The sequence below is a fragment of the Ruditapes philippinarum genome, unplaced genomic scaffold (genome assembly GCF_026571515.1).
Source record: "Ruditapes philippinarum isolate M1 unplaced genomic scaffold, ASM2657151v2 ctg1353_1_1_1_1, whole genome shotgun sequence".
Taxonomy (NCBI): Eukaryota; Metazoa; Mollusca; class Bivalvia; order Venerida; family Veneridae; genus Ruditapes; species Ruditapes philippinarum.
The window spans coordinates 32,272-95,381 of record NW_026861730.1 but is presented as its reverse complement, the minus strand read 5'-3'; the positions used below and the strand labels follow the sequence as shown (position 1 = coordinate 95,381).

General features: G+C 32.4%; 1 protein-coding gene across 2 annotated transcripts; it reads left to right on the top strand.

Annotated features, from left to right (window-relative positions):
• Positions 1-3,739: 3,739 nt before the first annotated feature.
• LOC132716619 (tyrosine-protein phosphatase non-receptor type 11-like) lies at positions 3,740-48,371 on the top strand. 2 transcript variants are annotated; one of them, XM_060699927.1, is made up of 15 exons: positions 3,740-3,883; positions 23,511-23,633; positions 25,138-25,332; positions 29,037-29,199; positions 30,526-30,642; positions 30,955-31,083; positions 31,570-31,666; positions 34,334-34,413; positions 36,154-36,300; positions 37,031-37,189; positions 37,909-38,063; positions 40,405-40,472; positions 42,408-42,559; positions 43,809-43,966; positions 45,073-48,368. In XM_060699927.1, exons 1-15 carry the CDS (start codon positions 3,870-3,872, stop codon positions 45,194-45,196), a joined length of 1,881 nt encoding a protein of 626 aa, XP_060555910.1. In that variant the 5' UTR covers positions 3,740-3,869; the 3' UTR covers positions 45,197-48,368. The 2 variants fall into 2 exon arrangements, with proteins under 2 accessions (XP_060555910.1, XP_060555909.1); XM_060699926.1 differs by lacking the exon at positions 3,740-3,883 and adding an exon at positions 12,640-13,238 and having other exon boundaries at positions 45,073-48,371.
• The last annotated feature ends 14,739 nt before the right edge of the window (positions 48,372-63,110 follow it).

Below are 63,110 nucleotides of genomic sequence, written 5' to 3'. Positions count from 1 at the left end.
AATTAATCCCCGCCAAACGAAATTCTAACATTGGTCATGGTTACATTTAGACGAAAAACATAAAACCCATAAATGACTGTGTAAATACGTATACAAAGGTACAGCCTAATGATCACTACCAAAGTACTCGATTCCTGAAAGGAAGACAGAGCAACAAGAAAATCACCTACAATAAAGGGCCCGGCGAAGCAAGACAGAAGACGAACATTATGACAATTCAGTCCCAAATGGCTTTCGAAACTGTCCATATAGAGTCTCCCACTTAGTCCGTCAGATGTAATTAAAAGAGGAAAGCGTAGCGTTCAACTGTAAAAAGGTTGAACACCAAGCATGCGATATGCCTTAAAATAATTGGGTCATAACCTCTTTTAATAAACAGCAGTAAGACAAGAAGCCAATAAATAAAAAGATTACTGGTAGTACAAAATTCTGGAAACAAAAGCCATCGTGAGAAACTACGTCATAACGATGAGACAGGTGTTTACACTTTGTTATCGCCTTTCTTAAATGATTGTTTTAAACATCCTATGTGGACCAGTGCGGCAGTTTGTCGACAACTCACAATCCTGTCAGATGGCATTTAGGTGAGATTTAATAATATCCATTTCAAACAGACATAAGTAATTTCTGTTGGTAGTAAAAGTGCATTTTACATGATATTATACTCGTAATTTTGATTTCCATGTTATTCCAAAATTTAATACAGTTTTGAAAACTCTTTTGCGACTAGGGATAAGCAGGCCTGATTCCTATAAAAATATTAACTACAAACTCGTAAGAAGTTGGGTCATAGTAATTTTTTCCTTTCTGTTTTTTTTTCTCTCTAAAATTACTAAACGATTTATTACAAGAGGTTATGACCCTAATATTATAAGGCCTACCGCATGCTCAATGTTAACTCTCAAAGTTGAATCCTATATCAACCTTTTGATTACATCTGAGGGACCAAGTGGATGACTATAATGGACAGTTTTTAGAAAGAGAGAAATAAGGAATCCCTAAAGAACGCACAAAACGACAAAATTGAAAATGTTGCAGGCTCGGGTTGATTGAGTCTGTTCATGTACGGTACTGGAAAGGGCAATTAAGTAACCGTCCACGCCCATGGTGTGCGGCTTAAGCAGAATTCAAATTTTTAATCATGGAAATGATGAAATTTTGAATTTAGAAACACCCGCAGATGTGTTAATACGACTGTTAACATGGAACCTTCAATGTGATACGTTAGTGTCATTCCATGAAAAGCGGTGTATGGTCCCCAAGTACAAATTGTGTGTGCCCTAAACCAAAGAACAATGGACTAAATAAAATGGAAATTCGAAAAGGGATAAGAAGTTATGAAATATGATAAACAAGATCAACAAGGAAAGACGGCGTTCAATGAACGCAACCCCCACTCAACACAGTAACAAGAGCCAGTGGCAAGGAGCCCAGGAGGACCCCAAACAAAAACAGGACAGGGCACAAGGCAGAGCATGGGCATGCTAACCACTAAAAACATAAATAATAAGTAACTGATAAGGAACTAAAAGATAACAACTAAATGATTGAATAATAGGCCCACAAAGCCAAAGGACACAGGGGAAGGGGACAGGACACCCGGGGAAGGGACGGGATAAATAAAATAAATAAAAACCAGGGGCAAAAGGGAAGACACTTACCGTAGACGAGAAAACAACAAGGGACGCAAGTGTCACCAAAACAGTATGAAACAACATACATCTGAGGGACACAGAGGGGCGCCGCCTTGGAACGGTCAGCAGCATAAATACTGCTGGGGAATTTAAACCGGTTAATGGTGCACCAAACCTTGCTCTTAGCCCCACCATGTTCCTATAAACGAGACAGTGTAAATAAAATGAATCCCCGCCAAGTGAAATTCTAACAGTTCTTATGGTTACAAAAGGTTAAATAAGTAAAACATCAAAATGATCATGTAGAAACATATAAAAGTAAACCCAATGACCATAACAAAAGTACTCAATGTCTTAAAGGAAGACAGAGCAACAAGAAAATCACCTACAAGGGCCCGATGAAGCAAGACAGAAGACGAACATTAAGGCAATTCAGTCCCAAAGGGCTTTAAGAACTGTCCATCATATGAAGCCTGCATATCACAGATTAGCTGTCAAAATAAAAATACAAAAAGCAGGCCACATATACTAAGCGTAATTAAACAGTATTCAAGAGAGGAATACTGGAACCAACCAACTAGAAAAAAAAGCCACAAGCAAAGCAATAATGTCGTGCTTAACGATCTTTTAGGGTCGGAAATATAACATGCCTGGTTGAATGTAAGACATATGTGGACTGATAATTGTCTTAATCTTCATCTTCTGTCTTGTTTCAGTGGGCTCTTGTTGGTGATTGCCTTGCTGTTCTGCTGTCCTCAAAGACAATGAGTATTTTTGTTATGGTAATTTGGTTTCCTTTTCGGTCACATCTTACCTATTTCACATTTTGTAAAAACTGTTATATTTTCGCTTGTCGCAGTTATCGCTGTTTGGCCATTTAATAAATTGTCTTCGTTAATGTCTATGTCAGTTGAGATATATCAAATGATCATTTATTGGACAAGCACATAACCAGGCAAACCAAACCTTATCCTACTTCCGCTGATATATAAAGGTAAACCAAGAGCCCCTCAAGGTAATTTGAGACCTTTGTTCAATCACAACTAGAATATGCACCTGACCTGAAGTCTGGACGCTGTTTTATTATTGTTTTGGTGGTGTGGATATAATAGAATAAGAGTTGTTATTTAGCAGGTTATTTCCAAGGCCGATCATATCAATATAATGAATTTGTCAGTAAACTAAGTAGGTGGGGCTTAAATCCGCTTTATAATCAAGTATTATGGTACTTCGTGTAATAAACATTTAATGTACGTAGCATTAGATATGAAGTAGCTAGTCCCTCCTTAGTCAAACTAAAATTGATCAGATTAAATTTGTCCAAACAAGATCCGCAATAAAGTCTCTTAAATGACGCCGACTAGATCTTCGTCCTAATAAATATAGGCTCTCCATGATGTACAAAATCACAAATTATATACAATGAAGTCGCCATCCCAATTCTAGAAGTTAATTTTACCCCATTATGGATAGCCTCCCGACATTCCCACATGCTGAGCCAGCACAGACTGCTTCAAATTCTATTCTCATTCTTTCCAAGAACACAGTCTTCCACTGGAACAGCCTATTTTAATACGGTTTCATTGCCCATATTTAAGGTTCTGTTCAATATGACTGCTATTAAAATTGAGAATATCTCACCATAATAGAGCATCAGCTAGACTGTTTATACTTTTAACATGCCCATTACCTTTCCCACTGTTTATTTTAAATGTATAGATACTTCACAAACGTATTCTTCGATCTATTTTACTTCTTAACTTTTCTTAGTGTCTTACTGCGTCGACATAACTTTAGTATCGTAAACTTGTTCACAATCACTTATTTTTTTTTATTAAATTTATGAGTAAATTGAGATGGTATTTGATGGTCTCGGCCCGGTGAATTTTCGAATTCTTTGTTCTATAGTAAACAACTTTTAAAACACAAAAACTACACACATGCAATAAATACACTTTAATTATGACCAATCTAACTAGAGATGACTTATAGTGTGCCACTTCAAAATAATTTTAAAGAACTACTTTCTAGATTACAATGGGTTCGGTCTAATTCCGTACCGAAGACCTGATAACGTTACGTACCGTGTTTCGAGTACGGTACATAACAGATTTTAGAGCAAATAAACATTTTTCACGGCGTACATTTACTACGACGCCGTCGTTAAAATTTTGGGAAGAAGGAAGAGACAAAACATAAGAATATTCTCATGTGTTTTGATGTCATATTCTTAAAATGACATCTAGAAGGTATAAAAGTACATGTTTTAGAAGATTTAAAAATAAAATCCGCATGTGTTGTGTTTGAAATAATGTTAAAAAAGTTGATAAATTAAAGTCAGTAACCGAGTCCCATTTTTCAACTTTTTGTTACTTTTTTAATCGCCTGGATCTACATAATTTATATATATTTTTGTGTGAATATATATATGTATCATAATGGTTACCGTCCTTATGATGTCTTGCGTCTTTAATATATTCATAGAATTTGTGGCCATTAACTTTTTAACCACACTAAGTTGAGTAACCACAATTTGTTTTTCCTTATTAATTTTTTACAGATCTACTTGTCTTCTACTTTAAATACTCTCAATAATACATGTGCAAAGATGTGGGGAGTTGGATGAGACTGTTAAGAGATGGAAAAAATGGTTGAAAGTAAGAATACACAAGAAAAGCAACTTATTACTAAAGTTAATTATTCAAATGTTAAACCTGTTGCAGGGCCTAAGTGTAATATGAAATTAGGCAAAGCCTATAAACAGGGAAGTCGGTAAAAAAATCCTTTCATTTTTCCGTTTTTAAGGTGTCATTCGGTATTATATGTACCCGCTTCCGTTTTCACTCGGAACGCTCGACGATTATTATTAATCCGAAAAGTTGAGATTTGTTCCGTTATCGGAATACACCGCCTTTTATCGTTGAGTTACATTGTAAATGGCGGCGCCTAACTAGTACTGACACTGAAAATTTCATTGATAGGTATAGAATTCTATATATTTTTTAATTGTTTTTTTATTTGATTTTCTTTTAAATATATTCGTGTAGTCTATAGCCGGGCAAGCCAAAGCCTGGGCCCGCTTTGCGGGCCCGGACTTTGACTTCCCCGTATGACTATGATAAGGCATCAAATTATGTTGAATATATAAACAAGGAAAACAAATCAAACTTGCAAAGTATTAACCCAACAGCAAGCTTTTTGCTACTTGTTTACCTCTCTGCATAAACTAGATGCTAACTAATATAAATGCTAATTGATATTACAAAAGATCGAGACGATGATGAGCAAACTCAAGATATTGTGCACAATACAATAAACATATGCACTATTCTAATCTATATAATATTGTAAACTTAATTTTTGTAATTAAACTTTATATTAAAGTTCTAATATAACAGCTGAAGAAAGACAAGCTATTTTCTCTCTACGCTCAAACAAAGATATAGTAATAAAAAGTGCAGACAAAGGCGGCGCAGTCGTCATTTTAGACAAGGACGCATATATTAAAGAAGGTCTCCGACAACTTAACAACCAAGAATTTTATGAATTAATATCTTCTGATAAAACTCAAAAAATAGTTGCTGAAATAATAAACTTTCTAAATTACTTAAAGAAGTACAGTCTACTATCAGAGGAAGACCTAGCCTATCTAAAACCTAAACATTGCAGAACACCGGTCTTTTATATGCTCCCCAAAATACACAAACCAAATAATCCCGGCAGACCTATAGTTTCGGCATGCAATGGCCCAACTGAGAATATTTCAAAATATATTGACTATCATATTAAGCCATTGGCACAAGCAGTAGACTCATATATTAAGGACACCAATAATTTCCTATTGAAATTAAACAAATTAGGACCGATTCCCGGAAAATCCACGGCGTACGGGCCTTAAGAGAGGCCCTTCACAATCGAAGAAAAGACGAACCTAAATCATGGATCATTCTCCGACTTATGCTTTTTGTACTTAAGAAAACATGTTTTCAGTTCAACGGAAAATTTTATGACCAGATATCAGGAACAACTATGGGAACAAAATGCGCCCCCAGTTACGCAATAATATTTATGGCATATCTTGAGTCAAGATTTCTACGAACACAATTATTGAAACCGCTAGTCTGGTGGAGATACATAGATGACATATTTATGATTTGGCCGCACAGCAGACAGGAATTAAATTCCTTCATGGCCTGTTTAAACCAATTTCACGAGTCAATTAAGTTTACTTACGATATAAATCCCATGGAAGCTAATTTCTTAGACACTAAAATTACTAAGGACAACACAGGTATTCTTCACACTACGGTCTATACCAAACCTACAGATGCACATATGTACCTACATTATACTAGTTACCACCCTACACACCAAAAAAACAGTATCCCATACAGCCAAGCGGTAAGATTACGACGGATTTGTAGCGATACGATAGCATACCTTAAATGCGCAGAATATCTTTTACAAAATCTCACAGCCAGGCCCCGTGTTCACAAAGATTTAAGGATCAGGATCAAATTTAAAAACTCAAATATTCTCCATTATTTATCCTCATAGATTAAATTATAAATATCAAATTGATAAAACTGGACTTAAAATAGCATGTTTTTGAAAGTTTAGAATAAATTTATTGTAATTTTTACAAGAAATGGACATTTAACAGTTGATCCAAATTTTGATCTTGATCCTAAAATTGATCCTCATTTTGATACGATTATTTTTGTATTTGTTTTGTTATTAGTTGATTTTATCCCAAAATAGGTTGGTTTCTTTGCAAATAAGCAATTATTTACAATTCGAATATGTACCATTTAATTCTAGCATAATACAATCAATTTTAGTTTTATAAAACAAAGAAAAGAAAATCAGGATCACCTGATCCTGATCCTGATATTTTCTTTGTGAACACGGGGCCAGAGGATACCCTAAGGATTTAGTACAAAAAGCCATCAAGAAAGCCGAAAAATTGGACAGACTACAAATTTTGTCTACAGAAAGGGACACGAAAAACAAAGCCCAGAATATTCCGTTCACATACTCCTATAATCCATTTACTCCTAATGCTCAAAGAATCTTTAATAGAAACCTCCACATTATCTCAGGCAGCACTTCCACCAACTTCATAAAATTTACGAAGATTCTATCCGTTACACGTAGAGCTCAATCCGTCAGAGACATGCTGGTTAGGTCCGACCTTAACCAGCAGTTGCTACAAAAGGGCAGTTACGCATGTGGTAAGAAATGCTTTGTTTGTAAATACATGACAAACTCGACAGAATTCATTAGTACAGTAACAAAGGCAAAATACTCCATAAACAGCCATTTGAATTGCACAACTGTTAGCATTATTTATCTCATTACTTGCAAACAATGTAGCCTACAGTACGTTGGACAAACAGGAAACACATTACGTGATCGATTCTACGGGCATATGGCCGACGTCAGAACTAGAAATACTACAAAACCAATTTCCCGCCATTTCAATAGCGCGGGACATACGATAAACGACGTTAACGTCATCATCATCCAAGGAAGTGAACGTAACATAAACAAACGTCTTAGACTAGAGGAAGTATGGATACGAAGATTGAAAACGCTCACTCCACAGGGTCTCAACCTGAACCAATAGATTTGGAACAAGAAATTTTCTATGCAACCAAACTTCTCTATAAGAAAGAATACCACTACCTGTGTGATACATGTGGCTATGTAGGCACAACAAAACAACAACGATACAAACACATAAAGACACATGAAAATAATACAACAAGATTTGAGTGTTCATGGTGCTCAAAAACTTTCAAACAAAAATCATACCTAAGGAAACATAGCATCAAACAGCATGGATTTCCAGAGAAAATTTTCAACACAGTAAAATTTTTCTGGTACATCACCAGACGAAAAACCTAAAGCCAAAATCACCTTTCCAGCTATCAACAACCAAACTACCACAAAAACTCTTATGAAAACTCCAAAATTTAGAATTGTTATGGGCAAGACAGGGACACCAGCCTTAAAATTCAACAAAAAGAGACCATCCAAATCAAATGTAGAACTACCACCAACACACATCTTGATTCCTACACCAATCTCGCCGTTACCACCTACTCCAAAGCACAGCAGACCAACAACACCAACTGCAAATTTTGAGGAACCCTCCCCATCATCGAGTACAGAAACTGTTTGCCAAGACGAGTATGGTATGTTCAGTGAAACAAATGAACTCATAATAAACATTGGACAGATTTATGGGGTATTAAACAAAGCATAATTAACTTGTGATTCTTTTTATTCTAACAATATACATGTTATACTTAATGATAAGCTCGTTGGAACAGTGCCAAAACTATATCTATTATTAGTAACAATACTTCTATTTATAGTAACAAAACACAAAAAAGTATCCCTAAATATTAGTACTTCAGTAGTTAGAATTTGATATTTTTTAAGCCTGATGAAGAGTATTGTATTACTCGAAACTAGTAGCCAATAAAAACTTTTAAAACTTGACCTGGTGTTGTACGTGTGTTCCTCACCTACTTTACTTATTATTTTATATTAAAAAATATAGGACAGCATTATTCAATTCTTGGGCAAAATGAATCAACTTTTGAGCCAAAGTGACTAATATAAAATTAGGTGCTTTCTTTGACACAGAAAGGTCTTACAAATGAGCATAAAAGCATAAAGTTTTCAAAATAATATGAAATTAGGCAAAGCCTATGAAAGTCGGTATTTTTATTTTCCGTTTTAAAAGTGCCATTAGGTATTTTATACACTGCTTCAGTAAATCTGAAGTGCACAGGGGACCAGTCTATGCTTCCGTTTGTTCTGGTTTCCTGTCCTATTATGGTTCCCGTCCAATATGGCTGCCAATAGTTCCTCGGCTTTTATCGTTATTTGGTATGCTGAAAAGTTGCGATTTGTCAATTATAGGATTGCTCCGCCGTTATCGCCCCCATGAAGAAATGACACTGAAAATTTTGCTGATAGATATAGAATTCTATATTTTTTTCTTTTTATCTTTTTAAATATACACGTGTAGTCTATAGCTGGGCAAGCCAAAGCCCAGAGCCACTTTGCGGCCCCGGACTTTGACTTCCTTGTATAAATAGATCTTTCCTGGAATTCGTAAATAATTTTTAAGTAAACTGTGCAAGTGTTTTGTATCGTTAAATAGATTAGAATTAGTGGTGACCAACCTATCATCAAAGTGCTTCAAGCATCTGAATATCTCTTCCAGCATTTTTGTTGATCTCTAATCAGAGTTGTTGTTTTTAATTACGTTATTTATGATTTATCAAAAAAGATATTTTTAAACTTGTTTGTGTTTATCATCATTATTTTTTAAGTCTTATCAATGATGATTATATTTATCTATTTCTACATCACTCTTTTACCAGAAGTGTAATTTAGGATAGAAGACTGCAGCCTTCTGGCAACAGTCTAAATTGTGAAGACACTCTTATTAAATATCTTTTGAAAAGTGTCATTTAATCTAAATATAGCTCAAATATAGAACCTGAGTCCTTGATTTTCCAATTAGTGGCACCCTGTTTACTAAGGATTTGTCTCAAACTTATTAGAATTATACACATCATTCATGTTATCTAAGAGCGCTGTAGCCCTCACATGGCCTATTGCCCCACTCAGACTTCCCACGTAATATCTAAGTTTCTAACATGTGTATATGATATTGACCAATCAAAAATAAAATGTATTGTGGTGGGGGGAGCTTGATCAACCAAATTTAGGTCTATGTTAACTAGCTCCATTTATATGAAAATTATGGATCGCAAGTAATGACAGATTTATGTAGTAGTTTGTAATCTAGCTTTGACTGTGTTACAGAACTGAGTTTTTACAGATGAGAAGGATGAATGTATTGAAATAATGAATCCCTTTTTAACTGTGTTTGGTTATATGATTTTTCTATTGGTAAATCTTTGATGGCCATAGTAATTAAAATCATTATTTACATTGACAGCCAAAGCTTTGCCTAACAATTTGACATAATACAGGGCCTTTTTACCCTCTATTACAGGGGCCGGTATAGGGCTGCTTCCCCAAAGAAAATTTCTTTAAAATCATGCAGTTTTCCCCAAATATTGAATTTACATCAAGTTTTTTCTTCCCCATTTGCAAATATACCATGTAATTTTTCCCCAAAATTAAGGGCTGGGCTGTTTCCCCAACTTGTGAAAAAAAGCCCTGTAATATTCCCTGGTTAGAATTGTTTATCTCATAATTGGTTATAACCTACAGTTAGACCAAAGAAACTCTGATTTGCTCATGATATTTTACATCCCCATATAAGAACCAATTTTTGAATCTATAATTGGCGCTGTCACTGTTTCTGGATATAATAATTATTTTTTGGCCAAATTGACTTCTGTGTGGTCTGTAAAAGTGAAATTGTGACAAACACTACCAAATTTTCAGACAGTGGTGATCAGAAATTTTAGTTTGAGAAATGTTGTTCATTGCGCAATTTGACTTTAGGCTTGAAATTTCAGTTGCTTGCATAAACAAGTGATTTTCATATGTAAAATATACATATACCAATCTTATCTTGAGCCCTGTGTAACTAGCTAGTGTTGATAAAATTTAATACTTGTTCAACTTGGGGGAGTTGACTGTAATGTACAGTAATTCAAAAGAAGTACATTGTAAATGTTTTATGCAGAAGTTTCTCTGTTAATGAATGATGAGGAAAATCACTGGTTTGCCACAACGCTTTGTGATAATCATAAGTGTGTATAATATTTCTAAGAAAAAATTGTAGCTATTTTCATGACACTTTTGAGGGTATATTATAAGCATAAGTTTATCTTTTTGTTAAGGTTCGTATTCTCAGAAACATTCAAAGCTATTCAGTTCAAACTTGCTACATATTGTAACCTTTCTACTAGCAATATAAACCATGCCAAAGGAGTACATCAAATTCATCAATATTGACTAAGCTATGCCCTTTTTCTCAAATTTCTATTTAAAGCTATGTTTGCTTCTCAAAAAATTGTCATACTTACTTACATAATATATTAACTATCAAATTGGAATACATTTCCAAAGGGAAAATAATAGTGTCAGTCATTTCTTCTTAATTATTTCCCTGTATGTGCATTTACTGCATTATTTTCCTTTTCTCTAATTGCAATCAAAAAATTCACATCACACTAATATTGATGGCTAACTTGTTCACTATCAATGGCAGGTAAGTCTGCCAAGCTTTCTTTTTTGTTATTTATATAATATATAATGCCCCCCCTTTTAAGTTTTTACATACATGTACTGGAAAATTTTATTTGAAGGGTGCTGTCCACAGACAATTCTTGTATAATATGCTAAAGTGTATTTTTCCTGCTTTAAGTTTTAATGTTAATGTGGTTACTTGAAATTTAACAATTAATTTGAATTAGATAAAAATAAGGTTAATAAAAAATATTTCACAGTTTACATGTATGTACATGTACAGTACATATGGTTCTATGCATTTTGATAATGTGTAATTTTTAGAAGTACTACAGCTGTATAAGACTGTCTTTTTATTCACTCAACATGTATTTTTAAAGATTCTGTATGTTGTAATTAAGGTTGTTACCACACTTAAGTGAAATTTATATATGTATAAAATTATGCTTCTAAAATAATTTTCAAACATCAAAGAATATGTAAAATATATACTGCAAATATTTGTCTACATTACAAAATTAATTTATATGTAATATGTAATCATTAAAATAAATGCATTCATTTCTTATTGAAAAATTTGACTTAGACTTTATAGGAAATAAATTTTTAATTACCTCCCTTTATTAACATGAATAATATCCTTACAAATAATGCTTATTGGAACTTAAAATATCAATAAATCTTCATTTGAGCATTATATTTATGATATAAAAAATTGAGTTACAGGATCTTTAAAGGAACTCCACAAAGGTCCAAAAGCCTAAAAACATAAAATATTTAATATTTACATAGACCAGCTAGGGCACTTAAACAAGCAGATATGTAAAAGATAAAAAGGTAATATATACATATACTATATTTTGTGACCTGCAAACATTACTGTACAATTTAGAATTGTGAGAATTGATAGATTGTTACTGTTGGGAGAAAATTATGTTTACGTGCCTGAAAATAAGACTGATTCTGGAATTTAGAATAGTTTTGGTTTTCCCCAGCTTATCCGAGGGAGAAATCAAGAAGTTGATTTAATGTTAATAGAAGTTGTTTGTACTTTAGATATTTCTTTCCCCATTTTTCAACTTATTGCTCAGTTACTTCAAAATGGATATTTTTCTTGTAATTTGAGCACAATTTTGTGCGGCAAACATACAATTTTCATATCTGTTTCATTTAGTTTGATTTCAGTGTACTTATTTTTTGTACTTATATGTTAATAGCATACCTTCAGCGTATCTTAAGATTTATTTATGTACAATGTACTGTTTCAAATTCAGATCAAGAAACGTTCATTTTAGAAATTTTAATTTAATGTTTAACCTTACAAAAGAGATGGTTGAAATCCGTTTTAATCAACAGATAAAAAATTAATACTGTTATATCTGTGTGACAGTGTTTCTAAGGTTTAATGCATTTTTATTCTCTTAAAAAATCTAAAACTATTTAATTCTGTAGTTTTTTTAGGGTATTTGTTGATATATTAAATGAAATATCAAATGTTTAAAGAAAGATCTAAGATGCACTGTTAGGAAATTGAATTTCATTTTATGCATGAGAAACTGCCTTATATAGATGATGTTCAGTAGGTGAGTAATAAATTTCTGCGTTTAATAAAATTCTCTTTATATGAAACGTAATGTTAACCTTATTAAGGTTTTCGACATTATTTGACAGGTTATGTATGGCAGTTTATCAAAAAATTGATCAGAGCTACTCTATAATTATTGTATACACATTTTACTTCCTGGATTTTATCAATTTGCATACATTTAAGTAAACGTATAGGGGCATTTTTAACATACTATTATAGGTCTCTTACCAGTGAGAAGATTTTATTTCCCTTATCGGGTACAAGAAAAGATAAACTTGTGTTTTTAATCAAGGCATATAGTTTAAGTTTGAATTTTGAAGAGTCAAGATTCATTTAATTGCACTAAGGAAATAAAGATCTGTTTGATATTAAGGATTTTGATACTTTATCATTCTGTTGATTTTAATAAATGATATAGGAAGATTTTTTATTCAAGATGGAAGTTTAACTTTCTGAACTTTTAAAATTAACAGCTGACATATGATGTATTTCATTTAAAAAAAACCTACAATTTATTAATTTAAGTTTTCATATAGACAATTTATTTAAAAAGAAACAACAACAACAAAAGTTTTAAATGAAAATAAGTTTCGAGTATGGTTGAAAAATTGTTAAAAATTCATCAGGATAAAGTTTGTCAACATTTCAGTTATTATTTAAAAATGAATGAATTTTAAAAATCTGAGTGAAATTTGAGGTTAAAATCCAAGGATCATGAAAACAGCAAAACCGAAAGTGCCGAATGTGAAAGTGCCGAATGCCAAGGATGAGGAGAATTTGCCATATGAGCCCTCCGAGGTGATGAAATTTGTTAAACAAAGGAGGTAAAAAATACTGCTCAATTATATTTAGAACTTTTTTTTTTGTCAGTTTACTTACTGAACAAATAAGGGAATACACCGATATCCCTTGTTTTTCTTCTTATCGGTACTTGATAATATATTTTTTTGGAATTTCTTCAGTGATAAAAAAAGCATAGAAATGTATGAGTTAGACTGTTACTATATTTAGTTACTAAGAAATTAACACGGAAACTTGGAAATTAAATTTCTACTGGTGAGAGAGAAAATGAGCCGCGTCACGACAAAACCAACATAATGGGTTTGCGACCATCATGGATCCAGACCAGCCTCAGGCCAATGCTGTTCGCTATCAGTTTCTCTACTTGTTAGAGGGTCTGTAAGCGAACAGCATGGATCCTGATCAGACTGCGCAGATGGCACCCTGGTCTGGATCCATGCTGGTCGCAAACCCATTATGTTGGTTTTGTCATGACGCTGCTCAAATCTTTTTTCTTTTGATTTTAGACAATTGCTTAGACAATAGACAATTTTAGACAAGTGCTTATTCTTGTATATTTTTATTACAGACATTTCTCATGTTTTCCTGTATACACATATCCTAAGAATTATTCTGTAAAAGTTCATATATAATGTTTTATCTTCAACAAGACATATAGTAAATTGGCGTATATTTATTTTTTTGATGAATTTAGTTAACTTATAATTTGTAAGAATTAAGTTTATTGTATTCAGACTTGTTAAAGCCATTCCATATGGAGTGGGGTTTTATCATTGAGCTGGTCATAATAAAACAAGTTTGTTTTGAAATTGAATATTTGACTTTATATTGACTTTATATTGAAATAGTATACTAATAGAAATATGTATATATTGATGTTATTTGGTGACTCATTTGCCTATTTGATGTATATTTGACAAGTGTCTGAAAGTTTCATTATTGTTAAGCAGTTCTCCTTAACAATTTCATTGTGCTTGAAGTGTTACTTTCTAGAGGTTAAAATGGACATAATGGTTTTTATCACTTCATCTAAGTGATGGCAGTTTCATCATCTTATGCAAGGGTGTGCCAAAAGGGGCTTGTAACTGACTTCTGTTTCAAACAAGTTGAAAGTTAGTCCCTCATCTCCCCACAGCCACACTTAAAAAAGTAAATTAATAGAAATAGATTAATCAGTTTCATCTCTCCTTAAGATTTTTTGAAAATTATTTTTATATACTTTCATATAATATAATTGTAAAGAAGACTGTTGAGGGATATTATAAGAAAAAAGAGCCAGCACTTTGATTTAAGTATATTGGAAAAAAAAAACTGAGCATGATATAGAAATTGTAAGTTAAATTCATGGTGAATGAACAATGCTACAAACCAAGCCCCTTAAAAGTTTAAATAAACTATACTGAAACTAATGATTATTTTATTTAGTAATTTATAGCAGTTATATTGAATCATGTTGAAATATTTAAATATTGCCTTCAGGTGACATATTTTATACATGTGTAACTAGCCTGGTTTGTCATATATAGACAAGTTGATCAGCTGGGTGCACATCTTATATTGAACTTGGTTTACCTTTCAAATGAAACATATTAAAAATTGATTGATAAGTGAGCAGTCTAAACCTTAATTAGTCTTACTGTAAAATTCCTATTAAATATCCCTCCCCCTAATAAAAGCCATCTCCCCAAAGTTTTTATGGTAAGGAAAAAAATCTATTCACCAGTGCTCAAGAGTACATTCATGATTTTATTTAAATCTTTTAGAATCTGTTTTATTTTATAATAGACACAAAAATGTATAATATAAACTTTTAAACTCACCAAACATATTATCCCGCCTGGAAAATGTTATGTCTCCAGGGGGTGTTTAAAAGGAATTTTACGGTATGTTGGGTACATGTATGTTTCTGTTAAAAATTAAATTACTTCTCAAATAATCTAAATGAATATGTATGTGTGTTTTTAAAGATTTTTTCCACAAGCTTAAAACTGTATTTCGTTTTTTTATGATGACTATGTTATTATATCAGTATTGATGCACAGACACTTAGAGATCAGACCCTCAGGGTCTTCAGTTATAATTAAGAGATTGGCAATCCATATCAATGGTTAAATTGCTGTTAAAATTTGATGTATTTTCAGTTTGTGGATTAAAACACCTCCCTTGACACTTGGCCAAATTTGTTGTTTTCATTGGCACATCTGTTCATTGCCTCAGATAAAAATGAAAACTCTGGACCCTGTGCCTCCGGCCCCTAACCACCTTGCTAAAAATCACCCTTTTCAATTATTAAACATTTTAACCCAGTTTATGTGGCACACTTGTGATCTGAGTGCCGGGTGTATAAATCCATCATAGTTACAGAAAATTTAACATTGATTACAGCTCGGTATATATTTTACTTCTTCCTGTTTCGATATCTTTTGCGAAATTGATAGTGTGTCTAATAAATATACCTCTGATAGAAGCGGCCATGCAAATCTTAAAAAAGGTCTAGCATTAATATGTTTTACCTAGGAGCATTGAATACATATGTGAAAGGAATCACTTTTTATTATTAAATTAAATATTATTATGGAAGCATGGTCTATCATTCACAGAAACCGAAGGGAAATAACGGGGTTTTATTTTTGGCAACTATACTTTAAACTACAAGTATATCTGTCAACTGATTTAAAACACAGGGGGAAAATAATTCACATTGGCTTCACTTCCTGTATGGAAGTGTTTGAAAACTGAAGTATTCCTGTACAATTTAAACACACTTAATGATATCACACTGCTGAATCATTTCTGTATGTGATATATCTACATGTATATCTACATGACTATTTAGTAAATGGCTATTGATTATCCTGTATGCTTGAAAACTTATTTTTACATCCTGTTCTTGTCAATGCTTATTATACATGTATGTGTTTATTATTAAAATGTTTAAGGGTTTTTTAACCTTATTACTGTCTCTTTCTTCGTCTATGGAAAAAAAGACACAAAAAAAAACAATGTCCCGAGCTTACATATTTGTTATGTTGCATCTACTAATGTAACTATACCAAATCTGTTCAAAATATAACTCATGGGTTAAAATTGGCTACAACCCAGGGCCAACCAGAGGCACAGGGGAATGGCTTATAGGCCTCCCTGGTCAAGGAGTTAGAGTCGATGACTTCTAATCCAGTTACCTCTCTGGCTTGGGTTCGATCCCCGGGAGATGCTTTGGTAGTTTAGCACGGAGGAAGGTAGTCTAGTAATGGTTAACTTTCCAGGAACGATGGTCAGGAAACTGTAACCCGCCTATATGACTGAAATACTGTTGGGAAAAGGCGTATAAAAAACAAACAAACAAACATGTCTGTAAAAAATCAGTATCTCCAGGCAAATTAGCATACAAAATTAATCAAAGTATTTCCGTGTATTTCATTTTAGACTGACAGTGCTTTCTTTTGTCATTTACTATGATTTTTTTAGTTCTTTATAGGTTATTACATCTGTGAATTCAGTTTAAAAAAAAAAATGCGAAAAATCTTCTTGGATTTCCATAATAATTGCTACTGAATATGGTATTTTTTCTCAACACTCTTTATGTGTTTTACATAAATCATCATGTTGTTGATAAAAAAATATGATGTTTCTACCTCACTTGAATTGGAAAAAAATGTTTTCTTTATAATAACTTAGTTATCATGTAATGAGGAGAAAATGAAAACACTGTAAAATGTCTGGGAAAATCACAAAAATGTCACTGCAGATCAAGGATAAATCCTCATTTGATAATTGTCGGTTTGAGTGGTGAAGATGATGCTGTATAAAGTAAATGATCATATTTATTTTTTTTTAAGTTCAACATTTGGTGCTTTTGTTTTAGATATGAACTTGATCTACTGTGGTAGAACAGAGTTGTAGCCCTTGATTAAAGTGACATTATGCCCATCCAAAGCTATATACTGAGTGAACAGGGGAAAGTCAAAATAAGTTTAAGTTTTGTCATAATTCCTTTAAATTTTATAAATTACTTTGCATGAACCATAAATAATTCTCATTGCCCAAAGTAATTTCTATAAAAATCAATCAGAATGTACCTATAAAGTTCAATTTTTAAAAAGTCGGATGTCAGTCTTTTTATATTTTAGGCAGATTTATATTTTAATATCAGCTGTTTGTCAATTACTGTTATAACAGTTAATGTTTTGAAATATATACTTAAATAGTCAATTAGGCTCAACTTGATTATTAAATTATGAGCATAATGTCACTTTAAGACAAAACTGTGGCTATAGTAAAGTAGGACTTAGAACATACTATCCTGCAACAAAAATAAGTGGAATCGATAAGGACAAGGAAACCATGTAAACTTAATGTGAATGTTTAAACAATGCTGAGTTGAAGAACTTTCACTCTATCTAATCATGTGTTTCACAAGTTCAAATGAAGTGTTTTTCAGTTTCTGCACATGCAGTTAACCAAAATGAGAAACTGAATTTAATGTAAATGAGTTTCGCTGAGTAATGATAATTCTTTTCAGAGTTGTTGGGTTGGTTGCAGATTATTGTTAACTTTGGATAGAAAAACATAACAAACACTTATGTAGGGTTGCAACTAACAGTATTACCTTTAGAATTTTAGAATACCAAAGAACACCAAATCATAATAATATTTCAAGGCATTTTACATTTTGATAAAGTTTTGAGAGAAAAAAAACGACACCAAAAAAAAACCAAAAACAAAAACAAACAAAAAACCCACAGTAACTGTTGGACTTTAGAATCTTATAATTGCTTACTTTAACCACATTTAACTGAACATTATTGTTTGTTACTTTATTTTGAAACAGGAAATAACACAGTATAAGACTACCAATGGTAGTCATGTATATTTTATATATTTAACTTTTGAACAATTTCTGTCAGATTTATTTAAAATTTGAATATGCCCGAGTCAGCAGTATTTAAGCTGTGCCTTTTTAATGTAGATTTTTTTGTGATTAATATGCACACTCCATAATGGAGTTTGCAGGTAGGGTTAGGGTAGAGTGGTTAAAGCGTCAGACTAGTAATCTAAGAATTGCTGGCCGTATGTGTTCAAACCCAGTCAGGGGCAAGCCTTTGTTTCCTTGAGCAAGAAACTTAACACTCATCGCTAAGTACTTGTTAGTTCCAGGAACCAATTAAAAAGTGTTTCAATGAGCTTATAGCTTCGAACACATTTGAACTAAAATAAATTTGTACAAACTAAACACCATAATGCTTCCTTTAAGCCTCAGTTGTCCTGTAATGTTTTCTGTTTACTTGTACAGTGACTTTTTGTTCCTTTATAAACAAGTTATTGACTAAAAAGTATGATTTATTCTGTTCTAAATCTCATTGGAACATGTGGCATGTTTCTTATAATTATTTGAGCATGGACAAACATGACCCTCAACTTATATTTTCTTCCTTGTCTTAAAATGTCAAAAGTTCTATTTTTTATCAAAAAGTAAACAAAATGCACAAAAAATACAATTTTGATGGCTATAGTGTTGAAATATATAGATGCTATATTATACTGAGCTTTTATCAGCATTTAACTTCCCTCTGTTAATGATTTTTGTGATAATGTTTTTAAAAAGACATGATTTTTTTCTATGTAGTTTTCTTTTCAAATGTGAAGATGCTTTGTAAATAAAGTTGTCTATTTGAAATTCTATCGTATCTTTTATTATCACATCGCATGAGTCTATTCATATAGACAGCACGTGAGATGATCTTTATGTATGTAAGTTCACAATGTTTACAAGGGCATTTTAAGTTCTCCCATACCAATGTTCAGAACAAGCATTTAGGAATACACATATTTGTCTATGTGTTTAGAATATCATCTTTGTTAGGACCACTTGCATAAAAAGTTTCAAACTTGTTATGTTGCTTGCACTCCAATTTTGTTGCTTGCACTCCATTGCATGGTCAATTTTTTACCTCTGCTTTTCTAATGATAATGATTAAGACTATTTGAAGTAAGTGTTAGAGCTTCTTTTGATTAGTTTATGATAAAGTGTGATAAAATAAGAAAACAACACACAAACAAAAATCCTTTTATAAACAATGTATACATTAGCTGTTTATCTTCACAGTCACTCTTCACTGTTTAAAACTGAAAGTCTTTCTTTAAATTATGTGAACATCAATGTAGAAACAAAACAAGATGTTGACCGATTGAAATAAACAGGGATCTCACTAGGATTTTCAAAATGAAAGATTCCCAAATCATGTTGAATATGCTACGCCATTTTTGCTGTATTTATATATATGATTGCAGTTGATATATATAATGAATAAATAGAACAAGGGGTGAGGGAGTCAAGAGTTTGAACAGAGAAAATTAAAGCTTATTTAGGAAAATGGTAATATGTCACAAATGGGAAACACTGTATCCCAAAAAAGTGATTGAAAAGATCTGAAATATAAAGTCTAATGCCCTACATCATAAGACCATTATGCCGTTTTCTTCCTGATTCACTCCACAATCCCTGCCCCCTCCCATAAACTTATATAAGATACTGGCAAATATCTCCATTTCAACTAATGTTAACAATACCTTTAGTAATTTTAATTCATAAACTATATTTTAAGACTGTAATTACACACATTCATTTTGGTTAATTTTTTTTAATTATAAAAAGCGGCATTTCGAAAATATGTGACAAATGAAAATTTGTCCATTTCAGCAAAAACGTTCACTATTCTTGTTGTTGTTGGTTTTGATTATATCAGATTAAATATTTTTTGATCATTTTAAGATTGTTATTCAGCGGATATTTCAAGAGGCAAAAATTGTAATTTTTTTAAAAAAGGTCTTTAATAAATTTCTTTGTGTCACCGGGAACTTATCATCAAACAGGGCATGGATATTTTTAGCTTCTTGAAATTTTATTCAAACATGAGGATTGATGGTAACAAAATTGCCAGTACCGATGACTTTCACACTGATTATTAATTGCTTCCTATAAACAACCTGTTAACACTTTATTACACGTGCTGATTGACAACCACTGTGTTTACTGATTAATCAGCGAGTTCGATTCTGCAAGCGCCATATAAAATTGTAAACCACTAAATGATAGGGTTTGGAAAAATCAAGCGCTACGATGAATTTAATGGCACAGCGGAGAGATTGATTTGGAGATTAAGGCACAGCGGAAGCACCGCGCCAAAAGCACCTGGGGAAACCCTGTGTGTTTTGTATCCTGATAAAAATCATAGCAAAATAAAACTAGTTTCTGTTGTTAATATTTTTGGGATTTAATGTTTATCATTTATAAATGTTTTGTTAGGGGAGGTTTGATTCTTTTCCTTAATATGATTCATTATGTTTAAATAACAAATATATTTTTTTTGATAAAAAATGTCTTGTGAGAAATGCATTGATTGTACAGTAAAGGTGTTTTTAGCGAGTTATATAGCTTCACACCTTTAAAGGGACTCCACTTAGGTTTTTTGACATGTTGGGAATAATTTTTCAAAATGAATGTTCTTCTTGATGTTAGTCTAGACCAATAACATGTGTACATAGTTACGGTAAGTTCAGGTCATTTGCTCACTCAGTTTTTCCAGAATAATTATTCTTACTGTGAATAATTACCCATTATTGAAAAGCATTGCAACTCTTTTCACTCAGATCGGGTTAAGAATAGCACAAAATACACTTTTCAATATATTTCTGAGTATATTTCGTTTGCATATCTTTCTGTTTTATTTGCTTCAGTCGATCTATGTAAGACATTCAAATTTTATGATTTTAGGTTGTTTGCCCTCAGTGGGGTTCCTTTAAAGTAAAAAGAACACAAACCTTTAAGCTGTTTCTGTATTTACAGAGTTATGAAGTCATCTGATTTGACTGTTACTGTAAATTTAATCTCATCAATACACAAGACAAACTTATGTACAATTCTAAAATAATAGTATTGATTTTTACAATACATAAATGATAAGACATTTATATGTTATCTATAAAGATAAATATATAAACATATTTTGATCATTAATTCAATCAGGAAGTATTAATACAAGATTGACCTAGTGAACTATATTTTGATTTTATCTTTTCACAGAGATTATGATATTAAAAATATTTATTAAAATAAGATATTTTGAATGTACACAAACATTTCCTATTATAAAGGTCTAGAAATTACCAATTAAAAAACCTTGAGACCTCAGTGACGCAAGCCCCCCCCCCCCCCCCCCCAGCAACTCCATCTCAATATAGTGTAAGAAAAGGATGCACTGTAAATTGATTTAATGAAATGAGTTGAAGTCATTTTCTAAGTGTCAAGTATCCTCTCTTGTTTACATGACTGTATGTTTAAGATTTTCCTGTTTTCCCTGTACATGTATTTTATAATGACACTACATTGTTATTCATTGACTTTTACCCTTCTATATTTATGTAAATTTAGGCTTTGACATGGAATCTTTCTATATTAATTGGGGGAATAATTCCTATTTTAACAGTTTTCAAGTCTTATCAAAATGGAAGTGGTTTCCTTCTATAATACATTATGCCAGGCTACAGTACTGCGGTGATTTTCAGACTGGCTTAATTTTCAGACTGGCTTAGTAATTTTCAAACTGGCTTAATTTTCAGACTGGCTTAATTTTCAGACTGGCTTAATTTTCAAACTGGCTTAATTTTCAGGTTGGCTTAATTTTCAGACTGGCTTAATTTTCAAACTGGCTTAATTTTCAGACTGGCTTAATTTTCAAACCTGGCTTAATTTTCAGGCTGGCCTTATTTTCAGGCCAACAGGAATGGCCCATTTGTTATAATACATAATACTGGTTTAAGATAAAACAAAAATCTTGCAGGTGTATAGAATTCTTTTGACTGTCAATGACAAAGACCTGTGAGCCAAGAAAGTCTTTCCATGTACACATTTACGTAAATATTTAATCAATGTCAAGATTTGATTCATGTTTGATCAATGTTTGATTCATCAAACTGTTGGATTATTTTAAAAATATATATTCTGTATCTTTAACTAAAAGATTTTTCAAACTAGGTTGTTGAATAGGTATATATATTTTTAATCATGAACTTAAAGCTGCTCATATCCAGATGAGCCAAAACACTAACTTTTAAGAAAGGTGAAAACTTTCAAAATCCAAGTGATATGAAAATTGTTATAAGCGGTTAAAGACTGATTTTGTAGTATTTTATCACCATATTTCTACTCCGTTACTAATGCAGTAAGGACTGTTTTTGCATATGTTGACCATCTTTCGGTAATTTTCTTGGATTGCAAGTGCTGATTGCAATATTTGTTCATCTCACAATATTTTACTTTTTAATACATTTCCAAAATTTTCATGAAACTTAACATGAATCTGGAGGTGTGCTGCTTTAACTAGATATTTGTCCATCTGGAATTTTTACTTTCTATTAATCACATGACAGCTTTGTAATGAAAATGATAAAATTTTGGAAGTAACCAAGTTATATGTAGCCACAGGTCCGCCTGTATGGATATTATATACAATGTACATGCCGGCCTGGCTTCTTCATACATTATACTGATGATATCATTTTGACATTTATATTAAAGGATTAATAGTAACTGTTGTAAGTCTTGTTTGTGCTTAAACAAGATTTTTGATGGCAGATATCAATAATTCTGTCTGAATTAACAGTTTTTCAGTTTAAAATTATAAAATGGTGATGTAAATTTTGGTCTTAAATAGATCAGAGATCAGGTAGTCTTTATTGTACAGATGTTGTATTTTCAGAGAAAGTCCTTATTTTACATGTTCTCTGTTTTCAGAGGTAATCTTCTTTTATATATTCTCTGTTTGTATGTATCTTAGACTTAATGAAGCACCATTCACGCTAAAATTCAGGCAGTGAGAGAACGGTCCCATGTTCTCAGTTTTTAGAGGTAGTCCTCTTTTAACAGATGCTCAGTTTTCAAAGGTAGTCCTTATTTAACAGATGGTCAGTTTTCAAAGGTAGTCCTTATTTAACAGATGCTCAGTTTTCAAAGGTAGTCCTTATTTTACAGGTGCCCAGTTAGCAAAGATAGTCCTTATTTTACAGGTTCCAGTTAGCAAAGGTAGTTTGACCTTATTTTACAGGTTCTCTATTCATTATTTTTACAGTTGCTCAGTTTTCACAGCCTGAGATAGTGCTTATTTTACAAAGTATGATGCTCTTGTTTTCAGAGTTAGCCTTTGTTAAACAGGTGCTTAATTTTAACAGGTTGCCTTTTGTTTTAAGAGATGCTTTTCAGTTGTACAAGTTTTTCAAGATACCATTATATTTTACAGGTGGTTCCATCCCAACATATCAGGTCAAGATGCAGAAAGGCTGCTGCAGACCCGAGGGGTGGATGGAAGTTTTCTAGCCAGGCCCAGTACAAGCAATAAAGGTGACTTCACACTGTCTGTCAGGTGAGATTTTCTATGATCTGATAAAAGTACATTATGTGATAAACTGTAAACGAAAATGAAATTACCAAACATTTAAGTGTTAGCCAGAATTTTAATTCTAAAATAATGTTTTTGCCAGGAAATTTTCATAAATAATGTTGAGTTAATAATATTTTTTTTCATGGAATCAAATAAACCATTTTATATTCCAATATTTGTTTTACCTTTTTGGAAAGAAATAGGAAAGAGTTTACCAATCTAGTAGGCAGCAAAAAGTTTAATTATTAGTAAGGAATTTGTTTGAACCTGCTGAACTGGTATGAAACTGTTTGTCACTTGTAATGTTATTTGGTTTCCTTGTGGTTTAAACAGTGCAAAATTATTGATCAAAATAATAACTTTATTCAAATATTCTTTGCTTTACTGTAGTTGATATCATGTAAAGTATATTTTGCTGAAATTGATATCATGTAAAATAGGATTTACTGTAGAACTTTTAAAGAATTTATAGTAGTTGATATCATGAAAAGTATGTTTTGCTGAAATTGATTTCATGTAAAATAGGATATATTGTAGTTGATATCGTGAGAAAGATGGCTTTACTGTAGTTTATATCATGTAGTTTGTGCGTTAAAGGTATTAAATGCAGTATTTTATAAATATAAACAACATATCAACAAAAAAATTGTTTGTCTAGTGCCCAGGTATAATGATCATTATATTTATATACAGTCGACTTTGCTTATAAGGAACTCAATGGGACATTTAAATATTGTTCGTTATATCCGAAGTTCACTAAAAACGAAGTAGCAACAACTTTCGCTAGCAAATTTGTCATGAAAAGTCCATATCTGTCATTGGTCACCAGTGTAATCAGTATTTTATATGGCATTGGTAATTTTATGCAAGGCATTTTATTAAACAATATTTTATGAACATGTTCTTGATTTATTGTGGACAAAAGTTCACAATTTATATACTGCATAAGGTTTGGGAGTGTGTTTATGTATTTAATTCAAACAAAATGTTGAACTACATGATCACATTTATTTAGGCACTGTCTATAAAAGTTAAATGCAAAAGATATCAATTATTTTTATTAATACTAGCAAAGCAATTGTATTGCAATACATGTATTATGTGAAAACATTTTACCAAAATCTGTATTCCCTGAAGCCCTAACTTATCTGTGCAATCACTTGATTGAATAATTATCAGATAGCAGTATTTATGTACTGATCTTTAATTGAGTGCATTCCGATATTTCAATTATAATAGTTTGTTTTAACTAAGAAAATTTAAGTGGTTTTTTTTTTGCCGTTGAAAAAATGGTTTTCTATAGCCGAAAATTTGTTTTAAGCGAGTACATATTAAGAGATGTGATTTAATATAAAAGAAAGAATGAATATGCGGGGGATTTCTGATTAAGTTCGCTATTAACGATAATTTGTTATAAGTGAGTTTGTCATAATGGAGTTGACTGTACATATAATTAATTATAAATATTTGTATACATTTTATGTAGACGTAATGGACAAGTTACTCACATCAAGATACAGAATACAGGGGACTTCTATGACCTGTATGGAGGAGAGAAGTTTGCAACACTGGCTGAACTGGTGCAATTTTACATGGAGAACATGGGTCAACTAAAAGAGAGAAATGGCGACATAATCGAGTTAAAATATCCAGTGAATTCAGAAGATCCTACAACAGAAAGGTAACTTCAAACTTAACAATCACCCTGTAGTTGAGATTTCCCTATCCTCTGTCTAACCCAATGATAGAATTTATTTATCCATCAAAATTTATAATGAACTATTCGTACAATGGAACCTAGACAAGTCCATTTAAGAAATTCATTATAATATGGGTAAAAGTAACAAGCCTGCAGATTTATTGTTGGGGGGGGGGGGGGGGGTGAATAAGCATTTAAAAGTCAACAACAACACAGTGCATTTATCAAGTTTATGACTTCATTCCCGTGTTAACTATATTCAGAATTTATTGTCCATTTTCATATTACAGTTATCATCATGCATTTTAAAGGCTTATGTCATAATGTCAGTGAGTGCTCTAATTATGCCCCCCTTCGAAGAAGAGGGGGTATATTGTTTTGCTAATGTCAGTCTGTCTGTCTGTCTGTCGGTCTGTCGGTCTGTCCGTCGGTAGACCACATGGTTTCCGCTGATTATCTTGAAAAGTATTTATCACAAAGTCTTCATATTTCAGATAGTGATTGGTCATCACAAGTAGATGACCCCTATTGATTTTGGGGTCACTAGGTGAAAGGTCAAGGTCACTGGGGCCTTAAATGTCAAAATGGTTTCCGCTGATTATCTTGAAAAGTATGTATCACAAAGTCTTCATATTTCACATAGTGATTGGTCATAACTAGTAGATGACCCCTATTGATTTTGGGGTCACTAGGTCAAAGGTCAAGGTCACAGGGGCTTTAAATGTCAAAATGGTTTCCGCTGATTATCTTGAAAAGTATGTATCACAAAGTCTTCATATTTCACATAGTGATTAATCATCACTAGTAGATGACCCCTATTGATTTTGGGGTCACTAGGTCAAAGGTCAAGGTCACAGGGACCTTAAATGTCAAAATGGTTTTCCCCGATTATCTTGAAAAGTATGTATCACAAAGTCTTCATATTTCACACAGTGATTGGTCATAACTATTAGATGACCCCTATTGATTTTGGGGTCACTAGGTCAAAGGTCAAGGTCACAGGGGCTTTAAATGTCAAAATGGTTTCCCGCTGATATATCTTGAAAAGTATGTATCACAAAGTCTTCATATTTCACATAGTGATTGGTCATCACTAGTAGATGACCCCTATTGATTTTGGGGTCACTAGGTCAAAGGTCAAGGTCACAGGGACCTTAAAATGTCAAAATGGTATCCGTTGATTATCTTTGAAAAGTATTCATCACAAAGTCCTTCATATTTCACATAGTGATTGGTCATAACTAGTAGATGACCCCTATTGATTTTGGGGTCACTAGGTCAAAGGTCAAGGTCACAGGGCCTTAAATGTCAAAAGGGGTTTCCGCTGATTATCTTGAAAAGTATTCATCACAAAGTGTTCATATTTCACCTAGTTACTGGTCATAAGAAGTAGATGACCTCTATTGATTTAGGGGTCATTAGGTCAAAGGTCAATGTCACATGGGCTTGAATGTCAAAATGGTTTTTCCGTTGATTTTACCATAATTGAACACTTCCATGTACCCATTTTTGGCCAAGTTTATGTAATAAAATTATCAATTATGTGAGTCAATGGCTAGAAAGGGGGGTATATGTGTCGTTCGACATTCTTGTTTATGAATGCCTCTCTATAACTTTATTAAGTTTTTCAAGATGTAAAGATTATTTCAAGATGTATATTTCAAATGACATTGATATGAATATTATCACCATTTTCTTATGACAATAAAGGCCTAACTTGTGCCTCTAGTAGATTTATGATATCTGTCATATGTTATGGTTCAGATTGGAATATCCGTCTGAAGGGGAATCGCCAATTTGGTGGTAAGAGGCGTGCTGAGTAATTCCTTACAAAGGCATATGAAATAACAACTTCATTTATAACAGCAAAATTACGTCCTAAGCATGCCATTGCATAGCACATGACTTTTCTGGCACCCCCCATGCCAGATGAAATTTCTGGCATGGGTAAACTTACGGAAACAGCAGTCTGATATGCAAGAAATCAATATCCACATTCAAGTCAATATAATGATCTTTATAATGAACAGTTTCAAATTAGTTGTAGGGCAAGTTTCTTATACATATTTTGAATTGTTTGGTTTTAACATATTTATTGAAGCTCGACTGCAAAACAAGTTCTTGCAACTTATATTAATTACTTTGGAGTCTGCTTTCTGGAACCAACTGAGTACTGGTGTCAAAAGAAGAAACATGGTCATGACCTGATTAGGGCTCAAACCCATGATCCCTTGGTTGAGAGTAGACAGCTTAACCACTAGGCGACCACTCCTTTAAAATTTTGAATAGTTTTAGCCAAAGAAATAAAAACCTAATAAGTTTGCACTAGATTTAATTTCCTCACTTCCTTGTTGAATTTTGCACGTACTATTTGAAGAAGAGACATAAACTGTCCAATTAACAATGATATTTTACAGCATTGGAGAGCAGAATGTTTTTTTTATAAGTTAAAACACTTATCCTGCTGGAATGGAAAGTGACTAGCATTTTGCCACCAGTAAAGTGCCAGGTCAGCCTGACCATCTATATTGTCTGACCAGGTTCTATACTGCTGGTAGCTAAAAAATTTTGTATTTTGATATTGATAACCCTTAAACTTTGAATGGAATGTTCCAAATTCAAAGCAGGACATGCCCATTACAGAAATTCAGCAGGTAAAGGATTAACAGATTTCATATTTGTTTTACATGACATCATCCGATAAACTTAACTTCTTCTCAAGACCTTTCAAACAGGAAGAATTTTGAAAATAAACAAAATCCATGTATAGAATGACCTTTAAGTGACATAACTTGATAAGAGATAAATTACTTGGATTTCAACAAGATGCAAAATATATGATAATTCTTAAAAGCTGTATAGATACATGAATTGATGTAGATTTACTGTCCTGTCAGTAAGTTTAAAACTAATGTAGTTCACTAAATTCACTAACTGATACTGAAGAAAACACCTGCTGATTATTACTGCTGCAAACAGTAGTTATGCTGTATGAATGAATGAATGAATGATGCTGTATGAATGAATGAATGAATGATGCTGTATGAATGAACGAATGATGTTGTATGAATGAATGAATGAATGAATGAATGAATGAATTTCTTAAGGATAACCTACAAATGTGCAAGCACTTATTTCCAGTAGGGTCCTTACCTTGGCAGACTGCAGAAACAGCTATGAGATAAAAGTGAATCTGGGAACCTGAGTCCTTAATTGAAAATACCTCTTGGGTTTTTTTTTACATGCCCAGTGTATTCTAAGCACTGATACATGCAAGGATTACCTGGGTTTCTTACCAGTCTACCTCTAGGTAGGTGGGAAGCACTGAAAGTGTCTCTGAAAACCCTGAGGGTGTTACCAAGGATCGAACCCAGAACCTCAGGAGTGACAGTCAGTGGTTTTATCAACTGAGCTATCGCGCCACCTGTAGTGCTTTCTTTAAAATTATGTGGGATTTGCAGCTCATCAAACCAAGTATTTCTTCTATCTTGAGTGTAAACAAGTCTTCTCAAACATCTTGTCCAAGCTATCTGAGGATAATGCTGCCAAACCTACATGTATAATTAAATTATCACACAGTAATGGCCTGTCATGTTTTAAGACTAACAGAAATGTTCTATAGAAGATTTGTATATTAAAATTATATTCTAGTAGCATATTATAATTTATATGTGATTATGTTACAGATGGTTTCATGGTCATATATCTGGGAAAGAAGCAGAAAAACAGTTGATGGAACGAGGAAAGTATGGGAGCTATCTGGTCAGAGAGTCACAGAGTAAACCTGGCGATTTTGTCCTCTCCGTAAAATGCGAAGATAGAGTAACACATGTAAAAATTAGGAGAAATGTAAGTTATGTCACATGCTTAAGGTAGTCATACTGTAGTGATTTTCCACCAAAAAAGCTCTAATATTGGCCAATATCAACATAAAAAATCGGTCATTTCCAGAACGTTATTTTTCACAATATCCGGTATTCAATAATTTCTAATTAAGTACGTAGCGATAAAAGATAAGTGCATGTAAATACTTTAATGCCCAAGATTTTGAAAAAAAAATAACGTTTTGGAAATAACTGATTTGCTACGATATTGGCCGATGTTAGAATTTCTTTGGTGGGAAAGCATTCCAGTAAGACTACCTTAAAAAGATACTTTCAAATTGAATACTGTCTAAGAATTAACCCATAGCCTGCTGGAACCTAATGTGACTACCCTTTGCCACCAGTATAGAGCCAGGCCAGCCTGAACATCCTTGTAGTATAACCAGGCTCTATACTGTTGGTAGTTCAGGTAGTATTACTGTTATGCTTTCCCGCCAAAAAATTCTAACATCGGCCAATATAGTAGCAAATCGATTATTTCAGGAACATTAATTTTTTGAAATATTGGGCATTATATTATTTACAATCACACATCCTTTATGGCTGTGTACAAAATTCTGGTTATAAACTGTTAAAAATTATTTAATACCAAAAATTGTGAAAAAATAATGTTCCTGAAATGACTAATTTATTACAATATTGGCTTGATGTTAGAATTTTATTGGTGGGAAAGCAGTACAGTAAGACTACCCTAAGTTTTTTGAATTATGGTATTGTAATCCCATAAACTTTGAATGGACTGTTCCAAATTCAAAGCTGGGCAAATACATTACAAATATTCCAGCAGGTGAAAGGTTAAAACTGGGAGTGTAATGCTTCCCTGTTTCAAGATTAACCTATGAGTCATGTGATTATACAATCCTATCTTGGCTACATAGTACTTTTTTATTGACATCTATTTCATTACAAATTTACAAATTAAAATAAATGTAGGAGACAAGCTAGTTACAGAGACTTTAAGTAGGTACAAGTCAAGTCAAATAATTTATTGGCAAAAACATATACATGTTCATCGCCAAGTAACATTTTGGCGGTTCAATACAATACAGTGTAAATGGTTTATAGTACAATAATATTAGGACAGCTCACTCCATCTGCATTTAAAAATCTTTTTGTTTTATAGTTTGACTTCAATTTGTCAATTTATCCTATGCAGGTAAAGTAGATCCGTAGAAACTATCAGGATATGCTAAATTTACCATGTACTGTTTTAAATCAAGGGTTAGGATTTTCTTTCAGTGTTTGTGTTACTTTTTCAACAAAGATAAATTGTACTTTATTTTTCTCTCAGAATGGCAAGTTTGATGTAGGTGGCGGGGAACAGTTGGAAACTCTCGCAGACCTTGTTGAACATTACAAGAAAAATCCAATGGTGGAGACATCTGGAACTGTGGTGCATTTACGACATGTGAGTATATAATAAATATTCTCTATTTATTTGACCCATTCACATTTTTAGTGAAGAAGTTGGTTATAATGTTTGGCAACTGTTAATAAAATTTCAAACTTTCTTCTATTGTGCAAATATTGTTAGAAACTACTAGAATTATGTTATTGTACAGATTTGACAAAGGATCATAATGAAAACATCTTCTTTATGAATACCTATTGGTGCATAGATTTTGCCTTTAACTGTTGGTATTGATATTTTTGCTATTTTTTTACATGTTATATAACTTATTATATCATATATTATTTGTATGTCTTGTATATATTTTAGCCATTTAATGCTACTCGTATAGCTGCATCGGGCATTGATAGTAGAGTGAAACAATTACAAAGGGACACAACAAATAAACAAGACGATAATAAAGCACAAGCCAGAGGTGGATTCTGGGATGAATTTGAGGTAAGTTCTTTAAATAGCCAATTGTAAAAATACACCTTGAATGGGGACCTTGGGTACTAATTGGTTAAAGGTTGTTTTTTTTTTTGCATCAAATCATTATAAAGCTGGCATATAGTGTTCTCCTGAGGGACTTGCTTGTGTTTACAATATTGCCTGTATGGGCACATAAAGTCTTTATCAGCTAGTCAGCTTTCCCTATATATGAGCTGTACAGAGTTGGTGTGTCTTAAAATCCACAAAAAAAATCAGATCTTGATCCAAAAAAGATTAAGGATAGTTTTTAACTTGGTAAGGAGAAATATATGAAGGGAACAATACATAACCTAATATTGAGAATTGAAAGAGAATCTACAATCTGTCAGTGTTTACTATAGCTGATTGTAAAAAAATCAACAAAATTGAATTATTTGAAAAACAGCAAATTCTTTTTATTTTAACATTTATGAAATACATTTTTTACTGATTATATACATGGTATGTTTATAGGTTTTACAACAACAAGAAGTAAGGCATTTATACAGCAGGAAAGAGGGAATGAGGCCGGAAAATAAAGCTAAAAATAGATACAAAAACATCTTGCCATGTAAGTAGTGTCATTCTAGGCTCTTAAGTAACAGAAATGATTACTACTGTTAAACATTTTTCAAGTGCAGAAAAGTAAGTACTATGTGGTGCACATGGGTGAAAGTTTGAAATTTAGAAAAGTCTGAAAAATCAGCTGGGGGCCTGGGGGGCCGCTAGGTCCCCCAGTGGGTGCAGGGCAAAGCCCTGGTGAGGGGTTCCAGGGGGGCGAAGCCCCCCGGAAGCTGAGAGAATATGGCAAAACAGAGGACCTTAGGAAGCATCTCAAATATATTCACAACCTCATTTACACTTTGGAAAAATCATTGCAAAAACATAACAGTTAAACACTTATGTCATATTCCTCAAGGACACTTTCAAGCAATTCCATGAATGATGATGTTGACTGCTGTAGCCAAATTTTGTTTACGTGACCCAATATGTCTTAGTGCAAATTGTTTTTCTTCATCATCATAATACTGGACTATGACATTCAAGATTTTGTCGTTATTGTTGTTTGTTGCCTTATCAATGTCAAGAGATAACATTTGGCCTCTCAGTTTCCGCTTTAGCTTGTCCTAAAAGCTTTTAGCCACTCCATATGTTGTTATATAGGTAGCACTGGACTTTGATAAAGTTGTTTCTTATCCTGACTCAATCTTTTGGCAAAATTTATTAAATCTTCAGTTATAGTAAAAGGGAGGCAGTGTTCACATATGAATGCTGCAGTGATCGCTCTCTGCTTAGGAACTCTGTTTTGCATTGACTTGGTCTCTGGTTTGGCTTTAGAAGACCCCGGCAGAACCTGTAAATACATTGTTTTTATATAGCTCTACAGGTTCTAAAAATGTACTAAGCTACAACAGGAAATGATGAATCAATCTTAATGTAAATGGATTCCAAATTAACCAGTAAAATAAAATTAAAAATAAGGTTTTAAATGAATAACCATTAAAGAATTCACCCTTATAAAAATGGGCATATTTTTTCCCTACAAAGGTTTCTTTCAATTTAAATTGACATATATTATTAATGGATTTTTCAAAGAGTTAGAGTTAAGACAGAACTGAGAAAAGTTTGAATTGCTATTATGACTCATATTGACAACTGTCCGTGTTCATAGTAGCACTTTTCTCCAGTTAGATAGCTAAATAAAACTCACTTACCTGATTTGATTTTACAGTCCTATGGTTTGCCTTGTGTTTTGCATCATCAGCATGAACACATAATTAATAGTTTTTCCACAGACATCACAAAACGCCATTCCAGGAGCTTCTATTTTTCTCAACCTCAAACATTCTCCAAATTTCAGACCCTGTACATCTCTTTCTACTTGCCATTCCCATCTCCATTTGTTTTTCAAACCTTTTTATCTGATTTTTTTTTCTAAGAATTCCCCAGCTTCCAAAGTAAACAAAGAAGGGAAATCCTTATCTATAAATAGTGTCGGAAACGTCATATTGCAGGTACCCTAACCTCTGGTTCCCTGTCCTATTATGGTTTCCATTCAAGATTTTTGAAGTGCGCAGGGGACCAGTCTACAGGTACCAGGAAATCGGTACACCTCTGTGTTTTTTCTTGCATTGACTTGATAGCGGAGTTTGCAGAAAAAAAGGAGAATCTGCAGTCTTAATATATTTGTATGGACAGAATTTTTTGTCCTTCGTGACCTACTTTCTCAAAAAAAAAATATCAGAAGGCATGCACCCTACCCCACCCATTTTCTCAACGAATTTACACGTTTCACAGAAATGACCCAGAAAGAGACGGAAAATCCGGAAATCCGGCATAATCCGGAAAACGTTCACCCATGGGTGCATATTGTTTCCTTGAGCAAGAAACTTCACACTCATTACTCAGAAAACGTTGGTTATAGGAATGGATTTTGAGAGTGTATTAGACAAAAATATATTAGCCGCGTCACGACAAAACCAACATAGTGCGTTTGTGACCACCATGGATCCAGACCAGCCTGCGCATCCGTTGCTGTTCGCTTTCCAACCCTATTACAAGTAGCAAAACTGATAGCGAACAGCATGGATCCTGATCAGACTGTGCGGATGAGCAGGCTGGTCTGGATCCATGCTGGTCGCAAACCCATTATGTTGGTTTTGTCGTGACGCGGCTCATTTTGAGAGTGTTTTAGACAATATGGCTTAAATCTTCCTTAACAATTGAACTAAGATAAATACTCTATATAAATGTGGTGAAAAAGTTTGAAACAGTTATCGCCGTGGCTTGATCATTCTGTCAATGTTTAGTGGAATATTTATTTACATACATGTATATTTATGTATAAGTACAAACAGTATTATAAATTTTTCCTTTAAGTATACTTTTATCATGATAAAAAAATACAGTCTTGAGATATTTTGCCTTAACAAGTTGAACTATATTGTTTTGAAAAATTAGATCCTTTAACAAAAGATAACTAATACTGAAGACCTGAAATAAGTTCATGAGATACATACATTGTTATATAGAGAATATAAACAAGATAAGGCATTTAAAATTGAATATATTGGTTATATACTTTCAGATTTTTGTTACTTAGTAGGTTTTTCAACATTTTTAAGTTAGTATATTTATGTATACATATAAACTTATGTATGTCTTCATGCATTGCATATTTTTCTTTCTGATGGGATCTTATGATTAACTGATAGATTTTTGATAAATACCATTTCAGTTGACCACACACGTGTGACATTAACAGATGGGGACAAAAATGTTGTAGGATCTGACTACATCAATGCTAATTGTATCACAGTAAGTAAAATATGTGGCTTGCCAAAGTGTATAACAGTTAGTAAAATATAAGGCTCGCCACAGTGTATAACAGTTAGTAAAATATGAGGCTTGCCACAGTGTATAACAGTAAGTAAAATATGAGGCTTGCCACAGTGTATAACAGTTAGTAAAATATGAGGCTTGCCACAGTGTATAACAGTTAGTAAAATATGAGGCTTGCCACAGTATATAACAGTTAGTAAAATATGTGACTAACCACTGTGTTTAACAATAAGTGGCTACTCACAGTGTATCACAGTTAGTAAAATATGTGGCTTGCCACAGTGTTTCATAGTTAGTGAATTATGGGACATCACAATTGTCATATATGTGGCTTTTGACAGTGTATCAGAGTAAGTGAATGGTGTGGTTTGCCACGGTGGATCACTGTTAGTAAAATATGTGGCTTGTCAAAGTGTATCACATTATATAGCTAGCCACACTTTATCACAGTAAGTGAAATATATGACTTGCCAACTAACATGTGGCATGCCACAGTGGATCACTGTTAATTAAATATGTGACATGCCACTGTGTATAACAGTTAGTAAAATATGAGGCTTGCCACAGTGTATAACAGTTAGTAAAATTTGAGGCTTGCCACAGTGTATAACAGTTAGTAAAATATGAGGCTTGCCACAGTGTATAACAGTTAGTAAAATATGTGGCTTGCCACAGTGTATCACAGTTAGTAAAATATGAGGCTTGCCACAGTGTATCACAGTTAGTAAAATATGAGGCTTGCCACAGTATATAACAGTTAGTAAAATATGTGACTAACCACTGTGTTTAACAATAAGTGGCTACTCACAGTGTATCACAGTTAGTAAAATATGTGGCTTGCCACAGTGTTTCATAGTTAGTGAAATATGGGACATCACAATTGTCATATATGTGGCTTTCGACAGTGTATCAGAGTAAGTGAATGGTGTTGTTTGCCACGGTAGATCACTGTTAGTAAAATATGTGGCTTGTCAAAGTGTATCACATTATATAGCTAGCCATACTTTATCACAGTAAGTGAAATATATGACTTGCCAACTAACATGTGGCATGCCACAGTGGATCACTGTTAATTAAATATGTGGCATGCCACTGTGTAACACAGTAATGTTAATATAAGACAAGCCACACTGTATCACGTTAAGTGAAATATATGACTTGCCACATTGGATTACTTTTAGTAAAATATTTGGCATGCCACAGTGGATTACTGTTAGTTAAATATATGGCATGCCACAGTGGATCACTGTTAGTGAAATATGTGGCATGCCACTGTGTATCATGAAAAGTTTCTATGACACTAGCCACAATATATCACAGAAAGTGAAATATGTGGCTAGCCATAGTGGATTACTGTTAGTAAAATATGTGGCATGCCACTGTGTAAGTTAATATAAGATCGCCACACTGTATCGTAGTAAATGAAATATTTGACTTGATACAGACAATGTTATAAAGTCCTTAAAAGATAATTAAGTTAAGGTACTTGAGAGATCAGTTTATTAAATGACCAAACTGTTTGTGGGGTGTTAGAATTTATTATTTAGGAAGAGTTTGTATACATAAAGTTAGAATATTCAGAGTAATATGTGTAGTTCACTTTTCTTATAACTTGAAGTTTAGTATAATTTTTATAAACTTATGAAAAAAGTGGATAATTTTGTATAAATTTGTATATAACTCGTGCATTGTTTTTTGGGGTTTATTTTTTTCTAGGCTGAAGATGATAATATAGAGCCAAAGAAAAGTTATATAGCTACACAGGGATGTTTACAAAGTACTGTGGTAGATATGTGGAGAATGATCTGGCAAGAAAAATGCAGGGTGATTGTCATGACAACAAAAGAAGTGGAACGTGGCAAGGTCAGTTTTATCATTGATATAAACTTGTACCAACAGACTTCAGGCTTAATGACTTTGAAAAAGAGTATCATAAGAAATGGATAATAGAGTGCTAGAAATTTATGTTTGGCATATACATGACTTTGGAGTAATGTTTAATGAGCGATTGAGAATTATTAGTTGTCAGTAGTTATAATGTCTGATTTGATCTACAAAACATCATTTTATCAAATCAGTTCGCTTATTTACAATGTAGTTTCAACTATCAAATTATTTTTATGTTACCCTTATTTAAAAATGATCATTCAAATAGTGATTTTGTTTTTGAATTTGAGCCGCGTCATGACAAAACCAACATAATGGGTTTGCAACCAGCATGGATCCAGACCAGCCTGCACATCCGTGCAGTCTGATCAGGATCCATGCTGTTCGCTATCAGTTTCTCTACTTGTTATAGAGATTGTAAGCGAACAGCATGGATCCTGATCATGTTGGTTTTGTTGTGATACGGCTCATTTGTATTTTCATATTGTGTCATGTAATATAAAGAAATTTTCATTTGTTGATGTAGATTAAACATTTTTAGAAGATGTTATAGAACTTACCACAGATGGTTTGCATCTTATCAATGTTTTAGACTTGTTTACTATTGTAAGATGGAAACTCATGTAATCTCATATATATATACTGTGTCATATTTGTCAAATTATAACCTATTCCACCTGATTTATTCATTAACTTGTTTGATTAGATAAAAGCTGTACGATACTGGCCAGATCCAGCTGACGGAGGGGAAAAGTCTTATGAAGTATATAAAGGAAAAATTACAGTAAAGTATATTAAAGAATCCAAAGATAAAGATTATACTACAAGAGAACTTGAAGTTTTCAAGGAAAATGATGATGGAACTGTAAGAATGAAATAAGTTTATATTTATATATTACTTGTGTACATAGAAGAAATTAGTTGAAAAAAAATACAAATAACTAATAATTGTTCTTTTATTGAATGAAATAAATAATTGTTCTTCTATAGAATAGGAAAACTTATTTAATTTTTCTAGCATGATAATTATGGTATTGTACAGTTTATTGTTCAGATGAACAAGGGAGACCAATATGCATTTTAATTTGAACCTTGTCATATTAACCAAATATGGACTATTTACATTGTGAATGCGATCATGTACTGAAAATAAGTACATTCATTGAGGCAATGACCGAGATCAGCATTATTTGTTTCAGAACATATTCACTACCTAAATAATCCATGTTTGTTTTGCTATAAAAACTTTAAATCCTTTTACATGGCTTATCAAATCTGTATCTTACTGTGTACAAAACCATTATGTCTGTTCTTTGTGTTTCACCAAAATATCTTTAGAACAATAACAACAACATTGACATGACATCATAATGTCATGACCTCGGGGTGAATTTGCAGTAAATCTATAGAAAAATTGGTTAATATACTCTGATATGGACCTGTCATTATTAAAAAAAAATATATGTATAAACCAATCAGAGAAAGGCATTTCAAAGTTATTTATAGATGATATAATGATATATCTTATCTAATTCTATACTCATAACAAATTCTGAGAGATCTATTGTATACCTTATACCACAGGTGGAACCCACACGTAAAGTTTATCAGTATCATTTTATGACGTGGCCAGATTATGGTGTACCCAGTGAAGCTGGAAGTGTGTTAGATTTTCTGAATGTTGTCAATAGCAAGCAGGAGAGCATCTCAGGGGCGGGTCCCGTGGTTGTTCACTGCAGGTTAGTATAAAAACTATTTGATACACTTGTATTATTTGGTAGGCTTTTACATGACACCAAAACAGTATGTCATAAGGTGACTTAGAGGTATAACATTTGATCTGTTACATTGGGATAAATGTGCATCATTATCATTAGCAAACATCGAGGATTTACATTTGTAACAAGAATATATTTTGGTGTTGTTTTTAGCTCATCAGAGCCGAAGGCTCAGGATGAGCTATTAGTATCAAAGGGGGATATTTCCGGCGTCCATCGTCATGCGTCAACAATTGTCTTCTTCTCTGAAACCGCTGGGCAGATTTACTTCAAATTTTGGTCTGTAGCATCCTTGTGACAGTCACACTTGAATTTGTTCATGTCATTTCAATTGGCCCCTTCTAGGGTTCAACAGAGCTAAAAATAGAAAAACCTTTAAACATTTCCTACTACAGAACTAATTGATGGATGATCACCAAACTTTGTCTGTAGCATTCTTTGGTAGTCTTTTATCAAGTTTGCTCATATTAATTTGATTGGCCCCTTTAAGAGGTCTCTAGGTCTTAAAATAGAAAAACCTTTAGACATCTTCTTCTAAAGAACTAAAGGATGGATGATCACCAAACTTTGTATCTATCATTCTAGGGTAGACTTTTATCAAGTTGTTCTTATTTATTTGATTGGCCCCTTTTAGGGGCTGTTAAAGCTAAAATTAGAAATACCTTTAAACATCTATATCTAGAGCACTCATTGATGGATGATCACCAAACTTTGTCTTTAGCATTCTTGGGTAGTGTTTTATCAAATTTGCTCATATTAATCTGATTGGCACCTTTTAGGGGCCTCAAGGGCTAAAAATAGAAAACCCTTAAACGTCTATTTCTACAGAACTAATTGATTGATGATCACCAAACTTTGTCTGTAGCATTCTTGGGTAGTCTTTTATCTTATCAAGTTTGATCATGATTGGCCCCGTTTAGGGGTCTCTAGAGCTAAAAATAGAAAAACCTTTAAACATCCTCTTCTATAGAACTAATTGATGAATGATCACCAAATTTTGTCTGTAGCATTCTTGGGTAGTCTGTTATCAATTTTAATCATATTAATTTGATTTGCCACTAAAGCTAAATATAGAAATACCTTTAAACGTCTATTTCTACAGAACTAATTGATGGATGATCACCAAACTTTGTCTGTAGCATTCTTAGGTACGCTTTTATCAAGTTTGCTCATATTAATTTGATTGGCCCCTTTTAGCGGCCACTTAAGCCAAAAATAGGAAAACCTTTGAACATTTCCTACTGAAATAATTGATAGATGATCACCAAACTTTGTAGCATTATTAGGTTGTCTTTTATCAAGTTTGCTCATATTAATTTGATTGGCACTGTTTAAGCTAAAGCTTAAATGCCCCAGGTCATGGCATTTCTTCAAATTATTGTTTAAACATTTTCTATGCTCAAATTAAAGAAAATATTGACAATGGATAATTTCCAACTCTGAAAAGCAGTTGTTTCTGTGAGCGACTCAGGGCCATCATGGCCCTCTTGTTTTTATTATTTCTGTAACATATTTTTAGTAAGTGATGTTTCTTAAAATTTTATAAGTGTATTACATTAAAGTTGAATGAAAATTTTACTAACAAAACATGTTTTGTAGGGATGGCAATGAATAGCAAAACCAATACTTGGTTTTAATACTCTGTCATTTTTCCGATCAAGTACTCAGTTACTCGGATGATTTCCAATGATTTTCAAGTATTATCACACAATAGCAACACCGTCTGCATGCTACTTTTGATTTCTATTTAAATTTATAGAATTAATAACTATGAATAGGAATGCAAGGGAGGTAACTTAGAATAAACAAATTAATTAAGATTAAATCAACAACACTATATTTTACAACGTTTTAATTAATGCACAATTGAAGGTAATTAAATATCATAAGAGATCGAGTCACTCGAGTGACGTAAGCAACACATGGGTTCATCCCATGCACGTGTCAAAATGTTAACTTTACAATATCTTTTACGCACCTCTGCAAGGATGATTTGATTGCATTAAACAGGTGTTTATGATGATACATGTACATCTGGGAATTTCTGAACGAATTGGATACAGTAATCTTTCTAAATTGAAGAAAAAAAAAAGAAATTATATATTTTTCCCAGTAATTGCATATCAATTTTGTTAACTGATATTTGTACCTTCCATTGAGTACTTGGTTAGCCGGTTACTCGTTGCCATCTCTAGTATTTTATTATGGATTAAAAGGAAAGGTTTTGTTTTTTAAAATAACTGAATGACATGTACATCAGAAAAAGTTTTAAAAATGTATTATTTTTTTCTTTTGTGACTAGTGCTGGTATAGGAAGAACAGGGACATTTATTGTGATAGATATGATTCTAAATCAGGTCAAGACTTATGGTATGTAGAGTAATCTATTTACATGGTGTACTTTTATAATTATGGTATTCATGTACCTTTATATGGTATACCTAAATGTGGTATATATAATATAATATGATGTTTTTTGTTTGTATGCTTGAGGTAACATGTAAGATATCTATGTTACCAGCATAATGTTAGGTGGTAAAGTTAGATTAAATACAGTACAATTACCGTTTCAATTTTTATCATTTTAAGATTAAAATCCCTTACATTTATTTACTATAGACCTTTCCAAACATACAACAGGGCAAGTTCATTACATAAAACTGAGTAGACTGGAGATAAATATGTGAATGATAGTAATTCATAAATAAATACATTAGTACTTCCATAAGACAAAAATTGGTTAGTCGATTATCTTGATGTTCCGATGAAAGTCCTGAATTTTTCCCCTATATATTCTTTATAAAATCCTATATATGAGTCAATATTTTCTGTGTCGATGTTTTCGAAGTGTCAAAGTTGACTCGTGGTCCGTTAGAATAAATCGAGTACAATTTACCATAAATAAGTCAAAGTCCTTGGATTGTGTGACAGCTGTGTGTTCGAACAGCCTTTGTATTTGTTCGAACGTGATATTATGCTCTTTATTGTAATCTTTCAAATTGCCGTAGTTGTATTTAAAAGTAAACTTTACAAATTAGTTTTGTTTGAAAACTTCTGTGATCCGGTGTAGCATATTAATCACAAGGGATATACTCAAGGGTGAACTTTTGTGATCATCATTTTAAGATAAACAGGAGGAGGTAACTAAGGCATTTTTTTTACTATCAAGCACGAAGAATAGTTCGAGCGTTGCTGTCCTAATCCTTATCATTTATTTACTATAGACCTTTCCAAACATACAACAAGGCAAGTTTTTTACATAAAACTGAGTAGACTGGAGATAAATATGTGAATGATAGTAATTCATAAATAAATACATTAGTACTTCCATAAGACAAAAATTGGTTAGTCGATTATCTTGATGTTCCGATGAAAGTCCTGAATTTTTCCCCTATATATTCTTTATAAAATCCTATATATGAGTCAATATTTTCTGTGTCGATGTTTTCGAAGTGTCAAAGTTGACTCGTGGTCCGTTAGAATAAATCGAGTACAATTTACCATAAATAAGTCAAAGTCCTTGGATTGTGTGACAGCTGTGTGTTCGAACAGCCTTTGTATTTGTTCAAATGTGTGATAAAATGCTCTTAATTGTAATCGTTCAAATTGCCGTAGTTGTATTTAAAAATAAACTTTACAAATTAGTTTTGTTTGAAAACTTCTGTGATCCGGTGTAGCATATTAATCACAAGGGATATACTCAAGGGTGAACTTTTGTGATCACTCTGTGCTTATCTTGTGCCATAGGTCCTTCAAAAAATGGCATAAAAACATGTAAAACAATAACTACTCCTAAACCAATTAGCTGATTTCAAATTAAAACTTCATAATTCCCAACAATGATTAAATTAGACATTAAAGGGCTCCATTGAGGTTTTTTGTCCTGACGGAATAGGAAATATTTTTTTGGAGATTAATATTCCATTCAAAGAAGGTCTTCATAAGTAAACTTGCGTAATTTTTTTTAGATCATTTGATCACTTTGTTTTTCCAGAGTAATAATTCTTATCATGAAAAATTACCCTAAATTGAAAAGCATTACAATGCGTTACAAGGCTTTTCACTCAAATCAGACCAAGAAAAGTTAAAAAATACAATTTTTTATATTTTTCTGAGTAAATTATTAATTATCTTTTGCATATCTTACTGTCTTACGTGTCCCTGTTGATCTATGTAAAAAAATCAAATTTTCTAATTTCAGACTTTTGAGTCTCTGTGGAGTTCCTTTAACAACTGATTTAATGTATAAAAACTTAGATTTGACATAACTGTAAGTCATATTGCATGATATATTTATTTCGTTAGGTATGGACTGCGAGATAGATATACAGAAGACCATACAGATGGTGAGGTCACAAAGGTCAGGTTTAGTTCAGACCGAGGCACAGTACAAGTTTGTCTACTTCGCTGTACAACAGTATATAGAAACAGAGAAAAGAAGGATAGAAGCTGAACAGGTACAGTAATTATTACTTGAAATATTATCAGAAAATCGTTTGTTGTATACATATTGTATAATGCTTGAAATTTTGTGTCATATGAAAGAACTAGATGACTTACAAGATTTTACAGACTTGAAAAGTAACTAAAATTCATTTATTTTTTTTTTAAGAAAAACTTTGTACAGTTGTTGAAGATATTTACCAAACCCAAGATTTTAATTAACCTAGAAATGTATGTTTATTTCATAAACACTAGATTTCTGTCCTTTATGTCTTTTTATCCGCCGAAAAGGCGGCGGGGGATATAGAAATAGTCTCTGTCTATCCGTCCGACTTTCCGTCCATCCTTCCGTCCGACATTTTTGTCCGGAGCATATCTCTAAAAGTATTTGAGTTATCATTTAATCAACTTGAAACTTCATAGGTGGATAGACCTCATTGAGGAGGAGTGCAGTGCACAAGAATGATAACTCTACCCTGCATAATTTTTGAGTTATTGCCCTTTGTTATTTTCCAAAATTGATTTTTGTCCAGAGCATAACTCCAAAAGCATATGAGATTTCAACATGAAACTTCATAGGTGCATAGATCTCACTCAGGAGGTGTGCAGTGCACAAAAATGATAACTCTACCTTTCATAATTTTTGAGTTATTGTCCTTTGTTATTTTTCTTACTTAATTTTTCACCTGAGTGAAGCATAACTCAAAAAGTGTTTGAGATATCAACATGAAATGTCATAGGTGGATAGATCTTATTGAGGAGGAATGTTGTGCGCAAGAATGATAACTCTTCCCTATACAATTTTTGAGTTATTGCCCTTTGTTCTTTTTCATGCTATTTTGTCCAGAGCTTATCTCAAAAAGTATTTGAGGTATCAACTTGAAACTTCATAGGTAGATTGATCTCATTGAGGAGGAGTGCAGTGCACAAGAATGATAACTCTACCCTGCATTATTTTTCAGTTATTGCCCTTTGTTATTTTCAGCCATCAGTATTCACATAGGTTTCAAATCTGTATTTACTATAGCCATCAGTTTTCATTACCAAAAGACCTCTTAAAATGGAATTATTCTGCTTTCTACATATACATTCTTCCAATGAGCAAACACATTCGGCGGGGGATGGCCATGTTGACATGGCTCTTGTCATGATTAAAATTTTAGTGCTGTTTTGTTTAGTATTGAATTATAAACTTTGTATAATATTTATTTTAAGCATTCTTCTAACATACATGTATCACTATTGATCAAATTTGTTTTTCAGCAAAGTCAAGTAGCAGGTAGGGAGTATACAAATATACGATACGCACACAGTATAGACAATAGAAACTCCCTAACACGTGGCTTTCCACCTCCAGTTCATCAACCCCAGATTGCAGAACCACCACACACAACAAAAAGAGCTGCTAAAGATCTGCCGAAGTAAGCATTGTTCTTCCTTTTTTACCCTGCTGACTAGTTCAGCACTTTAAGCATTAAAATCTGCTCAAGTAAGCATTGTTTTTCCTTTTTTACCTTGCTGACAAGCTCAGCACTTTAAGCATTTAACGAAGAAATATATAGAGGATATTTGTTTAGTTCAGTGTAAGATTGGAATATATTTCACCGAGTGAGCACCAAAAGGTATATTTCATGAGTGGCGCAGCCACAAGTGAAATATGAACTTTTGGTGTTCATGAGGTGAAATATATTTCGATCTTACTCTAAACTAAACAAATTTTCTTTTTATCATAATGCAAAGAAACGTTGAAAAAGACGTATAATCCTAATACTTAATGAAAAGCGCGCCAAATAATAATACAATGTGACATCATATATGACGTTACATCAGTAAGTTTCCAGTACAGTTCATGCTGGTATTTCACTGAAATAATGTAACGGGCTTAAATTCAAAACAGTGAAAATTATCAAATTGATAATTTCACTGATTTATACAGTGAATTATCAGTTTTTTACTTCACTGATATATTTCTATAAACTACTGATAGCATGTTATAAAATACAGCATTGTTTGGAAACACACTGTAAATTATGAAATTAAAATCCATAAGGTCACCACTTTAGATAATAAATACTATTTAAGAACATGACTGGTGACATGTCAAGGTTCCGAACTCTCAGTGCCTGAGAGGGGGGTTGCACCCTCATTATGCATAGACTGCTGACCAGTCGTTATCCATAGTTCTTCTTCTGAAGAAGTGAATCGGTCTTTACTGAACTAAACTTGCTGTGAAGTGTCTTTAGTTATACCATATTCTAGATTGTTGAAAGATGATTACTTGGTCCTTATTTAGGTTAATGCTAAAAATAGAGTAAAAAAAATCTCCAATATTTTCAAACTAAGGAATCATAAAACACCTGTTGTGTATTTTAATTGTCATTTTAATATGTAAAAGATGTTCAAGTAACACATGAACAATAATAATTCCATACAATATTAATTCTAGATAACAGTGTAGGTCTGGTAAATGCCCTCTTATTTCTACTGAACAAATCATCACTTCTAATCAAATGATTTTTTTTTTCAGGCTTCCACAAGATGCAGGACAAATATATCAAAATATTGGGACAGTAAAAGAGACACCAGGTCAAAGTGGTCACAATAACCATGCCAGCCATGGTGGACACCATTCAAGTAAACACAAGAAATGATCAACAGAACCAAACAAAACAGAACAGAAAATTTTGTTCAAATGTACCCACCCAGTAAATCTCTGATTTTTAGGTGGCCATATAATATTGATGTGACTCGAGTCAATCTTTTTCTTGTACGTTGCTAGCAGTGTTCATTTTTATTTAGTGCTGATATCATTGGCTTGAACTGTGCTGGACTTCTCGTATACATGGTGCAATGATGAATACAAACAATTAATACATGCTTGCCATGGCTGCATAGAATACTTTTACTTACATTATTTTTGTCATCCTCTCTTCAAGGTAAAGAAGTAGTTTTCATCAGTTTTCTAGCTAATTGTCATCTTATTTTAGAAATAATTGTATGATAATTATGTCCAATTTTATGTTCTGAATTTTTTTCCTAAAAAACTGTATTAGGATACCAACAAATGATCTTGATAAATGGAAATTATTTTGTTTATTTTTAAAATTTAAACTAAAGAATAATTTGGGGTGTATATATGTTTTGTTAGCAGATAAGGTATATCTTGTGTGCAGTTGTTAATAATTTCTATTAAAAATATTTATAGGAGTAAAAATTATGGGGAAAAAATTGTTCTGTTATAATTTTAATGGACTACATTTTTGTTTGTTTTGTTTTGTTGGATTTTAATTTGATACTGATACTGTTTAGGGTCATGTAGGAACTTTTTGGGTTTAACCCTTACTCTGCTGTATTTCTAAAATGGACTTGTCCAGCTTCCATTTTTGGAACTGTCCATTATCAGTTTTAGGAATATTAAAAATTCTAATGAAAGATAAAAGTTATTCAGCCAACAGAGTAGAGCCTGGTCAGACTGTATAGATGTGCAAACTTGTCTTGCTTTAAACTGGGTGGCAAAGACTAATCAGTTACCATTCCATCAGGTTAAGGGAAGGCTCCATGTAGTGCCCCTAGTATTATATAGTTTTGTTGATAGCAGCTATATGGAGAGCAAGGTATACGTGTCTCATTATGTTAATGTGACTGGTATGATGTCAATGTTTCTCTTCTTAATATGGGTATGAATCTTCCTAGCTTTGTTAAAGGCCCATTAAGCCTAAAAATGTTAGTATTTTTTATATATTTTAAAAAGTTATTATTTTTATGTACTGTTATGGTTTCCGAAATTTTACTCATTGTTCATATTACTGAGCCATTTCTTTTGCCTCTTTTTTGTATTGGTAATAAGTTCAGTGATGATGTATTTTGTATAGAAGTCAATATACCTTTTTCTTTACATTTTGCTATCTTTATCACATAATAATTATTATTTTACATTCAGTGCTAATTTCTTCAGGCAACAAGCATCTGACAGTCACATGTTCTTAATCCATTATTACAACATTATAACTCATGTGTTAGCAGCTTCTGTAGAAAGAATCATCATTTTTAGGCTGAATGTGCCTTTAAAGGAAGCTAAGTTACTGTTATAAAACATTTATTTTGATTAAAGTGACATTATGCCCATCCAAAAGTACATAGTGAGTGTTCAGGTAAAATTAAATTGACACTTAAGCATAGAAATTTTGTACAGATATAGCTGGTCTTGTTACATCTTGTTGTAGTGAGCTAGTGCTACTTATAACTGTCACTTATAAACTTGTAATTTTATTGTAAGATACAGATATATCTCACATAGTGAACACCAGATGTAATACTGTATTATAAATGGTGTAACCACTTGTGAAGTTGTTATAATTGGTGTTCACATTTAAGGTATAATTTGAACCAATAAGTAAAACAAACTCTGTATTTGTATCATGCTGGTTTTTTTGTTGATTTTTGTTTGTTCTTTTTTAATTGATGTAATATAATTTTACTGTTATTTATGACATTACATGAAGGCATGGTCGAAGCAGGACATTTGTTTATGTTGAGGCATAATTTGTTTACAAGTTATTTTTTCACCCTCAATATCATGAAATAATGCACTTTTAAGATCATTTTCACAAAAGATGGAACATATTTTTTTTTGTAATTTCCATATAGTTATATACTAAACCCTGTATCAAAATATAATTGTAGTAGGATGAAATTACATTACATCATTCCACTGTGAAAGAAGTAAAAATATCAAGAATAATTTACTGTAATATTTCAGAAATCTATTATTAAACTTGTCAAGTTATTTGAGCTGCGTCACGACAAAACCAACATAGTGCGTTTGCGACTAGCATAGATCCAGACCAGCCTGCCCATCTGCGCAGTCTGATCAGGATCCATGCTGTTCGCTATCAGTTTCTCAATTTGTAATAGAGTTGGTAAGTGAACAGCATGGATCCTGATCAGACTGCGCGGATGCACAGGCTGGTTTGGATCCATTACTGGTCGCAAACGCACTATGTAGGTTTTGTCATGACGCGGCTCAATTTTCATAATTCAATGATATTTATCAAATTGAAGTATATTTTATATATTTTGACAATCTTGTATAAGAAGTGTTATCTGTCAATTTGTAGGTCCAAAAATCTGATCCTGATCTCTGAAGTATTGTGGAACTGTGCCAGTTTTCAACTTTCTAATAATTTCAAGATGATTATTAAAACACTTAACTTGTCTAATTATTTGTGTAATGGAATTGCCTGGCTTTGAATTTAGATCAGTCTATTTTAAGTTTATGTGATTTCATAAAGCAATATAGTTACAAAAGCCTACAATAGTACATGTATTGAGTCTGGTCACACACACTAGCAGATAAACATTTATTACATAATCACCTCACTGTGTTTGTTTCTACTTTATAAACTGCTGAAAAATTTAAGATTATAATCAGCTGAACTTTATCTTGAATTAACTTTATCTAGATTACATTCAAATTAACTACTGGACAAGCTAGTTTTTTATAGTTATTGTCTGTTTCTTTGATGTTGTGCACTTGTTAGTGTATTTTCTTAAAGATAGAAAATTTGTACAGGAAAGTGAACAAGATTATAAACTTTTGAAGGATTTTTCTTAAATGGTTATATAGTAAATTTCACTTGTATTGATGATAAAGTTATTTTGATGTGTCTGCAATGATCGTTGCTAGCTTCTGTTGTGAAGCTCCATCTATGTCAATATTGCATTGATATGTCAAGATTATCAATTCCTACACATATATTAAAGAGATACTCTTGCTGAGATTAACAGTTTTTGTAATGTGTTGTAGCCAATACTGATAAATAAGACTCAGAAATGAAGGCATAATTTTGTTTTTATTAAAAAAATATATATATTTTCCCTTCTTATTGTAATCACTAGATAAGTTGTAGGTGAACATACACTGTTAGTCAGTTTCCAGTGAACATATAGAAAAAAAAAATTTGATTTGAAAACAAAAAATAATTTAGTGGTAATAAATTCAATTCATTTAGTGATTTTCGTACACAGGTAAATATAGGATATTGCCAACAACTGTGCAAGTAAGCAAAAAAGTATGATAAGCTTAGTCTTATTCTGGACCATCTTGTTCAAGCCCAGCTTACAAAAAATATGACATTCCAGTAACAGAGACTTCAAAATGACTTTCTTCTTCGGTACTCAGAATTTGTCATTTGGTTGTTACAAATTTCTGATGTAGTAATATTGTTATATCTGTCCCCTGAATATCATTGCAAGTGAAGTTTACTGTATGTTGTATGTCAGATACTCAGTCCATTTTCAAGTATTAATGTCAAAAGATCTGATTTCCAACTTTAATTATCTGGATTGTGTTTCATAGAAAGTTGTAAGTCTGAAGTCTGTCCTAAGTATAAACGGAAACAATTTAACATTTCAAAGAAAATATCCTTATTTATGACCTTTATGGTATGTGTCTTTTAATTTCTGAAAAGCAATGCTGATGGGGTCATACATTGCATATAAAAGGGCCTGTCTTGTATTTCTTAACTTTTCTCATTTTTTTTCTTATAGTCTATGGTACTAATATGAGGATAAAAATGTTGAGGGAAAGGGTCTCAAGTTGGTCCTGAAGTTGGTTTTATGTCCTAAGACTTGGGATACACTTAGGACTTTCTTTGAAACACAGCCCTGTACTGTAAGTGTACATGTTATTTATTAATGATGTAACAGTTCTCCCTTATTTTTAAATGGCAGGCCATTGTAAATTTTCTATTGTTATATTGGATAATGCAAGTTATATAACATTTTTTCTATAAATTTTTGTACTGTCTATGAAATGATATGTTGAACTGAGATTATAGGGGAGATCATGTAACATATTTGGAGATATTTTTTTAATGAAATATTCTGTTGTTATACATTTGAAATAGTTTCAGAAAAAAATGAGACGAGAAATATTAGATATATCTCACTGCTTCTATGTATATCTATAAGCTCTAGGCCAAAATGAAATAAAATTTTACCATGCTGTTGATGACTGGACAGAACCTGTATTTTTCATTCTGACCACAAATCATATTTGCAGGGTGGAAAAAAAATTAAGTAGTCCACATTTGCATTTTAATTGACAATGTATTAATGTACAGAATGTTACCAGTAGTTAAGGAGTCTATTTTGTGTCATATTTTTTCCTGTTTTATATCACATGTACTACACTTAAAGTTATACAAGATATTTTTGTGCAGGTTATATGGTCAAATATAAACAGCTGATAGGCCAGTGTTATATAGCACACAGCTGATTGTTCTAACCATATAACCTGCTAATAGCTTCTTTTTTTGTAAAAAATTATAACTTTATAATACTGCACATAAGCTTCCTTTGCTTCATAAAAAAAGAGAATAAATAATCTTAATTCCTACACATGCTGCAGCTTTGTAAATAGAAGATTTAAACATCACAAATATCCAATGAAAATTGATGTTACAAACGTGCAGTATTATGATATATGTTATGTAAATTATGATCTTTAAATTATTGTGCTCTTTGTTAAACAATAGTGTTGATTATATCATTGTTGCTGTTAATATTTAAACAAGTGTAAGCAGAGTGTGGTTTCTTTCCATGAAATGTGTTGAACAATTATTTTTGTATATAGAAGGGAGTTGCCAATTTTGTAAATATCTATCTGTTTAGAAGAGCAGTAATGATGTATTATATATTACTGAGTAACATGGCAATCAAAAGGATTGCAAAGGCCAATTGTTACAGGGGTGGGGGGGGGGTGAGAACTGAAAACAGATATGAAAGGAGAATACAGGAAAAAGATTGATCTTAACGTTATTATAAAGAAAATATTGACATTATCTGGGGACAAACCAGGCTTTATAAAAGATTATATTTGACACTCTTTTTAATTATTCTGTTTTTTCAATTTTATCCATATAAACAAAAAAGTCTGCCCAGCTAATTCTGAAAGAAGATGTTTAGGTATTGTTTAATTCTAGGCAAGGCATATGTTTTATATGTTCACAATGATTCATATATGTCTACTTGCCTTGCTCACCTGTTGATGTGGCTGGTACACTTGCTGAAAATAGGTTAGTGCCAACAGGTATAGATCTCATCCTGACAGGTTTAGATCTCATCCTACAGCAAAAAGTCAGACAGTAAAATTATATGCTCTGAAAGTTTGAAATTTAGCCAGTTGTTCTGGCACCAAAACAGAGCAGTCAAAGAGAAAGATAAAAGTAGGGTAAAGGTCATTTCTCCTGCAAACCACTGTACCACCACAGGTTTAGGTGACTGGTTTTACTGTTAATGGATGCATTGTTTTGGATTCCTTCAATGTCTGATACAGTATTTCAGGATAATATTGAGTTTAACTTAAGTACGTACACTAATAAGTGATAATTTCATTCAAAGATAAAAATGTACACTAATAAGTGATAATTTCTTTCGAAGATAAATTTGGACACAAACAAGTGATAGTTTCATTTGAAGATAAATATGGACACTTAGAAGTGATAATTTTATTCGAAGATAAATTCGGACGCAAACAAGTGATAATTCCATTTGAAGATAACTATGTACAATAATAAGTGATAATTTCATTGGAAGATAAATATGTATACAAGTATTTGGTTATTTCATTTGATTTATCTACATTTCCTTGACTGTCTTTTACAAAGCAATACTATTACATAATTCAGATTCTATTTTTATATTTCTTTTGTTTTGTTTTTGTTAATTGTTCAGATAAAGATACTGACTGTGTATTTTAGCATGGTACAAGTTTTTCAGTAAATTGTTAAGCTAAATAAACTGTGACTTTAGTATGGTACAAGTTTATCCGTTAATTGTTAAGCTAAATAAACTGTGTTCTTTAGTATGGTATAAGTTTAACAATACAACACATTCAGTTAATTGTTAAGCTAAATAAACTGCTGTGTACTTAAGTATGGTAAAAAAGTTTATCAGTTAAATTGTTAAAAATAAATATTTCCCGAAATGGGGTACTTTTAAATATGGTACAATTCAAAAATAAAAAAGATTTAACTGATAATTGGAGATTTAAATATGAATAAGTTTCATGAATAGTTTTAAAAAATTATTAAATTTTTTATGTATATTTTTAACAAAAAAAAATCTTAAAAGTACCGCCTGGGTTTTTCCCCTACAAAAGGAATTTGTGCATTAAAATTGTAAATTGGAAATGTAAGTAAAGAAATAAAAAAAAAAAAAATTTTTTAAAAAAAATACTTTTTGTAAAACATTGTGGGATTAAACATGCAGACAATTGAAGTGTTGGAAATTTCTTTCCCAATTTTAAATCTGGGGAAGAAAGGGATTTGTTTTTTTTTTAGAAAATGAAATATAAAAATAACATATATATTTCTTTTATTTCACAGTCTTAAGATTTGTTCAGGAGGTTAATGATTTTGCTTTTTTTGTTTCTTTAAAAACTTCAGTTTTAAATTTTGAGGGCTATCATACCCCACCCGTTTTGGGTTTGGGAAAACCTTTTTTTTCTTGTCACTTTTTTTTGTACAAAATTTTTTACCTTGTTAACCACATAAGATAAATGCCTAAAACTTCACATTTGTCTAACTCTTTGAGGTTATAATTGAAGGCCAGTCATTGTCCAAAATCCATAATTCTGCATGGGTTTTAATTGTAATATTGTATACAAAGGACATTTTTTGTTGTTTTGAGCTCACCTGTCACAAAGTGACAGGGTGAGCTTTTGTGATCGCTTTTTGTCTGGCGTCCGTCCGTAAACTTTTACTTTAAATGACATCTCCTCATAAACCACTAAGCCAATTTCATCCAAACTTCACAGGAATGTTCCTTTGGTGGTAACCTTTAAAAATTGTTCAAAGAATTTAATTCCATGCAGAACTCTGGTTGCCATGACCCCGAAAGAAAAAAACTTAAAAAATCTTCTTTTAAAGAACCAAAAGAGCTAGAGCTAAGAAATTTAGCATGAAACATGTTCTAATGAGTGTCTACCAAGTTTTTTCTAATAAAAGCCCTGGGGTCAAAATTGGCCCTGCCATATATATGCATATAGTAAAAACTTAAAAATCTTCTTTTAAAGAACCCAAAGAGCTAGAGCTAAGATATTTTTCATGAAACATCTTCTAGTGAGTGTCTACAAAGTTTGAACAAATAAAAGCCCGGGGGTCAAAATTGGCCCCCAGGGGGTCATTGATTTTCCCTATATATATAGTATAAACTTAAAATATCTTCTTTTAAAGAACTCAAAGAGCTAGAGCTAAGATATTTAATAGCATGAAACATATTCTAATGGTTGTCTACCAAGTTTGTTTAAATAAAAGCTCTGGGGAGGGGGGACATCATTGTTTTTCATTATATGTGTGTAGTAAAAACTTAACTTAATGAAACATCTTCAAATGGGTGTCTTCCATGTTTGTTCAAATAAAAGCCCTGAGGTCTAAACTGGCCCCACTCCACATGTTTTAGTGACTATAATTGTAGAACTATGTCATGTAGTTTGAATGAAATCTTTCTCTTTGTGAATGCCTTAATTATCTTAAGGCTCTGATTTTACTATCAAGCACTGAGAATAGTTGAATCTGTTGTCCTACGTTAAGCTGAACATTGTATTATTCTTATTAATATTATCCTTCCCTGTTCTTAACCTTTTACCGCATGAGCATATTGTGAAAAATGGCCATTTTCATTGAAAAGCCTCCTGTTACAAGTTCAAACTCCTATGAAACTATGAAAAATGCTTCAATACTGATGAAACTTGGCACAAATGTTGACTAGACCATAGCCTCTATAACAGCATGCTCAAACTTTAATTTCCTGTTACCATGGCAACGGGTGACTTCTCAAAATTGCCAAAAATCACTATTTTGTATTGCTTTTTTCCATCAAAACTGATTCCAAAAGTGCTGCAACTTCTCAATGGATTGAGAAAGAGGAAAGGCTTTTCAGCGATGGTTACACGTTACCATAAGATCGACATTAGGCCATTTCTAGTCTGTCACATGTCCAAAATTTTCTTATGGATGGAAAAAAAAACAAAAGGGGGCACATCCTCCTTTTGGCAACCCCTTGATGTATCATTTTGATTGGGGATTGACGAAAAAGTGATCACTTTTTTTAAACAACATTTCTCAAACGAAAAACAGTGTTGAGAGCCTAAATATGTTTTTTTCACTGTTTGATGCCTCAAAAGGCGGGGGGGGGGGACAAAAAGTCGTCAAAGCACGTCTATATAAGGTAAATTGATAGTTTATTACATGTTTTACAGTGTAAAATGAAATTTTATTTGATAATCTTCACAGTGAAATTATATTTGATAAATTTCATTGTAGCCGGACTATATTTTAATGTGGATGAAAATAATACTTCATAACTATAATGGAATTGTCAACGGGAATAAATTCCATTATATGTAATTTTTGCTACTTTAAGAGAAGCAAGTAAATAACTGTATAAATTGTGTTAAAAATGTAACATAAGTCGAAAACTAAACTTACAGAACTTTATTTCAACACTGGTACTTTGACGTCATGATGTTGCGACGTCATGAAGAAAAACGCATTCTTGCATAACAGACAGCATTATATACCGTTTACACCTGTGCAAGAAAAACCTGTATTATGCAAGAAAAAGAAACACCGGCTGCAGGTACAGACCGGAATATCTAGCTCTCGGGTACTGTTTATTATTAACTTGTTTGACACACCTTTCTAGAAATGTTAGACACAAATGAGCGACAAAAATCTTTATGAACATGAATATTAAACTATGCCAAAGGTCAGTTTTATAAATCGTAAAGGCTCACATGGAAATTGCATATACACACTTTTCCTCTATATAGGGTGCTAAATTTCAAACACTACTGAAGACTTGCTAGCAAGTTGTATGCAATGGTTCTACAAGGAAATAACCGCTGGGTAGATTTAGCACAGATTCAGTCTGGTCTATCTTACAAAGCGCCAACCGTTTTGGTGTCCATCTGTCCACAATTTCTCGGCTTCACCAGCGTTTTCGCACTACACTACAGGCCGAATGGCGTCAGATTCCACAGGCGACAATCCGAACCTTAAGGTCTATGAGGCGACGATGCACATCTGTAAGAGACGCTGATGGAGGGCATTGTCGTTTCTAAAGATCCCGACGGTGATATTACGAATAGACATTTATGAGTAACTTTGTTTTGGATTTTCATTTTGGTTTTTGCCTTTGTTAAGATGAAAAAGTGTGATTTTGGGGTTTTCACCTTAGGTTCTTCGTTTTACTGGTGTTCATTTGATTTTATACATTTTGAATTATTTTCAGTTATTAAGTTTGCGTTTTGTATTAAAGTTATGATATATATCTAATGGAGTCGTTATTGTTTTTTTTTTTCATGTAATAAAATGCATATAGTGCGGGCGTGCGTTTTCATTGTCCTTAAGTATATGAGCTCTTTAAATTGGCTCCAGATATTTACTTGATATAAGATATGTACAATAACGGTAGTGACACGGGGGCCAAACCGGCCAATTTGATTAGTGAATAGAACCCATCTAAGAATAGGATATCAACTTACGATTTCTTTTAGCAAAAATCAGTCAAAAACTAATGTAAATCAGCAAAAGTTTGACTCGTGACCCTTTCTGGAAAACTAGTGAAACTTTTTTATGTTTAACATTTAGTTTGAAGTCGATGGAGCCGTTGTTTTAACTATTATGATTATAAGAATGTGAGTTTTGACTAGATACGGAACGACATAATTATTCCCGCGTCATTTTTTTCCGTCTAATCCGGCAAGCCAATTTTTCATGTTTGAGTGTTGTATATGGGAATATTTTTAGTCGTTGTAAATAACAGCCAACTGGTATAAGAATGTAATGGTCTTTAAGTATTATAATGGACTTAAGAATATTATGAAATTGATCAATGTAATTTTTAATAAGAAACCCATTAATTACTATATCTTCCTTTACTTTCTCGTTATATCCATGGATTTACAATAAACCCTACAATTAGAAATTAAATACAGATTATTATTTAAATGTAACTGCTACCTATAACTGTACCTGCGAAAACGCGATAGTACGACAAAGTCACGGGGGAGGGGAATCACGTGACTTTGTATAGTAATACCCACGAGAAAATGGCGACTGCTGAGCCCCGGTAAGTTCCTTATTATGTTAAATTAATGTGACAAACGTTTCTTAAATCAAAACAAAACCTAGCGTATCATATGCGCGGTAATTTTCCTCAAATGACACTATAAAGGGCATTATCCTACGTTTTGTGGCTTTTGAGAACATTGTTTGAATAGTGTGAAAATTGCACATTCAGCGATAGTAATTCGCACGAAGCGATATAACTTGGTACCAAAATAAATGAAAATAAGCCTTATTTTTGCACTTAAGACAGCAAATCAATCATTTTATTGACATCTGTTCTTGTAGAATTCCATATTAAATTTTGTTCGAAGGTCTGTAGCCTACAAATGTTCTTTGCAAGTGTTTAGTAAGTAAAACGAACAATTTCTGGATAGTAAGTTGCACGAAAACAAAATAGCAAGTTTCACGCACAGTTTCCAACAGCTTACTAAAATGTGACGAAACTATCTTATAATTCTTTTGGTTACTAATTTGCAATTGTGTTCCGTCTACGGTGACAGAGAAACAAATATCGAGAAATTATTTTAATAATAAATAAAAATCATATTATTTCATAATACATGTATTCATATATTCATATAATTTCATAAAAGATTAATTTAAAAAAAAAATTAAATGTGACATTGACATTGTTTCTCAAGAATTTACGTTACACTTGGCCCTTTTTCACGTTTGACTGAACCCACATCCGTTATCTGTAGAACTAGATATATAAAGAAATAACTGTGCAGAAGGAAATATTACAACACCATCATTTACTTTTCAGTATCTGCAATTTGGACCAATAACGCAAAGGAGAAGACACTCGCCATATCACATTGATACTTAATGCCATCATAGAACTGGTATACAAAAGTTTTATTAAATTTATTCTTTTATACACTGGCAGATTTTATTTATGTTTTGTCCATTTAGAGAAAGTCACAAAAGGTCACACTTGTATGGATGAAGTGAAAACACAACTCTAGTATTTGAATGAAAATAGGGCATTTATTAAATGCCATAAAATATATAGCAACTAAAAAACGTTTTCACAAAAACATAACTGGGTGGAAAAAACCGCCCGTCTCAATACTAACAGATAAAGTTGATAATATACAAAGAAAATAGATTTTTCGAACACAACCTCATGAATATGTTGATCGAAAGTAACGGCGTCATTGTTAACATATAATACTGTAACATATAATGTTCATTGTTAACATATAATACTGTAACATATGTTTGAAACAAAGGCGAAATAATTCAGTAATATAAAACGTTGAACAATGCGAATGTAACAAAGGTGAAAACAATAAATTGAAAATAAACATGACAAAGTTTAGAGGAGGAGGCGATGGGAGGAGGTGGTTTTCCAAAATTATGAGACAAATTTTAGCGAGCGTTTCACGCACGCAAAGTAAACAAAGACTAATGGCTTGTTAATTTTGATTGGTTAATCAGACCAACGTGATAAAACCTGGTTTGTTGATTGGCTAAAAAGACTTCCTAAAAAAGTCTGTTCCTTAAGTCGTACTACATTCCGTAAAACAATAAAGAATGCATGCACAAAGACATAAAAAACTTTATGTCACCATAAACTTCTATATATAAACCCCAGACGTTTTGTTAAAACGTTATGTATTACTATTCGCTTATTTTCTTACCATGTGCAAATGTGTTGCCTCGTAAACTCTTACTTTTTCTTTGTGATAGAGTAAGTAAATAAGATATTCAGAGCGTCCGTGGCCGAGTGGTTAAAATCCCTGATTTTTATACACATGCTTCTCACTGCTATGGATTCTAGTCCCACCAGAGTCCTTGAATTCTTTCATCAAACTAAACGTCAGTGCTTTAACTCAGGTGTCCTGACATTGACGGTGTGATTTGAAACACAGCATCTAAGATTGTTTTATGTAAATATTTTTTTACTCCACTTGCCTTCACTTTAAAAAGTATAAATACCTTTGACCGTTTGATTTCAAATATTCGTTTTTCTTTAAAGGTCCATTATCCCTCTGAAATTCTATCATTTTTATTTAAAAAAACTGTTTATTTTTGGTATCTTGTTATAGTTTCCGAAAACATACTCATTTGCTAGATACTCAAACTATCTTTTGCATATTTGGTTCTGTTGGCAATTGGTGTACCTTTAGTGATTAGTATTTTGCATGGAAGTGAAATTGAAAATACTACTTTGCTTATATTTTGCTACCTTTACGACACATCACTTAATGTTCAGCGCTACCTTTTTCAGTTGTAATAAAATGTTATCATGCGTTTTATCCATTATTTAAACATTATCAAACACATGTTTACATTTCTAAAGAATTAAAACAATATGGATTTCAGAGGCACAATGTGCCTTTAATCATAACTTGAATCACTGTATCATTGTTGTTTTTGCTTTTTGTTTTTTGTTGTTGTGTTTTTTTTGTTGTTTTTTTTGTAAGAAGTTATTTTGTTCTTGCGAATTCTTCAATATATTTTCATAAATTAAGTAACATAGCGACTAAATGTAACAAATACCGGCATAGAAAAACATCAGCATTCAGTTAATTATCATCACCATACCAAATAACGAGCAATTATATTTGTTTATCTTTTTCTAATTACATTTGTACTGTAAAATGAGGACCAAGACACACCAGACACTGCAGAGGTCAAAGAACTACTATCGGCTTTCGCAACAGAAAAACAAGAGCACCGCTAGGCGGAGGATTATATGCCCTAAAGTGTTTTTGTTTTGTTAGTAAGGATGAAGACATGGGAATTATCTGTTCATCCTATAAAATTTTACATCTGTAGGTTGATTAATACTTAAGTTATTAAAATTGACCTTAACCTTTGACCTTGTGACCCCAAAATCAATAGGAGTCTTCTACCTTATATGGACAATCATCCTAAGAAGTTTGAATATTGTGGGCCAATTGGAACTTTAATTATGCTCTAGAAACTGTTTTAACTATCAAGGTAATAGTGACCTTGACCTTTGACCTTGTGACCCCAAAATCAATAGGGTTCTTCTACCCAATATGGACAATCATCCTATGAAGTTTGAACATTGTGGGCCTATTGGAACTTAAGTTATGCTCCGGAAACTGTTTTCAGTATCAAGGTAATAGTGACCTTGACCTTGTGACCCCAAAATCAATAGGGGTCTTCTACCCAATATGGACAATCATCCTATGAAGTTTGAACATTGTGGGTCGAATGGAACTTAAGTTATGCTCCGGAAACTGTTTTCAGTTTTAAGGTAATAGTGACCTTGACCTTTGACCTTTTGACCCCAAAATCATTAGGGTTCTTCTACCCAATATGGACAATCATCTTATGAAATTTGAAAATTGTTGGCCAAATGGAACTTAAGTTATGCTCTGGAAACCAAATTGCTAACGGACGGACGGACGGAAGTTCTAACAGGAGAGTAATTATGTGGCTAATCTATTGTTCTCTCTATTGTTCTTTTTAGCCACACAAAAGAAAATAGCCACATAAAAGCATTACGGAATGAATGACATCAAAGAGAAAGAACAGTTACCTATTGTCCCTCTAGCCACATAATTACTCTCCTGTGAGTGCGGACGGACAGACAGACGGACGCCAGGGGGTATAACATAATATGCCCTTTCGGGCATATAATAACACTTAGCTGTGTAATATCAAATCCCATCAAAAGTTCAGTTGATATATTATAAAAACAACCAATTAAGCATTCGTCCTATAGACAAAAAGTGAAATATTGGATCTTGAATAATTGAGATAAGTATTTTCTATCTCTTTACATATGAACTTTAACTTTCTTTTAATGTATATGTATGCTAATAGAAACTGTGCGTGAAACTTACTATTTTGTTTTCGTGCAACTTACTATCCAGAAATTGTTCGTTTTACTTACTATACACTTGCAATGAACATTTGTAGCCTACAGACCTTCGAAAATATATTTTATATGGAATTCTACGATGATAGATGTCAATAAAATGATTGATTTTTTGTCTAAGCTTATTTTCATTTATTTTGGTACCAAATTATATCGCTTCGTGCAAATTACTATCGCTGAATGTGCAATTTTCACACAATTCAAACAATGTTCTCAAAAGCCACAAAACGTAGGATAATGCACCTTGTATTGTCATTTGAAGAAAATTACCGCGAATATGATACACTAGGTTTTGTTCTGATTTAAGAAACGTTTGTCACCTTAATTTAACACAAGTAGAGTTTTTGATGCTAAAGCATCAAGTCGCCGGATAGAAATATGATTGTATTATCATAAATAAAAGAAAATTTCAGTTAAATGGTTTGAGTATAAAGAAAGGAGGAACAATAAGTTGAGAAATGTTTATTCATAAACACGTTTTCATGTACTTGCCACAATTATATCTTTCTTGCTATAAACTTTGTAAAAGAGTTTTATGCACTAAATTGATGTTATGTTATAATGAAACATCATATTTGAAGCAAAATTTGTCAAGAAACTGTTATCATTATTAAATAAGCAAGTATTGTTTAGCAATATTTACCCGAGACTCATTAATTTCCGGGAGGTGTTTCGTTAGTTTTCATAACTTATTAACGACTTTATTGTAAGTATAATTACATGTATATATCAATTAATTCTGCTCGCTGGCCTTGTGGTAAGTATGACGAAGTTGCATGTAACCTAGTAGGGGCAAGTTCGAATCTTGGACAAATCCTGTTTGTAGTTTTCATAAATTGATTTTTATTTTATTTTTTAACTGTATGAAACATAAGTTGATAAATCGTGTGTTTCATTTCTAGCACTTTTTTATTTCATAATTTTGATTAATGGTAAAGTTTTGCAAAATACAAAAAATATCATAAAAGAAAACATAATAAATCACTTTATCGAACATGCAGTCTTCAATTTGAAACTAAATGAAAATCTAACACCTTGTCATCGAGGCTTTTAAAGCAAGTGATATGCTTGTAATTGTACTTGTAATTCTACGTTATACATATACCGTTGTACCATACATCGAAATCCGTATGGTTTACTTCAGAATCCGATAATTACCGACCATCGAATATTTGCAAAGTGAATATGAAAATATATATGCTTAATTATTGCATAAAACAATGCAATTCTACTGTAAGAGTGGTGTCTGCATAAAAAATATTCTTCTCGAAAATATATATAATTTAGTTGAAATCAATATTCCCGTCGTTACATTCGATGTAGTTAACGTTTAATTGCCTTTCAGTGCAATAAACTATCAACAAAAAGATAGTTTATTAGTTTTCTCTGTGTATCCAATACGATTCCGGCCCCTACAGTCATACCGAGATTTTGTAATTAGTCATACATAATTACTTTGATTTGCACTTTATCAGCTTCTATACCTTGTGTCAACCATTCATAAATTAAGTTACCTGTATGTCTGTCTTATCAGCCATTTGTTACTATTAATAGATTTTATAACAATAACATACAACGTGTAGTCACGTGATTCTAACAAAGAAATAGGGAGAAATAGTTAATAACTAAATAAAATAATAAAAAAGAATAGGTCTCAGAAGATATAAACACCCAGATAATTTAAAGTCTCATTTCAAATATCATGCATGATGTCTTTATCATAACATAGCAACGCTTGACACTTTGAAATAAGTAAAAGTATCCCTATTTTCAATGACTTATCCATAGGGATACATCATTAATTCATTTTATAAAAATTGTAATGTTGCTTTTTAAGATGTCAATATTTGAATATTTCATTTCATTGAGCAACGTTATTGTATGTTTGAATTTTTGAGATTACTGAAAACAATTATAATCTTTAATTGTTCAGTAATTGATATGCTTTTATTTACAGATTTTAAGGCCTTCTCCTATCATAGGTATAATTAAGAAATAACATCGGCCTGAGAGGTGTATATCGGCTATTTAACACCGGTTTGATGTTTTGATGCGCAGGAATTGACCACTAAGGCCGTATAGGCCTGAGTGGTTAATTCTTTCGTATCAAAACGACAAAACCGGTGTTAAATAGCCGATATACACCTCTCAGGTCGATGTTATTCGATTCTAACACGATGAAATAAGGAAAATCACTAATGCTATTTTTTAAGGGGAAATAACTTCCGGTGCTGATATTCGTATAATGCTGTTCGATTTTCGCACCCTACTGTTGCGAAGATATAGAAATTATTAAACAAATGAAATAATAAGAAAAAAACGTTACTTTATCAAGTTTTCAACAATAAAAACTTACGTCGTATTGTGTTTACATCAGTGCCCCATTTATCATTCTTGTATGTATGAAATAACGTCAGCTTGTTTATGAATGAGTTGTTTACTTAGGATGACGTCATTACGCTGCTTACGGATTGGCGCCGTTTTGTCAAAATATGTATTAACTGATATGAATCTAATATGTGGCGTTAGTGTATGTGAGATATTATTTCGGTATTATATGAAAAGAAAACATTATACGAACTGAAAATATAAAAAAAATGCTTTTTATTGTTGCTTTAAAATGCTTTGTAAACTATACAATCGAGGGTGAAAACATAACAGCGCATATAACAAGTAGTCCCTAACCGGTGTTTATTGGCAGTTTAACACCAGTTTTTTTCTTCTTTGTCTATAGTGGCAAAATCACGTGAGTGTTAGAATATTAAACTGTTACAAATATAGTCGCCGGTTTCTACCGGCGACTAATAATGCCGGCTCGCCACGGCGAGCCGGTATTACGGTAGGATTTTACTGAGAAACAACCTAAAACTCCGAAGCTATCCAAAAATTTAATCGAAGCTTGGCTTCCAGCTTTCTACAAAATTTATCTATCAGGGCTAGGATCCAAAATTATTTAGCCAATCAAATTTTAATCTTACATAGCGTCAAAAAACCTTCAATTTTCACGCCATTTTTAAAAAATCAGCAAGTATTGTTTTTGAGCGCAAAGATATAATGATGATTAAAATGTTTGTCTTTATGAATTCTTTTTAATAAATCATATTTACACTGGACTTCTGATTTAGCTATTTCACATGTTTTCTCTGTAGTAAGTTTTCATTTGGTTAATTAACATAAGTGTACATCTGGTTCTGTGCATTTTTTATTTTTCCTTTTTTCGGTCATTTTATCCTTTCCGGTATTTAGTGTATGTATTTACTGGCCGGGATCCGGGACGCCCGGGTCCGGGATCGTATAAGATATGGAGGAAAAACCTAATGAACTTTATTTGTGTTGATTGTTGTCGTAATGAAAAGCCATTAAACGTTAATTTTTTTATTGTATATAATGAACGTTAAATTAAATTAACTTAGAATATAGATATATTTAGAGCTATTAATTAACAAACTTAAAATGCGGAAATCACAATACTAATAATAATATGCCTAATTAATTGGAAAAATCAATCTATTTTCTTGAATTGGTCAAATCCCGGGATCCCTATATGTTTTAAAACGATCCCAGCTT

Excerpts from the sequence above, each read along its gene's own strand:
- LOC132716619 (XM_060699926.1), top strand. The coding sequence starts at position 13,129 with ATGAAAACAGCAAAACCGAAAGTGCCGAATGTGAAAGTGCCGAATGCC. Across the intron at positions 25,333-29,036 it reads GAAGATCCTACAACAGAAAG|ATGGTTTCATGGTCATATAT; the intron begins GTAACTTCAAAC and ends ATTATGTTACAG. Across the intron at positions 37,190-37,908 it reads AGGAAAATGATGATGGAACT|GTGGAACCCACACGTAAAGT; the intron begins GTAAGAATGAAA and ends CTTATACCACAG.